The following is a 70,873-nucleotide window of genomic DNA, read 5'->3' as shown; positions in this document are numbered from 1 at the left end:
AATGGGAAACGTGGCAATTTAATTAAAAACAGCTCTTGAGGCCTTACGTATTCTGTTTTTCATAGTGACAATTCTAAAAAGCAGCCACTACTGCCAAGGGAGAGATAGGCAGCTGAGGCATTTTTAGCAAAACTTTTCTGGGAACATATCAAAATTGTGCTGGATCATTTGATTTGTACCAATAACCCTGGCAGCTGTTAGTGAGATGTTAGTGTACTGAGTGCACAGGTCTGAGCCTCGCACAGAAGGCGCCCGCCACGCCAGGGCCTGCAGTCGTCAGATGTTCGTGTACTCAGCGAGTGACGGAAATGAAAGCAACCAGTGCATTTTGGCCAGACCGTTCTGAGGAGCCAGTTTGGGTGACTTTCAGGTTGACCTGCCTGATTGGTGTGATTTATATAGATACACCCTTGGTGCCATCCCCAAGTGACCAAATTCTAGAAACACCAACCAAACGGGCCAGGTGTGATGGCTCATGCCTGTAATCTCAGCACTTTGGGAGGTCGAGGGGGGCGGATCACCTGAGGTCAGGAGTTTGAGATCAGCCTGGCCAACTTGGTGAAACCCCGTCTCTACTAAAATCACAAAAATCAGCTGGGTGTGGTGGTGGGCACCTCTCATCCCAGCAGAATCACTTGAACCTGGGAGGCAAAGGTTGCAGTGAGCCGAGATTGCACCACTGCACTCTAGCCTGGGTGACAGAGCGAGACTCCATCTCAAAAAAAAAAAAAAAAAAGCCAGTCAAACAGGTGATGGAAAGGAGAGACCGGGCGGATCCCGGTTCTGTCTTGCTGTCAGCTGTTGGATGGTCACTGGGTCCATCCACGGCCTCGTGGTTCCTGTTCATGCAGGAAAGGGTTTGTGACCTGGGTCAGTGGCCCCCAAAACGTACTCCTATGTTTATAGATGCGGGTGTGGTTTCTGAGTTTCTGGAGATTCATAAGCTTTCATCACAACCCATAATGTAGAACGTGGGCCTGCTCAGTTTGGTTTTAAAAATTAATTTATTTGAAAATAAAAGATTATTTTAGAAGTTTTAGATTTATGGGAAAAAGTGACCATTGCACACAGTTCCCACGTGCCCCACTCCCCACTTCCCTGGTTCCCACGTCTGCTGTCGTGTCCCGCCTTTGCCACAGTTGATGAAGTGATGTTGATACAGCGTCCACACCAAAGCCTGTGCTTCCTCCATTTCCATCGTGGCCCTCTTCCATCCCCAGACTCCGTTGGGGACGCCAGGTGACGTGTGTTCGTCGGTGGGTGAAGCTTTTCCCTTCGTTCCCGCGTTCGGAGTAGGAGCAGCTTAATTAGGGTCATGCCTGCATTTTCCAGGAAGAATCCCAGACGTGGAGGAGAGGAGAAAAATCGGATGCGGGGACGAGGTGGCGGGTTGGGGCACTGGCGCTGAGCGCTCCTGGAAGCTCTGCCTGGCGGCGGCGCCCACACCTCCCCGGGAGCCCCGGTGGCCTCGCAGGTGCCATGCAGCTCAGCCTTGCACGTGGCGGCCTCGGAGACGCATTTCACTTGACAGAGTCCTCCCCTGTTGGCCAATCAGAGAAGCGCCCGTGCGTCCTGGGCCTGACATGAAACCCTGCTGCTTCGGCCTCACCTGCCCATCTCCCCGCCGCCAGCCTGGGAGGACGAGGGTCCCGGGGTCGGCCTGGACCGCGTCCCCTGCACGCCGGGGATGCAGAGCCGTTCTGAGGCCTGGGTTGACCTGCGCACGCGTAATCACAGAAACTTGTATTTATCAGCAAAAATAATGCGGGGATTAATTGATTAATGCAATGTGGTGGGACTGTGAGGAATACAACCGCTACATGGTGATTACAAGAAGTCTCTGCAGGTGGAGGCGCCACGGCTTGGCCCAGGATCCAACGCCCTGACTCCCCGCGCAGCTCCGGGAGAGGCTGCAGGACCCTTGAGGCTATGGTGGTGGTGGAGGGGCTGGAGTAGGCGGGGCTGGAGCTCGGCAGGGTGGGGCGGGGCTGGAGTGGGCGGGGCTGGAGCTGGGCTGGGGTGGGCGGGGCTAGAGCTGGGCTAGAGTGGGCGGGGCTGGAGCTCGGCAGGGTGGGGAGGGGCTGGGTGGACAGGGCTGGAGCTGGGCAGAGAGGGGTGAGGCTGGGGTGGGCGGGGCTAGAGCTGGGCTGGAGTGGGCGGGGCTGGAGCTGGGCTGGAGTGGGCGGGGCTGTAGCTGGGCAGGGTGGGGCAGGGCTGGGTGGACAGGGCTGGAGCTGGGCAGAGAGGGGTGAGGCTGGGGTGGGCGGGGCTGGAGCTGGGCTGGGTGGGGCGGGGCTGGGGTGGGCGGGGCTGGAGCTGGGCAGGGTGGGGCGGGGATGGGGTGGGCGGGGCTGGAGCTGGGCAGGGTGGGGCGGGGATGGGGCAGGGCCGCGGGCAGGACTGGCTCCCTGAGCACCTGCCTGTCCCCGGGGCAAGGGGAGCGGTACTGGCTGCCCAGCCAAGCTGGCTTTCTCTTGGGTCCGCGGTTGCCACGGCTCACAGGGCACTTGTCCTCAGGCAGAAATGTTTCTTCACAATAGAAAGGAGAGCAATGGTTTCTAGAGAGAGACCCTGTTGAAAATGCTCCCCTGATTCAGCGGGTTGTCAGATTCCATTTCGTTTTCTTGCAAACCAAATTGATTCAACATAAAAAGTCATCCATTTGAAAGGAATTTCCCATCAGTGTCACTCAGAGAAGGTGAATTAGGCAATGACACTCGCGAGAGATACTTTAATGCTGTTTTTATATCAGTTTTAGCCAGTCTAGCCACAATATCAAGGTGACTGAATCGTTTTTGCCTTCTTTAGTTTTCTGTGTTACGTTTTGGGACAGAAAATAGAAAGGAGAAAACAGATCTAAAGATCACATTTGGGTTATGCACTGGAGAAGAGTCATAAATCTGTGTACTGATTCAGATTTTTAGATATAAGGCCTTGTATCTTTCTAGCTAATGAAAGTCAGGGTTTATTTAACTAAAGATCTGGCAGTATTAGAGATGCTTGTTTAAATACTCATTTGTTAAATGAGTGGCATCTCTCAATGAGATGAAGGCATTTTTGGAATCAGGTTGAGTTCCCACTGGGAGAAGATTCTGAAGGGATTTCCCACATTGAGCCATCACTGAATACCCTTCGTTCTAGATGATCTTTTTAAGGGTGTTTATGTAGCAAGCAGCCTTGGAAGGTAAGACTTTCTCCTCCGGAGCCATGGGCAGGCTTGCTCACAGCCTTGGAAGACAGAAATGATGTTTACTTCGGGGATCAGGAGAGCTGGCCCAGTGCCTGTTATAAAAGGCTTGGGTGCCCTAAGCCCAGGCTCCTCCCATGCCCTGCAGCAGTGTGCGGCCCTACCTGGCCCTGCCCTCTTTGCATGACTGGTGGGAGTTGCTGCAAGGCGCTGGGGTGCCGGCTCCTGCTGTTGGTGTGAGTAATAAACTGTCCTTTTTCTCTGACCCGGGAGTCTCGTGCCTTCTGCTAGCATCCCTGAACACGTGCAGGCAACTTTTAGCCTGTAATGGGTAAAATCCCAGCTCCTTCCCCGTTCTTGGATGCACCTAACATGTTTTGGGTATAAATAATAACAATCTAATCTTCAGGATACTCTGAAGTTGTTTATAATAGTGTGCACTAGTAGAGTAACAGTTATTATTCCTCCTTGACCAGACAGGAGAACAGATTCAGAAAGACCACGGAACTTTCTGAAGGCCACGGGCGGTGAGGTGCGGCGGGTGGGGGGGGCGGATTTTTGTAGCCTCTTACATACAGCAGAAAGCTGAATCCCCAACCTCTTCATGTTGTGATATGGCAAGCGGCAGGGTCCGTTTCTCAAAGGATTTGGAGGAAATATAAGTGTGAATAAAAGAAGAAACATGCAGGCTTCAGTTGGAGTGGATGAGTATTGAGAGACATCGTGGCTGTGGAGGGGACAACTGCTGCATGACCCCAGAACAGAGGGGGATGAGGAAGGGTCTGGCCTCAGATGACATCACCGAGAAACCTGTGCAGCAGCCCAGGCTGGCCTGGCACGTTCCACCTGGGGCAGCCGTGTTGAGCCTGGTCGTCCCTGGGAATGTGGATAATAGCAGTTCCTCTAACCAGGGTCAGCTGTGTCTGCTGTTTCTAAGCCAGGAAGGCCCGGGTCCCTCAGTGCAGTCTGCACAGTCGCCAGATCGCTGCCTGCTTACGGATTAGACTGTCATTCCCGCTGTCCAATTGCAGCGTGTGCTCTGGGTGGAAGTTCCGACGTGGAGGCGAGCTCAAGGCTTCCAGCTTGGACGCTCAGCTCTTCACAACCCATTTTGGTTTGACAAATGTCAAATACTTTGGTGACTATAAAATAAGCATGAAAGTTAAACAATGAAATTCAAGCCTGAGATGAATATTTTGTTTGATTTTAAAGCCTACCTCTGGGGCGGGGCACAGTGGCTCACACCTATAATCCTAGAACTTTGGGAGGCCAAGGCAGGTGTATCACCTGAGGTCAGGAATTTGAGACCAGACTGGCCAACATGGTGAAACCCCATCTCTATTAAAAGTACAAAAATTAGCTGGGTTTGGTGGCAGGCGCTATAATCCCAACCACTCGGGAGGCTGAGGCAGGAGAATCGCTTGAACCCAGGAGGCGGAGGTTGCAGTGAGCCGAGATTGCACCACTGCATTCCAGCCTGGGTAACGGTAAATACTTATAAAAAATAAAGCCCAGCTCCTGCTAGGAGAGAGGTTGGTGCTGAGCAATTTGGAGTAATTACAGGATGGAATGTCAGCTGCAGTGTAGGGGACTCCTTAGAGGTGGGTGCAAACTGGAGGTCACCCTGACGACACCCAGGTGTCCACAGACTCCCCTCACCTGCAGGTGCAGAGCGCTCGTAGCAGGCATTGCTGTGCAACCTGGGAATCATACGTGCTTGTGTTTGAGCAGGAAATAGGAACTGAAGGAGCCAAAGCTGCTGACACACCGAAAACATTAACACTGTGCCGGAAACGGGACTCGCACAGACGTCCACAGAGCAGCGGGTGTAAGCAGCCAGGCGTGAGGATGCGTGACTTAGAGGAAATCAACAGGCCAAGCGCAGCCATGAGACAGGCGGCACACACCGCCTTCGCCTTTGCAGGAGGCTGTAACAGAACACCCGAGACTGTGATTTGTGAGCAGCAGAAATTACCGCTCATGGTTCGGGAGGCTGGAAGTCCAAGATCAGGCGGCACACACCGCCTTCGCCTTTGCAGGAGGCTGTAACAGAACACCCGAGACTGTGATTTGTGAGCAGCAGAAATTACCGCTCATGGTTCGGGAGGCTGGAAGTCCAAGATCAAAGTGTGGCAAGATTTGGTGTCCGGCGAGAGCCCGTCCCTCGTGGCCAGGGCCTTCTGGGGGTGGGCTCACGAGGTGGAAGGGACGAATGAGCTCCTTCCGGCCCTTTTATAAGGCCCCAATCCCATTTTAACGAGGCTCCGCCCTGTGATCTAGCCCCTCCCCACCTCCTGGCACTGTCACCGCAGGGACTGGATTTCAGCACACGAATTTTGGAGGGACACAGACATCCAGACCACAGCACGCGGCCTCAGCGTGCACTGGAAGTGCTTGTGCCGAGGACAGCCGAGACGCAGCTGCGAGGGAGGCGGCGGTGCAGGAATGCAGGCCCAGCAGCTCCAGATCGAATCTTTTTTGCAGAAGCTAGAAATCTGGCTTGGGGGTACAGTGGGGTCTGATTTCACAACCCAGCTAATTAAAAAGAACAACAGCAGAGCGTGGTGGGCAGGACCCATCCAGGCTAGCGCGCTGAGGTCCGCCTGTCCACCATTCTACAAGCTCTGCTTTAGAGCCTGAATTCTGTGCACTCCCAGGGAGACAGCCTGAGCCTGAGAAGCATGAGACGCGCTGGCTGTTGTCCTTGTCCCTGCAGATGCATTGTCTGCCTCTGTGTGCGCTACGCCCCGGAAGCTGACTGCGGAGGCGCCCTGGCCTCTGAGGGCCAAGTGGACCCAGAGACGGGGGAAGCAGGGGGCCCGTGGGGGAGGAGGGGGCTGCAGTGACCTCCGGCTTTCCTTGCAGTGTGGTCTGTGGCCACTGCGTGTGTCACCTCCGTCCACTGCTCCGTCCAGACGTCAGGACCCTCCACCCTGCTCTCGCTGGGCCCCCGGGAGGCTCAGCCACTGGCTCCTCAGCCCTGCTGTCCCTCTGTGAACAGTCCCCACTGAACGCTCCTATGGAACACTTCTGTGCTCACACTGCCTTCTGCCAGGGCCCTGACCAATGCCAGCCCTAATACAGGAAGTGGCGTGTTGTGGGCTCAACTGTGTCTCCCCAAAAGATGTGTTCAAGGATTATCTTCTGAACCTGTGAATGTGACTTTCTATGGAAACAGAATTACCTTTGCAGAGGTAATTCATTAAGATGAAATCACAGCGGAGGAGGGTGGATCCTAAACCCCATGGCTGGCGTCCTTATAAGACAAGAAGGGACACACAGAGACACACGGGGGGAGGTGGCCACGTGAAGGTGGCGGCGGGTTGGGCGGATGCGGCCGCTAACACCAGGGAGTGCTGGAGCCAGCAGACGCCGGCTGATGGAGGAAGGACCCCTCACGGCTGCAGACACCTTGATCTCGGACTCTTGTCCCGGAACTGTGAGAGGATGAATTTCTGCGTTGAAAGCCCCCAGTGTGTGGTCATTTGTTACGGTGGCCCCAGGACACTCACCATGCCACTCTGGGGGGACGCGGGGCGCCCACAGACGAGGGACTGGGAAGGCAGCAGCTTAGCTGATGAAGGGAGGAGCGGCCACAGTGGCTCCAAGTGTCGAGTGTCACCACGGGAATCGCAGGGAACGGCTGGGTGTCGGCACCAGCCAAAGCCACCAAGCCCAGGGGTTGCTAAGACCAGCTCAGGGTCTGCTAGGTTTGGGAAGTGTGCTCGCTGCATTCCGCTCTTGGAGCCAAAACCGCTCGGCTGTAAGTCCGTTCGCGTATTTAAGCAAAGGAAAGCAGCTTAACCCGTTACTGAGTGTTTCCCAAATACTTTGATTCCCAGGCCAGCATCTTGCCCCTCACTGGATTTTCTGCTTTGCCACCACATTTAAAAATAGGCATCACTGTGACATACGTGGGAGCAAGTAGGGTGATGCATTTGGCCCCAGGGCTTTCAAAGTGAGTCAAAGATTGCTTTGGAAAATGCCATTCTGTTGATTTTGCCCTAGAATTAAAGGAATGTCAAATACAAAATTGTCTACGTTACAGTTTATAGTCAAATCCAGACCAAAGCTGGGAGATTTGGCATTAAAATAAAAGCTCTTAGAAGATCCCCTCATAGCAACGCTGGCATTGAGAGTGGCATCAGCAACCATTTTGAAAGCAGGTTTTTTTTTTAGACGGAGTCTTGCTCTGTTGCCCAAGCTGGAATACAGGGGTGCAATCTCAGCTCACCACAATATCTGCCTCCTGGGCTCGAGCAATTCTCCTGTCTCAGCCTCCCAAGTAGCTGGGACTACAGGTGTACACCACCAACTCTGGCTAATTTTTGTATTTTTAGTAGAGATGGGGTTTCACCATGTTGGCCAGGCTGGTCTCGAACTCCCGACCTCAGGTGATCCTCCTGCCTCGGCCTCCCAAAGTGCCGGGATTACAGGCGTGAGCCACTGTGCCCGGCCAAAAGCACACATTTTTAATAACCAAGAGATTACGAGTGACCAAAGACCTGATGACTCATTTGAAAAGGAGTAAGGGGGGAAGTTGATCACATACCCAATCACGCAGTGTGCTTGATTTCACAGTTTTTCCCAAATCCAGTGAATTAGATGTGCATTTCTCACGTGGCCTTTGAACAAAATACTCCTGGGGGCAGGTGGCAAGCCTACCCTGCTCCATTCCACGGGAGACGCTCTGGCATAACTCAGGGTCTGGCAAATGTCTGTGCTGCTGCGTCTTGGAGTTGCTGTTTCCAGTGTAAAAATTCTGTTTCAGCTGCCTCAGAAATGTGTTTCTTTCTGTTGAAACTCCTTCGCCCTGGCACAGTTTCACATTCCTGCACTGGATTCCGGAGCCCAGGGAGATTCGGCGTCGCTGGGCCGATGGGACTTTGGGAGCTTGGTTTCAGGATTTGAGAAAAATTTTACCTTTATGAAGAGAGTTTCGGTTCTACTGTTATGTCTACTGTTCAAAACACACCTAAGTGCTTCAGTTACGCAGACATTTTAAACTCATCGTATATTTTTCCTCAACAACTGTTTATGCCTTTTTTGAGTCGGAGTTTTGCTCTCTGTTGCCCAGGCTGGAGGGCAGGAGCATGATCTTGGCTCACTGCAGCCTCTGCCTCCCAGGTTCAAGCGATTCTCGTGCCTCAGCCTCCCGAGTAGCTGGGATTACAGGCACCCACCACCACACCTGGCTAATTTTCGTATTTTTAGTAGAGATGGTTTCGCCATGTTGGCCAGGCTGGTCTTCAACTCCTGACCTCAGGTGATCAGCCCACCTCGGCCTCCCAAAGTGCTGGGATTACAGGCGTGAGCCACTGCGTCTGGCCTGTTTATGCCCTTTTTGCTGAAGATAAACATTTCATTACAGCTGTGTAGGTGAATTTTTCAGCACTGAGCTGGATTTACAGCACAAAGAGAAAGAAAGCCTTGGGTGGGAAATGCTGTGTGTATGGGCAAGCAGCACACACATTCTTTCACAATTGACAGAAAGTGCTTCTCCTGGGTTTTCAGAAATATAAAAAGTCCACGTTTGCCCAGACAGTCGTTCAGCTGGGAGCTGTGCTGTGTAGAGTGATGGCGATTCCTCAACGCCATACCTCCTCCTGCGTTCTTCCGTTTTGAATTCTTTGGCCTCCAGATTGTGATACCTTCCCTTCTCCATGGCTAAAAAGACACAGTGTGCCAGAAGCCACAGGGTCATTTATGAGGCTAGGACGCTCACCTGCGAGTGTTCAATGGAATCCTCCCAGCTTTCTGGCTTGGTTAAGGGTACAAAATGATGGCTCTGATTGTGTTTATCTACTTAAAGCTTGAACATTTTTGCAGGACAGAACTACTGAAAATAAAAATCCTCCCCTTTGTTTCAGCTTCCTTCAAATCAGTGACTTGTTTTCGGAATTTTGTGCCGTCTCTGGTTGGATGTTACACCTGGCTTTTCTATTTCTTTGGAATAGCGACACCTAGCCTTCTTCGCTTCCTGTATGAATTATAAACAACCCTCCAGAAACCTCAGGAAAAACTCCTAATGTGCATTCTTACGTGTGTCTCACCTTAAAAATTGTTGCATTTCATCATTTTGTTACCAAGCAGTTTATGACCCTTCCCCACGTACATTCATGATTCAAAACCAGCGTTACTAAAACTCTTCACTGTGTACAAGTAATGCATATATTCAGGGAACTTTTCCATAATTGAAAACCTCGTTAAGTTATTGCAATACATTTACATTCAATTGAGAATTACTTACCATATGATACCTTATAAAGCTTCTATATCAGAACTGCAAATATTTTTATTTCTACATAAACAATTTTAATATGAAGGGATATAAATGTTTGTCTAGAAACCAAACCCAAAACATAAAATATTGAAAGAATGACACATAATGAAGGGATGGAAGAAATGGTAAAAAATGATTGAGAAACAGTGAAAAAAGCAACTTAGCCGTCACTGGAGCCGTAGATACTCCACAGCTGAGTCATAGTTACTGCTACCCCAGAGCTGAGTCATAGTTACTGCTACCCCAGAGCTGAGTCATAGTTACTGCTACCCCAGAGCTGAGTCATAGTTACTGCTACCCCAGAGCTGAGTCATAGTTAGTGCTACCCCAGAGCTGAGTCATAGTTACTGCTACCCCAGAGCTGAGTCATAGTTAGTGCTACCCCAGAGCTGAGTCATAGTTAGTGCTACCCCAGAGCTGAGTCATAGTTACTGCTACCCCAGAGCTGAGTCATAGTTAGTGCTACCCCAGAGCTGAGTCATAGTTACTGCTACCCCAGAGCTGAGTCATAGTTAGTGCTACCCCAGAGCTGAGTCATAGTTAGTGCTACCCCAGAGCTGAGTCATAGTTATTGCTACCCCACAGCTGAGTCATAGTTACTGCTACCCCAGAGCTGAGTCATAGTTACTGCTACCCCAGAGCTGAGTCATAGTTAGTGCTACCCCAGAGCTGAGTCATAGTTAGTGCTACCTCAGAGCTGAGTCATAGTTACTGCTACCCCAGAGCTGAGTCATAGTTAGTGCTACCCCAGAGCTGAGTCATAGTTACTGCTACCCCAGAGCTGAGTCATAGTTACTGCTACCCCACAGCTGAGTCATAGTTAGTGCTACCCCAGAGCTGAGTCATAGTTAGTGCTACCCCAGAGCTGAGTCATAGTTACTGCTACCCCAGAGCTGAGTCATAGTTAGTGCTACCCCACAGCTGAGTCATAGTTACTGCTACCCCAGAGCTGAGTCATAGTTAGTGCTACTCCACAGCTGAGTCATAGTTACTGCTACCCCAGAGCTGAGTCATAGTTACTGCTACCCCAGAGCTGAGTCATAGTTACTGCTACCCCAGAGCTGAGTCATAGTTAGTGCTACCCCAGAGCTGAGTCATAGTTAGTGCTACCCCAGAGCTGAGTCATAGTTAGTGCTACCCCAGAGCTGAGTCATAGTTACTGCTACCCCAGAGCTGAGTCATAGTTAGTGCTACCCCAGAGCTGAGTCATAGTTAGTGCTACCCCAGAGCTGAGTCATAGTTATTGCTACCCCAGAGCTGAGTCATAGTTAGTGCTACCCCAGAGCTGAGTCATAGTTACTGCTACCCCAGAGCTGAGTCATAGTTAGTGCTACCCCAGAGCTGAGTCATAGTTAGTGCTACCCCAGAGCTGAGTCATAGTGCTACCCCAGAGCTGAGTCATAGTTAGTGCTACCCCAGAGCTGAGTCATAGTTAGTGCTACCCCAGAGCTGAGTCATAGTTACTGCTACCCCACAGCTGAGTCATAGTTACTGCTACCCCAGAGCTGAGTCATAGTTACTGCTACCCCAGAGCTGAGTCATAGTTACTGCTACCCCAGAGCTGAGTCATAGTTAGTGCTACCCCAGAGCTGAGTCATAGTTACTGCTACCCCAGAGCTGAGTCATAGTTAGTGCTACCCCAGAGCTGAGTCATAGTTAGTGCTACCCCAGAGCTGAGTCATAGTTAGTGCTACCCCACAGCTGAGTCATAGTTACTGCTACCCCACAGCTGAGTCATAGTTAGTGCTACCCCAGAGCTGAGTCATAGTTAGTGCTACCCCAGAGCTGAGTCATAGTTACTGCTACCCCAGAGCTGAGTCATAGTTACTGCTAACCCAGAGCTGAGTCATAGTTAGTGCTACCCCAGAGCTGAGTCATAGTTAGTGCTACCCCAGAGCTGAGTCATAGTTAGTGCTACCCCAGAGCTGAGTCATAGTTAGTGCTACCCCAGAGCTGAGTCATAGTTAGTGCTACCCCAGAGCTGAGTCATAGTTAGTGCTACCCCACAGCTGAGTCATAGTTAGTGCTACCCCAGAGCTGAGTCATAGTTACTGCTACCCCAGAGCTGAGTCATAGTTAGTGCTACCCCAGAGCTGAGTCATAGTTAGTGCTACCCCACAGCTGAGTCATAGTTAGTGCTACCCCAGAGCTGAGTCATAGTTAGTGCTACCCCAGAGCTGAGTCATAGTTAGTGCTACCCCAGAGCTGAGTCATAGTTAGTGCTACCCCACAGCTGAGTCATAGTTAGTGCTACCCCAGAGCTGAGTCATAGTTACTGCTACCCCAGAGCTGAGTCATAGTTACTGCTACCCCAGAGCTGAGTCATAGTTAGTGCTACCCCAGAGCTGAGTCATAGTTACTGCTACCCCAGAGCTGAGTCATAGTTAGTGCTACCCCAGAGCTGAGTCATAGTTACTGCTACCCCAGAGCTGAGTCATAGTTAGTGCTACCCCAGAGCTGAGTCATAGTTACTGCTACCCCAGAGCTGAGTCATAGTTAGTGCTACCCCAGAGCTGAGTCATAGTTAGTGCTACCCCACAGCTGAGTCATAGTTAGTGCTACCCCACAGCTGAGTCATAGTTATTGCTACCCCACAGCTGAGTCATAGTTAGTGCTACCCCAGAGCTGAGTCATAGTTAGTGCTACCGCAGAGCTGAGTCATAGTTAGTGCTACCCCAGAGCTGAGTCATAGTTAGTGCTACCCCAGAGCTGAGTCATAGTTACTGCTACCCCAGAGCTGAGTCATAGTTAGTGCTACCCCAGAGCTGAGTCATAGTTACTGCTACCCCAGAGCTGAGTCATAGTTAGTGCTACCCCAGAGCTGAGTCATAGTTAGTGCTACCCCAGAGCTGAGTCATAGTTAGTGCTACCCCAGAGCTGAGTCATAGTTAGTGCTACCCCAGAGCTGAGTCATAGTTACTGCTACCCCAGAGCTGAGTCATAGTTAGTGCTACCCCAGAGCTGAGTCATAGTTAGTGCTACCCCACAGCTGAGTCATAGTTAGTGCTACCCCACAGCTGAGTCATAGTTAGTGCTACCCCACAGCTGAGTCATAGTTACTGCTACCCCAGAGCTGAGTCATAGTTAGTGCTACCCCAGAGCTGAGTCATAGTTAGTGCTACCCCAGAGCTGAGTCATAGTTACTGCTACCCCAGAGCTGAGTCATAGTTAGTGCTACCCCAGAGCTGAGTCATAGTTAGTGCTACCCCACAGCTGAGTCATAGTTAGTGCTACCCCAGAGCTGAGTCATAGTTACTGCTACCCCAGAGCTGAGTCATAGTTAGTGCTACCCCAGAGCTGAGTCATAGTTACTGCTACCCCAGAGCTGAGTCATAGTTAGTGCTACCCCAGAGCTGAGTCATAGTTAGTGCTACCCCAGAGCTGAGTCATAGTTAGTGCTACCCCAGAGCTGAGTCATAGTTAGTGCTACCCCAGAGCTGAGTCATAGTTACTGCTACCCCAGAGCTGAGTCATAGTTAGTGCTACCCCAGAGCTGAGTCATAGTTACTGCTACCCCAGAGCTGAGTCATAGTTACTGCTACCCCAGAGCTGAGTCATAGTTAGTGCTACCCCAGAGCTGAGTCATAGTTAGTGCTACCCCAGAGCTGAGTCATAGTTAGTGCTACCCCAGAGCTGAGTCATAGTTAGTGCTATCCCACAGCTGAGTCATAGTTAGTGCTACCCCAGAGCTGAGTCATAGTTAGTGCTACCCCAGAGCTGAGTCATAGTTACTGCTACCCCAGAGCTGAGTCATAGTTACTGCTACCCCAGAGCTGAGTCATAGTTAGTGCTACCCCAGAGCTGAGTCATAGTTAGTGCTACCCCACAGCTGAGTCATAGTTAGTGCTACCCCAGAGCTGAGTCATAGTTACTGCTACCCCAGAGCTGAGTCATAGTTAGTGCTACCCCAGAGCTGAGTCATAGTTACTGCTACCCCAGAGCTGAGTCATAGTTAGTGCTACCCCAGAGCTGAGTCATAGTTAGTGCTACCCCAGAGCTGAGTCATAGTTAGTGCTACCCCAGAGCTGAGTCATAGTTACTGCTACCCCAGAGCTGAGTCATAGTTAGTGCTACCCCAGAGCTGAGTCATAGTTACTGCTACCCCAGAGCTGAGTCATAGTTACTGCTACCCCAGAGCTGAGTCATAGTTAGTGCTACCCCAGAGCTGAATCATAGTTAGTGCTACCCCAGAGCTGAGTCATAGTTATTGCTACCCCAGAGCTGAGTCATAGTTATTGCTACCCCAGAGCTGAGTCATAGTTAGTGCTACCCCAGAGCTGAGTCATAGTTAGTGCTACCCCAGAGCTGAGTCATAGTTAGTGCTACCCCAGAGCTGAGTCATAGTTACTGCTACCCCAGAGCTGAGTCATAGTTACTGCTACCCCAGAGCTGAGTCATAGTTAGTGCTACCCCAGAGCTGAGTCATAGTTATTGCTAACCCAGAGCTGAGTCATAGTTAGTGCTACCCCAGAGCTGAGTCATAGTTAGTGCTACCCCAGAGCTGAGTCATAGTTAGTGCTACCCCAGAGCTGAGTCATAGTTACTGCTACCCCAGAGCTGAGTCATAGTTACTGCTACCCCAGAGCTGAGTCATAGTTAGTGCTACCCCAGAGCTGAGTCATAGTTAGTGCTACCCCAGAGCTGAGTCATAGTTACAGCTAACACGGATATAATACCATGCAGCGACCGCTGGTCTAAGCACTTCATCAACACTCACGCAACACTTCATAACGAGGATGCGTTCCGACAAGTGGGTCCTTAGGCGATTTGCCACTGTGGGATCATCACAGACTGTCCTCACACAAACCTGGTGGTGCAGCTCACACACACCTCCGCTGCAGGTGCGGCCCACGGCTCAGGGCTGCAGACGTGCACGGCCCGTGCTGAGCGCTGCAGGAATTGTCACACAACGTGAGTACTGTGCACCTGAACATACGGAAACCCGGAAAAGGTGCGGTCAGAACCCCGCAGACAGGACAAAAGTGGTACAGCGCACGGCATGGACCCCGACGCAGCCTGCAGGACTGCGGCTGCCCCGGGCGAGCTGTGAGTGAGCGTGAGTGCATGTGCAGCCCTCGGCCATCTGTGGACACTGCTGGAGACTTTAGACACACTGCACGCTCAGGCAGCACTCAGCTCATTAAAGTTTTTCTCTTTCTGTAGCAATAAATAAATCTTGGCTTACTGTCACTTTTTTACTTTATAAACTTTTTAATCTAAAAAGACTCTTTGGATCTTGTAATAACACAGCATAAAATATAAACACATTGTACAGCTGTACAACAGTATTTTCTTTATATCCTTATTCTCTGGGCTTTTTTCTAGTTAAAATGTTTTTAAAGTTTTCAAACTTTTTGTTAAAAACTAAGACACAAACACACATACTAGCTCTGGCCTACACAGGGTCAGGATTGTCAGTGTCACGGTCTCTGCCTCCACATCTTGTCCCACGGGGAGGTCTCCTGGGCGATAACACGCGTGAGCTGCCGTCTCCTGTGGTAACGACGCCTTCTGCCCCAGGATGGTTTCCGGTTACCTTTTCACATAGACATATGTACGTAGAAGGAACGCTCTAAAATCACAGTGAAAAGTACAGTAAATACACAGAGCAGAACACAGCCTTTGATGGTGACCGTCGGGCATCGTGTCCTGGACGGGGCTGTATGGCTGGACTTTCACAGACCGCCTGCAGCGCTTGTTTACGGCAGCGTCGCCACACACGTGTCACGCTTTGTGCTACATGCGGCGGTCACAGCGCCGCCAGGAGACGGGGTTTTCCAGCTCCGCTGTGATCCGATGGGCCCCGTGGGGACTGTGTGATCTGCTGTTGACTGTGCTGCTGTCACACGGTGCACAACTCGCTTCCGTGCTTGTCACCTGTGCAAGGAGCCCGTGAAGCTGGCGCTGTCCGTGTGCCCATTCCACAGAGGAGGGAAATGACAGCGCAACTCTGAGTCCTGGCAATCTGACTTCAGAGTCATACCCCAAGCCTTGAATCCTTCCTAAGCAGGGTGATGACTCAAACAAAACAAAGCAGGAGAAGAGAGAAGAGAAAAGAAAGAGAACGAGGGAAGGACGCGTCCCTGCAGTGACGTTTTTCGGAACGATCTGGTCATGACCCACTTCACTGGGCAGCCGGCCACACCACGCACGAACATAAACCGGGACTCAGCTTTCCATCTGCCACAAAGCCCGACACTTTCTACTCTATTTTCTTTCATTAAAAAAACAAAAACAAAACAACCCGAAACTGGATTAGAGTCGCTAGGTTGACCTCGTGACCCGCAAATGAGTTATGACCCCCGTTTTGAAAACTGCCACTTAGCTGGGAATCCTTCACTCTTTCCACATAGTTAAGAGAATGTGTGTGTAGTTTCAGTTTAAGAGAGAGAGACATCTTCACAAACTGCGTACTCTGCAGATGATAGATAAAAATTTCAGGATAGATCACTCTAGCTTTAAAGTCAGTATGAAACAATGATCTGGAGGGAAGTTTCAATGGTGGTCTGAAGATCCCTCACATGGTAACATAATTTACAAATTAGTAAACTACAACAACAAAAAGCCCCACAACTTAGAATTTATAATTATTTACCACAGTATCGCCAATAAAACGGTGAGCAACTTGATATTTTTGATTTATCTGTATCACATTTAAGAATATTTCTAGGCAATGGAGATAAAATATTTCACAGAGGATTTTTTTTGCAAGAGGCAAAATCATCTCACATGATCTGCTTAGGAGGAAAAGTATATTTAAGGATCATTAGCACATTCCTCACGTTCAGCTGCATAATGTTACATAGTGGAAGGAAGTAAACGCAAAGTAAAATACAATCCCAGCCGATGAATGGGGATAACAGTTCCCTGGGGCAACAAATTACACTGCGGCAAATAATACTTAAGCCAGTTGACAGAGGCAGCAGATGAAATGGTTGATGATAGTAATAAAAATCAAGGTTACTTTCACAGCACAAAGTGTATAAAGGTTCACCATGGCCAGGTGTGGTGGCTCACGCCTGTAATCCTAGCACATTGGGAGGCTGAGCCGGGCGGATCATGAAGTCAGGAGTTTGAGAACAGCCTGACCAACATGGTGAAACCCCATCTTTACAAAAATACAAAAATTAGCCAGGTGTGGTGGTGGGTGCCTGTAATCCCAGCCACCCAGGAGGCTGAGGCAGGAGAATCACTTGAACCTGGGAGATGGAGTTGTAGTGAGCTGAGATCATGCCACTGCACTCCAGTCTGGGCAATAGAGTGAGACTTCGTCTCAAAAAAAAAAAAAAGAAAAGTAAAATAAAAATAGGTTCACAATTACAAACAAGCCTTGTGGATTCAAAGATGTTAAATGTGGCTACAGGTTCCTGACAATTCAACGATGAATCCAAATTCAAATTTGACTCTAAGACTTAAGCCCAACGATCAAAGTCAAGATTCTTATAACCACGGGTTATAAACTCCTTAAACCAAGAATGATTTCAGAAGTATACTGCATTTGCTTCAAATTTTAATTTTAGGTTTATATGGATACCTCAGTGCATACGAAAATTAAATGTAAATGCACAGAATTCGATCCTTTTTGATAGTGGTGGTTACAAAATACCTGGATCTTGGCTCAACAAGGCAAATCTCTGAACAGACTATCAATTGCAGTAAGAATAATGCACTATGATCACAATGGAAGCAAGATACAGTGTACGTTCAACAAATGGGAACACGCTGTCTGCTTTGGCTGTTTATTCATTCCAGGACAAAAACAGCTACTGAAATTCCTGAGTTTCTAATTTAGAAAATCTTAAATAGGGAGAGAAAGGCTTGGACAAGCCTGGCTAACAGTTTTCAAAAACTCATTAGCCCTGTAAAATTTCAATTTATCCTCTCGAATTTGCAAGGCTTCCAGCGCATTTACCAATAATACCCTTTCTTCTCAAGTTTCCCTCACCTCCATCTGCAGCTCCCCATGTCATTAAGCTGAACACGGGGATGTGACCGCAGAAAACTCGTTCAGCATTCCCTGTCAATAATCACTATTAAATGAAAAGAAAGAGGGAAGGTGGACGAGATGAGAGTTCGCTGGTGGTCTGGCTTCCCTCTTAGTTCAGCCACATTTCTGTAAAATTCAAAGAATATTTCTGCATTTATAACACAAATATCAGTTGATCAACAAACATTTATTGGACGCTTGTTATGTGCCAGGCTTTGGGGCTGGATCCATTAAGGTGAGACCGTCCATATGTCTCCTCGGTGATACACAATTCACGTAACCACGCATAGAATAATTCGCCTAACATGCAGCCTGCGTCCAAGCATCTCTCGGGCGTTAGCACGACCCTGGCCCGTGGTAGTTGGCAGGGCAAGTCTCCCGCAGTGGGCCACGCGGGCTCCTCTGATGAGGAAGCTGGAATACGAGGACGGCGTGCAGACACAGTCCAGGGAGAGGCGGGAACGTCATCCAGAAGTGGGATTCTTCACGACCGCCTTGCAGGGTGCTTTCTGAAGCTAAAGGGGTCCCGGCTGCCCCTTGACCTTGTGGACAGGCCACTGGCGTGGCTGTGTCCTGCCGGTCCCGGCTCCAGTCTTGGGCCTGCCCGTGGTGATCTGCGTCAGAGCTCAGTGTGATGGCTTTACCCTCCCTCCATGTGATCAGATTTAACTCCCCAAGGACTCCAGCATCCCCGGGTCTCCTTGCAAGGCTGAGCCTCAGCCCTAACTTCGGGGTCAGGGTCCTGGGGTCTGTGGGGTGTTGTGCCCCGGCCCTGTGCCTCAGGCTGCCTCACTCAGCTGGCTCTGCTGGAAGTCGCCTGGAGCCGGTCATGGACGGTGCAGCGCCCCCCCGCCCGCCTCCCGCTCACACGTTGGCGAGGCTGCTGGGCAGGACCTCTGGACTGCAGGTCTGGTCTCCTCATTGCTCTGCTTATGCATGGCCAATGGCTCCCTTCAGGAGGGATGGGTGCCTGGGAAGAGCTGGGGGAGGCATTCTGGGCCTGGAAGCCCCTCAGGAATGGACGGCATGACCTGGTCCCCCTTTCAGAAGCCCAGCAAGGTGGCCCCCGGTCCCATTTCACAAGCCCTGCATTTGAGATTCAGAGCACAGGCAACAGCCTGTGGTTAACAGCTGCGCGATCAAAGCTGGAATCCAAACAGAGGTCTCTCGGACCACAGAGCCCGGGATGTCTGGGATGAGCACGAAGCCCCCTAACCCACTTAGCTCCTGGGGTTGGCAGGGAGCAGCCTCAGGCAGCATGGAGACGGCTGAGCAGTCCTGTGGGCCAGGCATTCGTGAGGCTGGCGGCACCATGGCTGGGGGCAGCAAGCCAGAGGGCCACGGGGTGAGCCACTGCTTGGCTGGCTCCTCTTCTCCATGGAAAGAATCACACGTTCTATTCAAGGGCTTGTGTGTTTCCCAGGAGCCAGCCCCAAAGCCTTGCTAGTAACAAGGGTCCAATAAAAATATTTGTTGATGAACTGATACGAGTGTTATAAATGCAGAACTATTCTTTGGATTTTACGGAAGTTTGGCTTCTGGGAAGCCAGTCCGCCAGAAACGTTCACCTCTTGTACCTCTCTTCTTTTTCTTTTGATAGTGAGCCTTCCTGACTCACTTCCCAGCGGGGAGTAGCCCCAGGACACAGTGTGGGTCCAAGAAACCGAAGCAGAAGTCAGCTCAGTGGGGTTTCCAGAAAAGCGCTCGCTCTTCCTATCAAGGATGGGGTTGGCTTCCAGGCCTGATGCCCCTCGGTCTTCGTTCCTCGTTCTGAGGGAGCGTGAATGCAATGGCTGGGTCTGCAGCAGCCGTTCTGGGGTCACGTGGGGAGCAGTGTGAGAATAACCGACATACTAATGCCTGTGGGGGTGTCCATGAGGCGCTGAGTCACCCCCGGCAACTCCCTAGCTCTGGACTTCCAGTTATGTGAGAAGGACAGACTTCAACTTAAGCTATTTGTAGTCAAATGCAAACGTAGCTGACAGAACGAGGGTCTTGGGAGAAAGGACAGGAGGACCCCGGTGCCTTGGGTGGCACTGGAGACAGAGTCCCACTTGGCGACAGTCCAGCCCCTCTCCAAGCTGCTCAGCTTCCTTAAAGCGCCCTGCGGTCAGCAGCGGCGGCAGCACCTGGGATCCTCGACTCCCGGAGTCCCGGCCGCACCCAGACCCGGAGAACTGGAATCCAGGGCCCGGTGCCACGTCACGGCGTGAAGCCCAGCGCAGACCGGCGGCTTTAAACCCCGGCCGGGGCGACACCGGGCTCTGCCCTTGGCCGCTCTGATCCCGTGGCCCCGCAGAGGCCGGCCCGGGTCTCCCTCTACCTGTGAAGCGAACCGTTCGCTCGTAGGTTAATTTGGACCCAGTTCCGCAGTCCCGTGCGGTGATCACAGCTCCGGTCCAGCGCCTAGGAGGTGACCCTTCAGACGCAACCCCCGCTGGGGGCACTTTGCTGTCCTTCTGCGTCCCCCGGAGGCCGGGCCCCGTGTGCCGCCTGTGGACGCGGAACGCAGACCAGTCGTTTAAAGCGCAGCGGCGACTCTCGCCTGGCGCCGCGTGGGACCGAACGGGAAAAGATGCCGGAGCTCACGTCCTGACTACGCCCCGCGGAGGGGACGGCGCGGCGGGTCCCGCATCTCCCGCAGCTCACCGAGGGATCGCACCCCTCGTGGGGCGCCACAGCCACGGCTCCGGCCTCGCGCGGACGCCCACGTTTTATCGTAAGGTCCGAGTGCGACCCGGCAACGGCCCCAGCCGGGCCCCGCGGCCCCGCAGGGCTCATCCGGGGTGGCTGCGGCAGGAATCCCCGCGGCTTGGAGGCAGCGTTGCCTTTACGTCGGGGACGAGCCACTGTGCCAGCCCGGGACAGCCTGCGGGTGGCAGAAGCCTTCACCGCGCCGCGCGCGCCCTGGGCCCCCAGCGCGGCCCCTGCTCCCGGGGGGCCCGGGTCCTCCCTCCCAGGGCAGCGCCTCTGTCCCTCGCAGTCCGTTCCGCGTCCCGGCGCAGGTCCTGGATGCGACGGGCTCTCAGCCAGTGAGCGAGGGCTCACCCCGGACACGCCGGCAGGAACCATCCCGGTGCCCACAGCGGTGGCCGCAGGCCTGGGAGCGGAGGTGCTGCCCTCGCACCTGTCCGGGTGCTGGACGCCGCTGGAGCCCACACACCCTCCACCCCACAAGAGCCCTGGGGTCGGGGGTCACTGACGGCTGCATGGGGGCTGCAGGGCCATCTGCGTGTGGCCTGGGCCGCCGGAGCAATGGCAGCACCTGCCAAGCGCCCCCAGCCCAGCTCAGAGCTCTGCTCCAGGGTCTCGGTCCCCCGAAAGCCCCGGGAGGGGACTCAGGAATGTCTGCGTGACTTCCCTCTGCTCCGCGGGCCTCGGGTGCAGCAGGCGGGTGGCCCGTGGACACGTGCAGAGAGAGACACACACATGAGCCCCTTTAGAGAAGCCAGGCCGGTCGGTGTAAGAGTCAGGGAATTATCCAAGAAGTGACTGTCAAAAGCGGACGACATCTGCTAGCTCGCCACTGGATCAGAACTCGGCCTGGAAGCCAGGCCCGGGCAGGCCACAGCAGAGCCACAGACACGCCGGCTGGGCCGGAGGCGCCTTCCTCGCCTGTGGCTTCAGGAATCTGCTTGCAGGAATCCTGTTTGTGTGGCCAGAGGACTTGTTTCCTCACATCTGAAATGTTGGAGAATATTTTAAACATTTACAAAGGCTGGAATGTTTTGTTTGGATTCATGTTTCTAAAAGATGCTAACATTAGCTTAAAAATCAGAGGGCTCACACCTACAACCCCAGCACTTTGGGAGACTGGGTCAGGAGGGTCCCCTGAGGCCAGGAGTTTGAGACCAGCCTCAGCAACATAGTGAGAACCCATCTCTAAAACAAAAACTATAAAAATATAAAGGGCCTGAAAGGTACCACCAGTAGCTCCGAGGAAGAAGCCAGGGAGGAAGTGGTTCCACTGGGGCGGGAGATCTGTGGCTGGCTCCTCATCCTGAAAGACCACGTAACTGGCGATATTCACATCAGTGAACTGAGTATTGCAGAAGCACTTCGGCCACACGTGAGCCTTCCGTGGATGGAATCCCATCACAAGAAGAGCACGGAAATACGAGTGATGTCGTCATACAATTATTTAAATGCTTATGAATTACCAACTTTTTTTTTGAGACAGAGTCTCACCCCGTCACCCAGGCTGGAGTGTAGTGGTGTGATCTCGGCTCACTGTAACCTCTGCCTCCCAAGTTCAAGCAATTCGCTTGCCTCAGCCTCCCGAGCAGCTGGGATTACAGGTGCCCACCACCACGCCTGGCTAATTTTTGTATTGAATATTTTCTAATATTAAGGCAGCTTGCAAACATATGTCAATGTTTCATCTGTGTCTATGAAGTTTAGAAAAGCTAGCATTTTCTGATGTCAGGGAGTGTACGTCAATAAAATAACTAAGCTCAGCATGATTTTCTGCTTTAAAGTGTAACTTGCTGTTCTGGACAAGGAGGCATTTGCTGAGCTGAACAAGTGCACCTCTTCTTAGAAAGCTGATTCTTACTTTAAATAGTCACTCTTTCTTGTACACACAGCTTATACTAAAGTAGAAATTTCTGCTAAACATTGTAATGAAGATTAAAATAATTAACATTAGTTCTGATAGAACTAATTTTGCAGGATAAAGATTGGGAGTTTAGAAGTTTTCTGAAGCGAGCTTTCACCAAAAGGCAGGCAATGCCCCTTTCTGCAAGAGCTTCTGATGCCCAGGCTGTCTCTGCAGCTCTTTCGAAGATGAGCTATCTGGGTGTGTGATGCTTTCTCGCCTGTGCTTACAGAGATTACCTCTATGCATTTATTACTTTTACGTGGCCTATAATTATTCATTTAACACTCCCAGAGCCAATCCAGTTAGATTCCATCAGCCACACTCTGTGGGCAAACCGAGCTTCCACGTGGCCAATCCTTCACTACCTGCGGTTGCGATCAGATGGATCCTGGAGCAGTACGCATAGATCCCTAAGGCAGGCGGCAAACACGTGTGGTCTCCCACGGCCCCTCTCTCTCACACACACTTAGCTGCTGTACCAAGGCCTTCGTACGAAGGGCAGCACGTACACTGGTGGATTTGCTGCGCACCCACCAGGACATGGTCTGAGGCCACTGCTGATGGTTGGTTTGTGCCAAATTGAAACACGAGTCCCGGGAGGACATCGAGACACGAACTCCTCTCTCAGGTCCCCTTTCCAGGGCTTTTGGGAAAATCTTAAATTTGCCTTCGTTAAACACTAAGTCTAGCCATGATTTTCAGTTTTTCAAAGACACGGAGTATGTGTTTCTAAAACCGAGACTGATTCAGGCCAGCGGAAGGAAAAGGTTATTGGGTTCAGCGCTTGGTCTCAGGGACCATCCCTGAAAGTAACCACATTACTGCTGTAATTCAGAACTTGGTCTACAGCGTCTCTTCAGCAAACGGCGGTGGAGGCGGCAGTGTCAAGGTTAAAACATAAACTGAGAAAACAGACTAACCAAGTCACGAGACTTCTCGGTAAGAGATGGCAACACACGTGGATAAATACGCGGGGTCTTTAGGCAGGGAACTAGCTCCGAATGAATGAGGCGGGGGATGAATCACCTCGGACCACAGGTTAGGGTTTTCAGATCCTATAATAATACGCTCTGAGATGATGAGAATATGCTGAGAGTTTGGCTTGGGAAAAACTAATCACTTACAAATATTAATAAAAGTTCATTTTCCCAAATTACTTGTAGCCGCTGACTAAAATCTATGAGGGTTATGCACTCCATTTCTCAAAAATAAAGATTTAATAGTTTCTTGGGTGACGCTATAGGCTGATTCAACTTGCTCGTCAGCATGCGTCTATGTTTAATAACTGCATTGTTATCTTTAAGACAATACGCTTTAGCAGGACCTACCTCCTGAATTACCAGTATGATTTTTAAGAATCTCGGATATAAAGTGTCTGGGTGGTTCCAAAGCTAACATTTTAAGTAGGCTTAAGCCGTGCAGTTCCACAGACCTGCCAGCTGTGTTTCACGGTGACATGCGATGCTGTTACTAAAAATCACAAAGAAAAACAAAAAAGGGTGAGAGGCTTATGTGCGAAATCTTCCTTAAATGATCTCAATGTGCGGGAAGCCTTTCTACACTTCTTAATTATGTATTCATAAGACTTTCACCGTTTGACAGGACAGTGTTTTTCTAGGTCTGCTGGTTCTGCTAAGCAGCACCGTGAGGGTGGGAGGGCACGTTTCTTCTGGGTAAATTAAGGTCACCACGGGAACTGTTCTTAAACCGCCCTTGATATGGCAAAGAGAAAAAAAAACAACAGTTTGTGTTATACATGTAATTAAAAGCTCTTGTCAGTTATAAAAATGATGATTTTGCCACTTAGATATCTTTATCCCTAATCGTAAAAAGGTATTGGTATTAAAGTTCAGATGTCCTGTTAGTTAAGTGAGAAAGAATGAAATGGAATTAGTGCATAGCTATAACCATGAGGCGTGAAAGGAATGATTCACACTTTTCTGTAAAAAAGCTAGTTTATAGATCATTCTGTAAGTTAAAATATGTGCATCGTAGCAGCTTAGAAAGCAGGGGGAGGGTCACAAAACTCCCGTGTCCACCAATAATCACATTTGGCACGACTATAATCAAACATTTATTTCCACGTGTTCACACCGGTGTGAACGGGCTCTGCACCTTTCCCTGCAGGGCGTGACCCGTGCCCACTTCGCTTTCATTCCCTGACGTAAAGAACTTTGCACAGAACAGAACGCATCAGCAGGCGACACAGCGACCTCCCATTTTCCCGCAGGGTTTTCCAAGCTCCCGAAAAGGCCAGTATTTGCTAGGAATGGTCTGTCCAAATGACAATCTCTGATACTTCCACGGAAAACAGACCAGCAATGCAGACAGGGGCAGACATCAGGACAGACGCACCAGCGTTAGGTGTTCAGGCCCTCTGACACTTTACTAAGAACAACAAGAAAAAGCCTCATTGCTTTTAATTGCATCCTCTTGAACATGTATCTCTAATGAGGGGATGTGTGTGTACCCGCGTACGGTACCCATGGGAAAGTCAAATGCGTTTCTAAGTCTCTTATCTAACAGAATATGCAGTAAGCATCAGTTCACAGCTTGATTTTATTTTACCAAGTATAGGTGAATTTTTAACATCAATAAGTTCAATGGTTTTAAAAAAAATCAAAGACACATTTTTCATGATCCAAAAATGATTCCATGTAGTCTCTTTAGCAATTTATTTTCTATATGTAAATACCATCAATTTATTTCATGATGATTTTTAGGTACAGAGAAAGATGTACATTAGTGGTCGTCCTTTTAAAAAAAACATGGAATTTCAGAACTGGAAAGGATTTGAGTATCACCAAACTCTACCCTCTTCCTGCAGATAGGAAAGCAGCTTTGGCAGGGCAGCGGCAGAGTGAGAGCTCTCCACGCCAGGCTCCCTCCGCAGGTGCCCGCCTGGACGGTGCAGAGGACAGGGTCACACCCACGCCTCACTCGGTACAAACACTGAAAGGAGAACGGCAAAGCAACAGCAAAACCCTCTGCTGTGATTTCATCTTAAAGTTTTCCCTTCATAAAGAATACTGAGAATTAATACCCACCATTTCCTTCTTAAATGAAAAGAGGGAACGCCATTTTCTTCCTCCTATTACATACAATATTTTGTAGCTCGAATTGTAACACAGCTTAAAAAGCAGCCAACAGATCTGCCGGTCTGAACGTTTCACGTCCTCTTTTTAAACACAGCCCTGTGTCGTAAGAAACTTTTCCAAGGGATAAACAAGTCCTCACTCCGTTTCAGTGCCAGTAACCAGCAAACGAGCACGGGGCCCTCAGGTCGGCGCTGCTGGCGGGGGACAGGACGGGGACAGGAGGGGCAGAACGACCCACGTGCAGCCCGAGAGGGAGGGGAGGTCCGGATGGCTGCGGCGTCAAACAAACAGCCACAGTGAATCCAAGTGATCTGAAGCTGGTTGGGCTGGAAACATAACTGCAGCCTAGTAATAGAGAAATACCCCTGAAGTTCACGCGGCTCTTATAACACAGAATGGAGACCCTGCCATGCCTGCCAAGCGTAGAGGAAAGCAGGTGGGGCCCGCACCTCCCGGCTTCCACGGGGCCAACATTAAACATTAAACAGCGGAGCGCTGGAAGACAATTGCCGTTAGGCCTTTAGCAGTACTTCTTAATTAGCTTGAATGTTACTGTTTCCTGTAATGAACTTAACATGTATTTAGATAATTTCTAGGGACTGTTGGCATTTATGACTCTTTGATCCTCAGCGTATGTCACCACAGTTGGCATCAGAAAGCTGCAAACACCCAGGTTCCCTAAGCCAAACACCTCTGATCTTCCCTCTGAAAGGATTTTTGAAATACAAGTCCCTTTTCTCTTGCATTTTATTTATATTAATTATGTTAATTAATTAGCAACTAATTAATTGCTAATTCCTTACTTTAAAAAAGCTGAATTTACTCTGATTTAGTCAGTTTACATGCTATAATTTCTATTCTAGCATTGAAATCAACATCGTTTGATATCTAAGGCTTACAATGTCTCCTGGAAGGTTGGCTGGACTGGTTAGTTTAGTGGTCAGTACCTTCATCGCTCCTTAAAAGCCACCTGGCACTTCCCAGGTAAAAACTACTGTAGCTTCTTGGTTATCAGTAGTTATTTTAGAAATTAAAAAAAAAATTGATTATATATCTTGAAACCCAGGAGCTATAAGATCATTTAATGTTTTAAGTCTCATCAAATGTTATCAGTGAGGCAAAGCTTATTTTAAGCTACGGACGTTCTCCGTCTGGACCTCGGCTGCGGGGACCCACCATCGGTGACCTCACAAAGCTGCTGCCACCGCCACATTGTGACCACCGCCCCACCCGCTCCTGTCCCGTGATGCGATGTGATGCGCGACTATTTGTTCAAGTGACCTGAAAAGCCGGGATTTCCACTTCATGCTAGCGACAGGAAGGCAATTCTGAGTGGTCATTTCTGGGCAACGCAGAGTCTCTGATACGCAGGTATTTCCACCACACCTTCTTTCATCACAGATGTAAAAAAAAAAATCCACAACTAAGAGGCTGAATTTTTATTTTGGAAAAAAGCAAAAATTAAAAATTTCAAAACCAATGAAGATGCACTGAGACGCTGCTTAAATCTGAGCTGTCCTCCTGCACTGGCCTTCCTGGTGGAAAAACCATGGACACACACCCACCACACGGCCACCTCCCCAAACTACACCTTCTCCATCGGAAGAACCAAGGAACGCAATTCAGAAATAATATGACATCCTGCATTTTATTCAATTCCATATGACAAAAATAGTAACCTAGACTAAGACATCCATTTCAATCAGTAGATGTGTCAAGCCACAAGATTTAATAATAAAAAATACCGGGTCTCGGTAACAATCGCCCGCTGCTCAGAGGCCCCAGCCCTGCGTGGCGTTACAGTATAAAAATAGTGTCTCTCTTCGCCACGCAGAGGGACGGCCTGGCCCGCACGCTGGGCCTGCGTGAGCTCTCTTATTTACAACACTTTACATTCCTCTTTAGTTATAAACACATCCTTTTGGGAGAAGAGAGAACACTATATGGTACCAAATACTAACCGAAAAACAAAACACACACACCAAAAAGGACACAGATAAATAACGGGAACATTCAGCTGCTGAAACACAGCGACCCTAAGCCACCTCAGTTTTCTCTGCCTAACGCTCACGACACCCCGAGCCCTCGTCCCGTGAGAAGAGATGGCACGGTGGGGCAAAGTCACATCTCATCACCGTGGAAAACAGAGCTGTAGAGTTCCCAGTTCATTTCCAGCAGAAATAAACAGCTCATGAGTCTCTGATCCTCTTCGCTCAGTGACGCGCTGGCAGAAATGGCCCATCCTCTTACCGTGGCTTCTGTTGCTGCCGTGTTTATGTTAGGAGAAGATTGTTCGATTTTTCTGTCTCAACCGAGAAGGCTTCGCCGTCTGGTTCTTTATTCAGGCGCGCAACTCCTGGCACCGTTACCCAGCTACCAGAGCAGCCCTTAACACCGTTGTTGTTGGAAGTTCATGGTGTCAGACGCCAGCACACTTGCAACACACGAAAATGAGGTAGTTCACACAAGGCCGCCTTCACGCCGCCTCGGCTGCCCCCGCCGCCCGGGCCCTCCCGGCTGGAGGCTGAGCCGTCAGCGCCAGGCTGTGTTCTGAGTCATCAGAGGACACTGTGCTTTGCTCTCATCTGAGAAGATAATAAATAAATCAGGAACTCGGCAAATTTCAAAGTCATGACTGATCGTCCTGCTTGATCCTTGCTCTTTCTCTCGGGTTTCCTGTCCATGTGACCAGTGCCACCAGGCAGCCACAATCCTGTCTGTGGGTGTGAGAGACCCGCTTACATGAAACTCAGACCTGCACAATGCCCTCCAGGTGGCTTCCTGGCTTGCACTGCTGTCACCGTCCTAGGACGGACGCGCCAAGGTTTCCTTAGGGGTGGTCACAGCTTTTAAATGGGCTTTGTAGAAAACTTAAATAAATCATTTTAATTTAAGAAACGGCAGGCCCTGTTTTTCTGAGGAGCTGACCAGTTTGGTGGCTTTCCTGTGTAAGTGGCATAGATTTTTAATATTGTTTGACTGTAACACAAAACAAGAAACTAACAGTTTTTCCCCCATTTTCCTTAAACCAAAGTACTATTTATAAAATACTTTACATCTTCTTAAATTTTCAAATTATAGACAAACCTCCCTAATACAAAATACTAAAAGTGCAATAGTATAAATTAAGAGTTTGCAACCACATTATACAAACATTACTTTTTATTGTACAGTGTTGATAATGTGAAGTATTTTCTCACAACTGTTTATAACGCTGTGAGTGATTCACGGTGACGTCTGTCTGTAACTTGCTCCCCAGTCACTGGGCTACAGACCACACTAGGAAAACATAGCAGCTACAAACATTTAAATTAAAAAAAAAAGGCTTGTTACTGACAGGTACTTGCACACGAAAAGCATGCTATCTTTCCCAACGGAACTTCACAATTTTGCCTGCATTGAAATAATCCACTTATCTTTAGTAAAACAAACCTTGCTTTAAAAACAAAATCACATAGCCAGATGTATTCTGCAGTACAAAAGCTTCGTTTAAGGTCGGGCTATGATATTGTCTGTTACCCGCATAATCTTAATATTATAAATACTACAGACGAAGATACTGTCATGATACACAGCATTGAGAGAACTAAACCACGCCCTTGCGATGCAGAGTTCTAAAAAGCATAGTTCAAGTGTCTAAGTCCAACGAAACCATCGAATCAGTTTCACTGGAATACTGCGGGGGGCCGTTTCTCCCTCTAGAGATTAGTCGGTTTTAGGAGAAAGGAAGGGGACATGGTGTGAGCTCTTTCTGTTCCTAAGACGGTTTCCAAGCACTTTTTTTGACAGAAAGTTATTTAAAAGGTTGCAGAGTTCTCAAGGACAGTCAGGCTTGCCGCTGAGAGCACCATGCAGCGCTTCCAAGACCGCTTCTCAGCAGCCGCACGGTGAAAGCGTGCTCTGCTACGTGTGAAACTAATGAGAACCGAGGCAAGAGATGTCAGATGCCTGATGCTCCAAACCCGGGCCTGGGCAGGACAGATGAGCGAGTCACTGGCTAGTTGATACCAATCTCCTTGTTGTCCTCGATAAACCGCGTGAACGGGCGGCTGGCTGCTGTTTCTGAGCCTGCTTTGTCCAAGCTGACGATGGGTGGGCTGCCGCCGGTGCGCGCTTTGTCCATCCCACTGGCCATGGTGCCCAGCGGGGGCAGGGCACTGCCCCCGAGACTCACGGGGAGCTGGGGGATGCCTCCGTTCTGGATGACGGAGATCTCATTGTTCTTCATGGCCAGCCCGTTAGTGATGGCTGCAGCATACTGGTTCCAAAAATTGGGGTCAACGTTCATTGCCCGAGCTGCCAAGTCCTTCTGGAACATTTCAGAGAACTTCAGGGCATCACCCCCTAGGAGAGCCATGGGGTTCTCTACAGACAGGCGGCGGCCGCGCCTCGCGGGGGCGTTATTCCACATGTGCGTCCCCATGTGCACCTGCACGAGACACGGAGACAGCCCACGAGTAAGCGCCCAGTCACGGAGGTGGAGCTGCTCCGCTTCCACCGTGGCAGACAGAGAGCCACCCCGCTCCCAAGCACGACTCGGGGGCAACAAAGCACAGGTGGACGTTTCTGGGCACTTTCTATTTCTACATGCAACATCTCGTTTTATTGAATACAATAAGCAAAACCAATAAATATAAATTAATGAATGTGGCCTTTCAGTTGACAAACTTTAGAGTAATTTTCCCTTAAGGTGTAAAATCCATGTGGCCACCCAGAGAATGTTCTGGAGCTCAAATGGTCCGGGTCTGGTGCCTTCACTCGCCTGAGCCCTGGCTCCCCTCCGGCCTCCCGGGCCCCCACCCTGCAGCTTCTGGGCTGGGACTCTGACTGTGCCTCTCTCAAACAAGGAAACATTCATACTAGAGCATCCCAGGGCCACCTGTGGCCAGCAGGTCCTCGGGCGGTTCTTATCTGGCCCACACATGCCAGGGAGAAACCGCAGGCACCAATCTTTGGGCTGTCTGAAGAGGCTGCCGGGGCCCAGACAGGCTGGCTTTGCAAATGTGCACTTCACAGACGACAGAAACCAGCCATCAGCCGACAGTACAAGGCAGTGCCCGGAGCCGCCCAGCGCTCGCCACACGCCCTCTCCAACGCTGCTGCTGGGGTCTCACACAGGAACACAGCACAGGGCTGGCTCCCCAGCCCCACACCAGGAGCTTCTCACCCAGCACCCTCCTGTGGGCCCTCTCGGCAGCTACAAGGACAGAACCACAGGGCCTGCTGGGTGGCCTTGCCTTGGAACTGCTTGTATGACGTGTGAGGTTCAAAGCTAAGTCTACTTTCTATCAGATTCAAGAGGGCTCTGGGCCCTGGGCCTGCCCACCAAGTTGCAAAGTGAGCGTTTTCACCCCTAACTAATGCCTAACTCCCGCTGAAGCCATCAGAGGCCCAGCTGCATGTGTCCCCAGGAGAGGCCCAGGCTCCTGTTCCTCCCACAGCCGCTTAACGGGATGCAGTCTATGTGTGTGCGCACAGGGACACACAGGTGTGCCAGACACTACACACTACATGCACATTTGCAAGTGAACATGTTATATATGTATGGATACCTCACACACCCCACGTGGAGCACCCACACACACACTCATACATGACCCTACACATATGGACACACATGGCTACACGCTACTCACATGCACACCGTATGCACACACATCACACCCTACTACACACTCACCAAACACACACATGCACACACCCTATCCACATATCACACTACACACCCACACCACACACATACATGTACATGCACACTCCCTACACACCCATACCACACATGCACACTCCACAGACACATCACACCCTGCGACACACCCACACACTACTCACCCACACACACCCTACACACACACCCTACCACACACCCACCACACACATGCATGTACATGCACACTCCCTACACACATCCTACTACATACACACACTACTCACCCACGCACACCCTACACACACCCTACCACACGCCCACACCACACACATGCATGTACACGCACACTCCCTACACACACCACACACATGCATGTACACGCACACACCCTACACACACACCACACACATGCATGTACACGCACACTCCCTACACACACACCACACACATGCATGTACACGCACACTCCCTACACACACTACTCACCCACGCACACCCTACACACACACCCTACCACACACACCACACACATGCATGTACACGCACTCCCTACACACACATCCTACTACACACACACCCTACCACACACACACCACACATGCATGTACACGCACACTCCCTACACACATCCTACTACACACACACTACTCACCCACACACACCCTACTACACACCACCCTACACACACCCACACCACACACACACACGCATGTACGCCACGCTACTCACCCACACGCACACCCTACACACACCCACACCCCCCCCAAACACGCGTGGCTTCTGGTCCCCCGGCCAGGACGGGAGCAGCACCTCTGCCGCTGGGATGGAGGAAGGCGCCGGGGCCGGAGCCCGCCGTGCTCTTACCTTCAGGTTGCCCTTGGTGGTGAAGGCCCGGCCGCAGACGGCGCAGCCGAACGGCTTCTCCCCAGTGTGCGTGCGCTCGTGGATCTGCAGGGCGCTGGCCGAGGAGAAGGTCTTCCCGCACGACTGGCAGTTGTGCTGCTTGGGCGTCCGGCGCGGCGGGGGAGCCAGCATGGGCGCCAGGCCCGGGCCCATCAGTGTCTGAGGCCCGGCAGGGACCTGGACGCCCGCGGGCAGCGGGGGCCCCTCGCCCAGCGCCATGGCCTTGCCGTGGCCGTTCACTTCCATTTTGATCATGGTGGGCGCGGCGCCGGAGACCGGGCTAGGAGTGCTTTGGCTGGGACCTAGAGCAAAGTTGGGGTCAAATAACGGAGAAGGCAGCTCTTTCAATCTGTGCGTCAGTAAGTGCTGTTTTAAATTACCCATAGTGGAGCAGCCCCGCCTGCAGAGCGCGCAGACGAACGGCCGCTCCTTAGTATGGCTGCGGTGGTGGATTTCCAACGCGCTCTTGCAAGCAAAAGGCTTGCCACAGACACCACACACAGCGCTGGGACACTTACCCCGCTCTCGGTTCAGGAACAGCAGGCTGAAGGGCGCCTCCTCCTTGATGCCCGCGCGGCTGGGCGCGCCTCCGAGGCCCGGGGCGGGGGCCGGGCTGTCGGGCCTCTCGGTCTTGAGCGCGATTTCCCGGGGCTCCTCCTGGGCGCCGGGGCCCGGGGACTTGGAGCGGAAGCTCTCGCCGTTGCTGGGGGCCGGCGACAGGGCCTGCGAGGACGAGGACTCGGACAGGGCGGGGCTGCCAGCGCTGCGGCTCTCCAGGTCGCCCACGGCCGACGACGAGTCGTTGCTCAGGCGGTCGCTGTCCCCGGACCCATTCTCCACGGCCTTGAGGCCAGCCAGCTGCGGGCAGCTCATGACCGAGTCCATCATCTTCATCTGGTTCTCCAGGGCGGCGATGCTGGAGATGACCGAGGGGGGCGACGGCGGGCAGGACCCCGCGTAGGGCAGGAGCGGCTTGCACGGGTCGCCGGCCGCGTCCTTGAGCTCCGCGTCGTCCTCCATGGAGTTCTCGTCCACGTCGTCGTCGAAGCTGCTCAGCGTCTCGGCGTTCTTGTCGTCGTAACCCAGCTCGGAGTCCATGGCGTCCTGGAAGCCCTCGGGCAGCGGCGTGTTGGGGATCTGGCCGCCCATGTGCATGCGGATGTGCTGCTGCAGGACCACGGCGTTGGTGAACTTCTTCTGGCAGATGGGGCACGAGTGCTGCACGCGCAGGGGCGGCTTGGCGCGGTGCACGCCGAAGTGCGTCTTGAGGTTGCCCTTGGTGGTGAAGGCACGGCCGCAGATCTTGCATTTGAAGGGCCGCTCGCCCGTGTGCGTCCGGTAGTGCATCTTCAGGGCGCTCTGGCAGCTCAGCACGCGGTGGCAGATGACGCACTGGTTCGGGTCCGTCATCTTCTTGTCGATGTTCTCCACCAGCTGCTGCAGCTTCGAGGTTTCTGACGTTTGCATGGAGTCCAGCAGCCCGCCGAAGGGAAACTGGGCCTTGAACTGCTCGGAGACGGCGGGGAGCCCGGGGCTCCCGAGGCTTGTGGTCGCGCTGTCTGTGGCCCCGGCGCTGGCCTGCGCTCCCGCAGGAGCGTCCCCGGCCCTGGCGTTGGTGCAAGGCAGGCTAACCGGCTCGGCTTTAGTCAGGGGCGGCCCGCCCAGGAGCGGTTGTGGGGACTCGGCGGTGGCTGCCACGCCGGACTCGGGGTTGTTGAGGCCGGGGGACAAGGAGGCGCACTCGCTGGAGGCGGGCGAGGGCCTCTGTGGGGAGCGGCTGGCGGGGGTAGCGCTGGGGGAGTCGGCGTAGCCGTGCGTGCCGGGGACGGTGGGCGGCAGCTGCAGCCCCACGGACGTGGGCACGGTGGGCAGCACGGGCTTGCTGTCCAGCCAGGTGGTCACGGGCTTCTCGGGGGGTAGCGACATGCCGTAGGGGATGCCCGAGCAGGTGGGCACGTTGTCCAGGTACTCGGGGACCGGGTAAGGGTTCATCTGGATGTGCGGGTACTTCTCCTTGTGCCGCTGGAAGTGCACCTTCAGGTTGCCTTTGGTGGAGAAGCGGTTCCCGCAGATGTTGCACTTGAAGGGCCGCTCGCCCGTGTGCGAGCGCAGGTGGATCTGGAGCGCGCTGTCGCTGCCGAAGACCTTGGCGCAGAAGCGGCATTTGTGCTTGAAGAACGGGTCCTCGGCGCTGGCCTTGGGCTCGAACACCGACACGTTGGGCGGCTTGCCCTTGCGGTGCTTCATGAGCGCGGCCAGGGGGTCCAGGGCGTTGGCCGTGGCCGCGATGCTGACCAGCGGGTTGGGGAAGATGACTCCGCTGGTGGAGGTCTGAGGTAGAAGCGGGCTCGGCAGGCCAGGCGCTGCGCCCAGCAGAGACCCGGGGCCCAGCGCGGGCGGTGTGGACGCGCTCTGGGGCTGTGAGGAGGCCGTGCTGCTCTGCGGCGCCGGGGTGGGGGCAGCGGGGGCGGTGCTGGGGGCCACGGGGGCGCTGGGCTCGGTGGGGCCGCCGGGGGTGCTGGCGCCGGACGCAGGCCGGGATAGGGGCTGCGCGCCCTCGAAAGCAGCCGGGGCGACAGGGCCGGAGCCTGCGGGGTTGGCGGCGGGGGCTCCAGCCGAGAGCGGGAGCGCGGCCAGCCCTGGGAGCTGCGTGGGGGCCGGGCCCGGTGTGCTTGGGGCGGCCGCCGGGCTGAGCGAGGGCCGCGGGGGCGGGCGCTGCATCAGGGCCACCTGGCTGCGGATCTGCTCGATGAGCTGCAGCTGGTGTATCTGCTGCTGCTGCAGGGCCATGAGCTGCTCCAGGATCAGGGGCACGGCCGCCGCCGCCACGCCGCCACCTGCGCCTGAGCCGCCCGCCGCGCGCGCGCCTTGCGAGAACTGCGCCACGGCCACCTTGGTGCTCAGCAGCGCCTCCAGGGTCACGTTGGTGCTCGGCGCGCCGTAGGCGGGTGCGGGGGGCGCGGGGGCCGCGGGCGGGGGCCGGGGCGGGTGCGTGTCCCCCGCGGGCTCCGCGTCCATGGGCTCGGCCTCCTTCTCCGCGGGCCGGGCCTCGCCCTCCGCGCCCTCCGCGCCCCCCGCCTCCTCGGCCGCCTCGCTCTCGGCGCGCTCGCTGGGGGAGCTGGCGGGCGAAGGCTCGGGGAAGTCCTCGGCGGGCGGCGCTGGCGCGTCCTCGTGCACGATGAGCACGGGCGGGAGCTTGGGGCAGCTCCGCTGGTGCTCCAGGAGGTCCGCCCACTTGAAGAACTCGGCGCAGCATTTCTCGCACACGCTGGTCTCCTCGCCCCCGCTGCGGCTCTCGGGCCCGCTGTCCGCGTCGTCCGCGCCTTCGCCCGGGGCGGCTGCAAGACCAAGAGATTGCGTCAGCCACGGCCGGGCGCCCGCCTCCATCTCAAAATTTTGCACGAGTAAAATCAATATTTTTTATTTTGTACAAATTACCCCACTTCAACACGTCTGACGTCCCAGCGTGCGCATGCTATGACTCTCTCTAGCTAGCTAATCATTTTCTTAGCCCAATCCATCAAATTATGAGGCCCTATCAATTGTGGATACTGCTTCCTAATGAAATTCCATAGAAGTCATTGATTTCCAATATTTTCATACAATCCGCGGCTACCCTGTCTGTTGGGTACAAAGCCGGCTTTCGATGGGCTCATTAGGATTCCCCTTTACCGTCCGGCTTCCTCATTTCCAGCAAAATTAGAGATGCCTTTGCCAGTTCACTTAACACTGCTAGACTAATCTGTAACCTTTCAAACACATCAGCACCTGACAGGGCCGCGCTGTGCCCGGTGTGGTCCCCACCACGCGTATTTCTCATCTTCATGCAACGCAGACAGTCCAGATTTAAGGTAACGTTACGTACAGAACCTTTCAGGTCAATGGGCATTTACTTTATGTAGGCAATTTTGCCTAAATACTTTCATTTGTGAATGTAACAAAGAAAACATAAGCGATTCTTACATCAGCTCAGAAAAACAATCTCCCCCAACTCAGAGCAACAGAGCAGTCCCTCTCTCTCTGCCCTTGTCCTTTCTTCCAGATAGGGTACACTTCTGCATTTTAGGATTTGCCACACACGTATCAATACAGTCTAGGCATAAAACACATCATGTTTAACACAATTAATTGGCTCTGTCACATGCAATATTTCTTGGCAAAATGAACTAAAATTACATGTTACTGTTATTAGCCAACAGAATTCAGTGGTTTAACAAACTAGAAATTATATATTTAAAGTGCATTTATGTTGACATGTTTAACATGAGGATGTTGTAGTCAGACACACTTTTTGTACCTACTTTCATCTATTCTCATAGAGGACTTGGCAAATTATATGCTTGTGCCGTGGTGGAAACCGTCTAATTGGTTACACATGTTTAATTACTGTTGTAGGCAGGCACTTCCTCTGTCTCCCCTTACCCTCTTGTGCCGAATAACAACCAAGTTTAATGAACAACTCTAATTCACACCTGATCAAATAAATAGCTGTACAGGAACGGGAGATCAACAGACAGCCACGGTGCCTCCTTCCATGTTTCGGGTGGTTGGGGTAAAAAGTAATTTCCAGTAATTACTCAGGTTCTGTGCTTGCCTGGGTATTACTGACTTGTAACTGCTTTTTGTCAACTTACAGATGGAGTGACGGCAACACATCAGCTCCGACAGACACAATGACAGCTGCACGTCAGCTCTTTGTTAAACGCGCGCTGTCGTGTGTGAGAACAAAACATCTCCAAGTCCGTGGCCCCGGAAATAATTTAATGTTAGAGCATCAGCAAACGCCTTTGCTAAAAAGCTCCACGTTCGTTGTTGACGTTGTTTAGGGTTTTGGAAAAAGAATAACTTAGCACTGAGTTCAACAGAGAATTCTGATTAAAAAAATGTCCTCTAAAAACATACTTTTCCTCTACTGGAAAAGAAAAATATTTTCTGGAGGCTAGTTTGTGACTCACTACGAGGGCATTATTCCCAGGTAATTTATACATGCCTTTAAAAAATTATTAGCAGTGTTCAATTAGCATTTTCTTAACTGGCTAAACCATCTGAAGGGGAAAGAAGTTAGAGCTTGCAGCCCATAAAACCTGCTAGACTTTTAAACGAAATTCAGCACCGAAGATCAGACTGCGGCAAGTCTCATTACTGTATGGAGGAAGGAATGTAATAGGTGTCTGTAATGAGGTTGACTGTAGCTGGAAGCAAAGACACAGCTGATTTATACTGCAGATAGGCGCATTAGCAAAATAAATACTCTGTGTACTCAACTTTGCTCAATGTATGCGAAATCTAATTTTAAACCCCTAAAGGTTATGGAGCAGGGCAAAAAACAAAAAGGGCCTCCAATCTTCAGGTAAGTAGTTTCCTAATGATTGATAACAAGTAAGGCCTAGCTCAAATTCTAGACATGCATCTTAAAAATAATCACAAAATCACTTTTATTTTTAAGACTGGAATGTTCTTCAGCAGACTTGCATATTTAAAACCAAAAATCTAAGTAGCCATTAAAAAGTTCATCTGCAGTAAGCCGTCCACACACATCTGTACGCACAGAAATGACTACTGTAACTAGACAAGGAGCAGGGTTTTAAGGGGTTTTCCAATATTGTGAAACTATGATATGAAATATTTTAAAAAGGAACATCCCAAGAAATTAAATGCTTGCTAATTATACTTAACTCCTTATAGGAGATAAAATGTATAACTTATATGCTCTACAAAAACGTTCAGGCAGTGTATCTGCTTGCAATTTTACAAAGCGTATACACAAAGCTTTCTGTGGAATATGTATTAGAGACAGTTCTTTGAGGAAATGCTTTAAAATTAGGTTGATTCCTGGATCATTAAAAGTGACTTCAGTGTTGAAAAAATTAACTTACATAACCACAAATAAATTTTATCTTTAAAAATGAACATCTCCCAAAGATCTTGTGGTTTTTGCAAAGGTCCTGACCCAAACGAGTCTCTGTTTACCTTAACAACCTGCATTTTTATATTCCCAATCATTTTTGTTTTTTTTTAAAAATACGTGAAAGTGTTTTTAGGGTTCACTTCCTAATTCATGGATGTTGGCAAGTGTTTCCACACGCAGTAATTTCACTTTTTCCACTGGTAAGTTTGCTGAATTGCAACTGTTTCTCAATTGTGGAAACGGCAAAGAAGGTTGAAGCACTTTCTGCCAATAGTAAGTCGTTCTGTTCAAAGCAATTACCAGTGATAATTGCCAATACAATGAAAAGATTCTTTTCAAAGTAAAATAAGCTCCCACTTCTTCCTTCAAAATTGAAAAAGGAAATTGTGTTGAAAATGGCATTGTGATCATTTGGACCTGTTAACGGTTCATTCTGTTAGTGAGCCCAAGGAAGCTGTGCTGGACTGTATAAGCAACGCTCCATAATAAATGTGACTTTTGACTAAACAGACCTTAAAGGTTATTCCTAATGAAGGAAAAAAAAATTCAATATAATTCAGATTTATTATTTCAGGCAAATGAATCAGGATCATCATCTATACTTTCTATTGAGGTTTGTATAAAATACCAATAACGTGATCACCTCAGTTGTTCTCACGTGCTCAAGCTGTGACTGTCTCACTATCAACATTTGAATGTGATCAGCGCTCCATAAAAGTTGTAGATCAGAACCAATTTCAGAACGTAGCCCCGAATAAAAGAAATACAGGTTTAAAGAAACCAACCTAACATATCACACATGGAATTAAAATTTTGTCCGCATACTTTAAGAATGTCATTAAACAATCGTAGTCAACACTTGACTGAACTTTGTAGGAAATTACCTGACTTGAGTACGTTTTACTAAGGACAGTTCTTCAGAGCAGCAGGACGTTGTGCTGGCATCTGATGCACTCTGAAGAATTAAAATAAGTTCTTATAAACCGCCTGTGTGGCTCCCCTCATGATGATGATTACGTGCATATATAAAAGTGTTTATGTGCTAATCTGACATTATTTACTTATGTTGAAGTGCCGTCTATAACAAGCAAACCCATATGGGGAAGATCTGAATTTAGTCCACAATTTTATCATATAAACTTCTAATGCTCTTTAATCCTGCCAGCATTTAAAGCCAATATTATGTCAGATTCAAATGTATTTAACCATCTTTTAAAATTAAACTTATATTTTAAACTGGCCTGCATGCTCCAAAATTAGAAGTGATTACATTCATTAATTAATATGGCCTAAACTTTTTATGTCAAGGCAAAACCATGTCAGTGAAGCACTGTAACCATAGTGTCACAGTGACAAGTTTGAGAAATTTATTTCCAATGCAATTTTCATTTTCCCTCTCTGTTTAAGGGGGTGAATTAAAAAGCAAGCATTGCAAACATTACCAGTAATGTCAAAGGAACTTATTTTTTGCATACTGTTCAACAGCAGGGATGGCCAGGAACGGGATTATATTAGAACAAGTTAAGAAAAATGCCAACCCGTTCACTAGCAGAGAACTTAGCCAACACGCGTCCCTTCTTGGTGAATGGGAGTATTCGGCCAGGGCTACTTTTGGGAAGTACCAACCTATTTGCTGCACTGCTCCTGTGAGAACGTGAAGGCGTCAGGACTGCTCTGCCACAACCCCCACTTAGCTGATCTCGAATCAGCGTCACCCCGATGGTGCACGCTGGCCACCTGCGCTACACGGGATAAAAATATAGTTATTCTTCCATTTAATTTACAGTTATCCCAATGTGTTGTTTACACCTAAGACGTTCAGGGTCGCCATCACCGTGGGCACATTCCTGTCTGTGTTTCTCAGTTGTACAGAAGAGGGAAGGAAGGTCCCACATGCCTGTCAGAGAAAACCTCTAACCAAAGGGTAGCTTCAAAGATGATAGTTTAAAAAATACATGTATTTTTCCCTTCTCATTAATATACACAGAATGTTTAACAAAAGTGTTTGTGTTCTTAGCGGTGACTCTCGGTGTGAAAGGAGCCCCTCAGACGGTTTCTGCTCCTCGCTCAGCTTTAATTCCTGGTCTGTTACAGTCTATGTATCTTCTAAGGAATGAGTATCAGAATGACAAGCAGAATTTTTAGCCTTTATGATCTTTTTAAAGCCACACGCGCAAAACACCATTGTAGAGTGTGTGTGTGTGTGTGTGTGTGTGTAAAATGCAGCTGTGTGACTTCCAAGCAAACCAATCCTTTGATTTGGTTTTATGTGAGAAATTACATGAGAAATAACCTGACAAGTTTTATTTTCTTTTTTAAAAAATAAAAGTTTACTTGGACTAATATTACAATGCTCAATTTTTACATATATTTTATGTTTGCTTGTGTATGAACTGTGCAGTGAGATACGCTGTACACACACACAGGGTACTTAAGACAAAGCTTTCTTCAAAAATTTCAAGCTACAGTCGTAACATTTCAAGCACAGTGACTTGTAAATAAGCTAACCAATTGCAAAGTAGCATTAAAATAGGTGTTCTATAATTTTCTTTATCCGTCTCAAAAGCTCGTCTTTAATACACTTCTGCTGCGTAATTTTTACTCATTACAATTAACAAAAGGAGAAGCAGAATTTGTTTAGTGCAGGGAAAGGGATGTTAACTTCTGCACTTCAATTAGTAACTTTAAAATGCCACATGGATCTTCGAGAAAGGAAAATGGACTATTTCCTAAGATCCAGAGAGCATTTTTCCAGTTTTCCTAAATTGTTAGGAGACACTTAATTTTCTTGCAAATTAATTCTTTTTAACTCCTTATGATAGCTTTGAATCCCATAAAGAAAGATGAATTATCACATACTGAGCCCAAGCTGTGAAACAGGAGGAGACAGAGACCCCGACTGTGTTTAACAATGTAGAAGAAATTCCAGGCGCAACAGAAAGATGTTCTGTCCTTTTCCCGAGACCTCAGAGCGTGTGCGCACGGCGCTGAACGGTGGAGGGCACTCTTGCCATGCTCAACGTGGCTCTGACCGCGCACGCCCGCGTCGACGCGGTGGCCCACACCTCACATTTGTTACGTCACGACCACCTGTGGCACAGCCACCAACTGTCTTCTGCTTTAAACATTTGCGGTTTTTAATCTGTGCGGTGAAGCACCAGGGAGGAGACACTGTTGCCTTCATGGGTCCATGCGGATGGAGCAGGACAGCACTAGCTTTAACTATCTGCCCTCGACGCTGCTTCAAATAATAAGACGTTTGTTACAGTCAAGGTTGCACAATAGTTCTTTCATTTAGATGTTATGCTGGAACCACACTTACAACGAGTGCACATATATCACTATCTCTGCCTAACGAAAAATATGCGGACCTGAAATCTGTCGGCTGATGCAAACAATTTCAGTCAAAATTTGATGAGGGGGTGAAAAGAAGGTTTTGCTAAGTCACTTTTGGTGAAGATTATGGAGATGGTTTAAATTCAAAGGCTGTGGTCTCACTGATTTGACACATGAAATTAAACGTGCTAGTTCACGACATGCCTACTCGAAAGCACCCAAACACTGGCCATTCTTCAAACCCACTACGCATAAAAATAAACATGCAAGACCACTCAGAGGGACACGAGACACCCACCATCAGCCCACTCACACCTGGGGTCAGGTGATGGGATCACTTCCATCATTTCTCGGCACTGCATGGCACAGTTTCATTTCTACAGGCAAAGTCTGCACATACGCAAAAAGTCATCCCAGAAAAGCCACTGCCCCAGGTCGTGGAAACCAGTGACTCTGGAGGTGTACAGATCCCACAATACAATCAGCCGACAGTGCCTCGAAGGTCACGCTGGGCAACAGGACCAGCGATGCCCACGAAGGTCGACAGAGTGCCGCGGCAGCTGCAGGGTTAATTAAACGGTTCAAGATGCAACAGCTACACAAAAGCAAGCCGTTTTCTCTTCTTCTTACGAACTATAAACACTTGTGCTGAACTAGATGGCGTCTGAGAAGCTGTGCAGCGCTGCGCAAGCTCGCGGGAGCTCTAGTTAACACTCAGCTTCAGTGTTAACACTTAACAGAACAGTGGTGAGCCCTGTTGCCAAGGTCAACAGCACAGATGCACTAATTGTATTATGAGCTTGACATCTAGCGGCCACCCCTGGCAGGGCAAAGCAGGCAAAGGTTAAATCAGCAAGGCTTGTCAAAGCACTTCTAACTACCCACCTTCAGGGAGAGACGGTCGGAAGCTGGCCAGCACTCTGCAACCCCACCTTTTCAGACTTCAGACAAAAAGGCTTTCTGCGCCGAGCTGGCTGCTAATGCTCTCGGAGAATGCAAAGGGGGTAGGGGTTTTAGATAGTAAGCATAACTAATCTGAAGGTGATTGAAAAAGACAGGCCCGCAGAGGAAAATATTTAGACAGCACACTGGCATTATCGGGTCCCTCAGTGGACAGTGTCTCTGTCTCAAGAACTCTTCCCTTTTTAATTAAGAAACAAATCCATCTTCATCTTTAACATAAAGACCATTCCATCATTTTCCTACAATTAATATTTTATACTTTCTGGAACATGACTGGCCTGGTTTCCTTGGATATCAGTTAGCTGCATTTTAAGTCATAAATGTGTTGAAATTACATGAAAGATATCCTGAGACAGGTTTTTTGTTTTTTTAAGTAAAACTTTGCGTGGAGTATTGGATTGCTCAATGTTTACCTGCATTTTACGTTTGATCGTGTGCGAGACCCGCAGCTACTGGGGTGTGCTGTGACTACAAACACTTCCCTGCAGCAGCAGTTCAGCTCACGCCACCACGAGACTGAAACATGTTGGGCTTCTTCTGCAACTAGTCCACGAATCATGCAGGAAAGTAAAAACTAATAAAAACAAAAAATCCTTCCTGTTATCATATTTAAAAATTCAGCTTCTTGAAACTATCTTGTAGCATTCAAAGACGGTGCATAACCTCATTAGAAGTAAAAACGGTTTTTATTGTACCTAAGTAAACACCGGTGCCAGTCCTTCTAAGAATGCTAAATTCCCACTAATGGTCAGTGCACAGAGTAGAAACCCTGGTGGTACTTTTGCTGACTTACCCCCAAAAGCAAATGTTCTTAGGGCTACCTGGAGATGAATGGTATAGCTTTTTAGAGATTGCAGAATGAAATCTGACCCACTTTTGCCATCATCTTGTATACAAAAGAGAACCAGCTTGCTAAGTAATTCCTGCTGTTACTCCATACCTTTTTCTTTTTCTGGCTTTGAACAACAGATCTAAAAATACCGGATAATGCAAACGCCATGGAAGTTTAAAATGGATTGCACATAAAATTCCCTAACTCTGTTACACAATCAGCTCTCTCTCTAAGGTGGGAATTAATTGGCAAGCTTTTTTTGTTGATCACAGAAATGTGAATTTTTTAAATAGATTAAGTTTTTTAACATTGTTTTTAAAAGAAATGTTTGCAAAATCTTATTTTCCTCTCCCTCCACCCAACCCGGTTCCTTACTTTTTACCTTTCATGTTTCAGAGAAAGCAATCTGCCTATGAATGTTGGAAAGTGGCTCCTGCATTGTTCCTTTTGGTATGCTGAATTGTAAATGTGTGCAGTGTGCAGGGGAGCGCCGAGGGCAAACCATGCATATACAGATAAAAGAAAAAGATCCTGCGCCAAGCACTGGTGGCCGAGCCTCTTTCCTTCATTCAGACAGTCTGTGAATACCACTGGCAAATTCTTAAATCACATACTCACCACATTTAAAAGGATTTTTAAGACAGCCGTATACTTCTAAGTTGGCAGAAAATAAAAACACACTTTGAAGCAATGAGTGCTTACAAACAAAATACAGGATGGTCAATGGTTTTAAATTACAATGTCCTTTTGTTCCTTCTTAAATACATATTTTCTAGCAACAATAAAACACATCTTTCTCAAACTGTGTTTTATACAAGAAACAGCAATATTGTATCTTTTAAAGTTTTAACTGTGATTGGAAGTTTTAATTAATTTTTCTTAGAACAAAAATATTCAGCTGCCTCAAAAGATTACTAGTGGCGCCAAGTTCACTGGATCCCAAAGCTGTACACCTTTTCTTCTAAAACAGGAATGAGATAATTTGCAAGTAAGTAATTCTAAAAGACATCTTCTGTCAGGAATGTCTCAATGACTCTTAATATATGTATGTGCATATTTTTTACAAAAGGATGACTTTAGAACTTTACATAAATTATCCTTACTTTTTCTGATTCTAGACACATCATCGTGTTTCATAGTGATAAGGTTTGGGTAACACCAAAGTTGTTTTTGTATGGAATCTTTTCATTGCTTCAAAAATAAATCATAATTGTTTTTTAAGAAACACAGGCTTTGTGCTATCAATTAATGTGACTGTGCATCTCGGCCCCCATGATACTAAACATTTTTGCATATAATATTTGTTCTGCAGGACATTATCAATAGCTTTCCATTTTACTGCTTGTAGATGGACCTACTGCTTTAATTAATATGTCACTGCCCGAGTGATACAAAGGAATGATTTACTTCGTTTCTAAAACACTGTAAACTGACTGAGCTAACTTGTAACTTCCGGCATGGTCTGTTTATTTCCATCGCATTTAAAAAAATCACAATTTTGAGACGACCTGATTCAGGCTGGAATAATTTGGTTTCCACACCTATTTATTTTAGAAACATTTTTACTTAGTTATCTTAGGAACGATGCTGAGTGCGACTGGGTAACACGCAAATGGGGCATTCCTTGACTTAACAGAGTGTCTGTTATGCTCCATGGACAAACTGCTTGGAAATAATTAAATGAGAGAGAATGTAAAAAGATAGTTTGCCTAAACTATCCTCAAACAAGCACGGAAACAGCTCGGCCAAGACTCAGCCCAGTGTATTTTGGGCCTGTTGCAAAATGTGACCAGGAACTGTGGCAATGTCTGGATTACAACTCTGGATGCTGTGAAAAACAGAGGCTTGAGAAGAACTTTAATTCCACCATGGGTAAAATACCTGAATATTTTGCATGTCTAAATAAATTCGAGCAGCAACAAGAGGAATTCGAAATAGAACTTGTGAATAATTTATCCCATCTTAGGCTTTCAAATATAGGCGATACAGCCCTCTGCATGTTTACACTATTAAGTTCAGCATGCTCACATTTCTGAAGTGAAATTAAAAATGAATAGCAGCGCCTCAGCTTGTTAATTGTTAAATACAAGGGGTTTTACTCTATTAATTAAAATATGCTTTAATAAAAAGAGACACTGCACATTTTGATAACGACCCTACAAAGCTGAGAAGTATTTACATTGTTGCATTTTGGGGCGGCTGTGAAAGCCGATTTTAAGCTATTCAGGAGCCACAATAATAAAGCTTTAAAATTCCTCACTGGGATGCAATGTAGTTCTTTTGAAGGAAAGACTGTCTTTCTCATTCGGCAGAAATAAATCCATTCATTTGATCATGTAGTCATTGAGGGCGATACAAAACGAACCAAGTGTGAGGAATTCTATGTGATGAAGTAAACAAAACAAAAAAAATCTATTTCCATGACAAAAAGATTCTTTGTCCTTAATCTGCCCACCATATGCAAGCGTTTCTTTTTAGCATATCGCCTGTTCTAATCTTGGCTGACTTGGCTACGCAGATAAGACTCCCTTACCTCCACGGCAACAAAAAGCCCCCAGCAAGCTCACTCATTTTATTTAATTCATTAATTCTCCAGCCGCGTCACAGGCATGCTCTCGCGTTCTCAGCCGACATGGGTGTCTACCTGCTTTGTCAAACTTTCCTCCACTGTGTGGGAAACTCTTCCGCCCCGTTTCCTTTTCGCAGACAGTCTCATTCTCAGAGTAAAAAGATCACCATCTGCCTCCAGCAACTTGTAATAGGTCAGTCATAAAAGTCGTCCTGCCTATTTTCCTAAGGAACAAATTATTTTACGTGCGAGCTGTGCTGCAGGCTCGGGGTCGCGCCGCCGCCCTCCTCGGCCCTCCTTCCTGGCGCCCTGGGGGCCCCGCGGGGCGCGCCGAAGCCTGGGGCCGCGGCCTGAGGTTGTAACTCGACCCAGGGGCCCGGGGGCACCCCAAACTCGGCGGGGCTCAGGTGCCGCTCTGGGAAGCCCAGCCCTCCGCCGGGCTCTAACTTGCGCGGCGCCTGCCCTTCGCGTTTGGAGGTTTCAAGGAGGAAGCTCCTAGCAGCGAAACGACTCAAAGGCGTCTCCAGCGCCGGCCTCGGTGGATCCAGAAAGACGGGAGAAGGCCCGCGCAGACCCTGCAACGCCCCGGAAACACGGGGGTTCTGCCGCGTGCAGAGGGCAGGCCCCAGGCCGCCGCCGCGCTCACTCCAGCTTAATTCCCCAGGCGGCCATTAGGCAGGGCCGAGACCCGACCTTCCCCTCGCCTCGCAACGCGATCACAGGATGCGTCCACGCGCTGGGACGCGCGGGTCACCCGAGGCCGGCGGTGCGGGGGGCCGGGGGCGCAGGCGGGGCCGGAGGGGTGGCGCGGGGCCCCCGGGACCTGCGGCGCTGAACAAAGCTGGCCGGGCAGGCGGCGGGGTCCCCGGCCCGCGTCCAGCGGTAGGTGGGCTCCGGTCGCTTTCCCCGCCGCCGCGTTCGCCTCGGGGTCGCCGAAGCCGGCCTCAGCGTCCGGGTGCAGAGACCCCGGGGGACGGTGCGGAGACTGAGGCGCCGTGGACTCCCGCCCCGGCCTCCGCGCCGTCCTCGAGCCGGCCGCGGCCTCGGCGCCCCCCGCGCGCAGCTCCCCAACTCCGAGGAGAGGAGGCAAGTTTACTTCGCCCACAACTCTCTCCGCGGCCGCGCGCGCTCCGCCGAAGCACCCGGGTCCCCGCGGCCGGCGTGGCGCGGGGCGGACAGTCGCTCGCGGGAACCGGGGAACTTTCTCCCGCTCCCGGACGCACGCGCTTCCCCAGCCCGGGCAGGCAGCCCCAGAACCCCGGCCACCCCGGAGCCCCGGCCCTCACCGTGCTCGGGAGCCCCGTCCGGCGGCGGCAGCTCCTCGTCCGACTTGAGGTGCTGGGGCTTGGCCTGCTTGCGCCGGGACATGCTGCTAGCGGCGCTCGGGCCCCGCGCGGGGCAGCGACATCAGCGGGGCGGCCGGCGGAGACGGCGCGGGGCGGGCGCGGGACGGCCGGGCGGGCGCGGGGCGCGGGGCGCGGGGCGGCGGCGGCGGCTGCGCGGGCCGCGCATGGGGCTGAGCAATTAGGCTGGTGAATAATGCATGGCCATTAGCCGAGGGCCGCGCGGATTGGCCGGCCTCCAGCGGACTCCGGCGGCCTATGCAAATGAGGCCGCGCTCGCAATTAGCGGCCGCGCCGGCGAGGAGGGGCCGCGGCGCCTCGGGACCGACCGGGGCGCGCGCTGCCCGGCGCCGCCTCACATCGCGGGCTCCGGCGCCGCGCTCCTCGGCCGCCCCCGCTGCGGCTCCGGCGGGCCCGGGTACGGCGCGGGCCGAGGTGGCCGCCGCTCCGCAGGGCGCAAGCGGCAAACTTTGGCGGCGTCCGCGCGGCGCCGTCTCCGCCGGCGCGCCGGGCTCGCCCCTTTATAGAGTGTCTGCGCCGCCGCCCGCGCCCCGCGCCGCGCCCCCCCGCCGCCGCCGGGCAGCCCCTCCCGGAGCGAGCGGCCGCGGGCAGGGCTCCGACCCGGCGCCTTTGTCTCGGCCCGGCCGCTCGGGCGCCTCCCGCTACGGGCGCGCGGGGTCCGCCGGCCGCCTCCGCTGCTCCGCCGCGGCTCTCGGCGCCGCTCCGCGCAGCGGCCCCGCTCGGGCTCAGGTGCCCCCCGCTCTCCGGACCTTCTCGCCCGGCCCCGCGTCCCCTCCGCGGGCTCCCTCGCGGCCGGCACGGCTCGGAGCCTCGCGGCCGGAGCGGAGCGGAGTGCGCACGCCGGGGTGGCAGGACTTCGGCAAGACCAACTTTCCGGTTCGGAAGCGGCGCGGGCCGCGCGGCTCCTCCCCTCCTCTCCCTCCCTCCCTCCCCCGCGTGCCCCCTCCCCTCCGCTCCCCCCTCTCCCCGCCCCCCAACCCGCGGGCCCCACCGACTCCGGAGCGCCCGCCCCGCCTGCCGCCGCCACCGGGGCTGCCTCGCCCCCGCGCCAGGCCGCCGGGGCCTCTCCTCTCCTCCGGCGGCGGCCTCTTAAATGCAGGAAAGGGAGGGGACCTCTGGGCCCCGATGTCCCCACCCCAGTCCCTCTTCCCCACGGGCGCGGTGGCCCGGGCGCCCGCGGAGTGGGCAGCGAGCGCGAGCGAAAGTTCCAACTCCACCGAAGTCCCGCGCGCAGCCCACCGCGTCCCCGGGATTTCGGGGATGACCTGGGGGCCAGGTGAGGGGGTTCCACACTTTCGGATCGGCCTCACGCCCCGGGGCAGCTGGCGCGGCGCGCTCCCCGCACGCGCCCCCGCCCCCTCTCCCGCGGTCGCACGCACGCGCCCTCGCCCCGCGCGCACAGGCGCGCACTCCCAACGGCGGCTGTGCACCCGCCGCGCGCTCTCCCGCCCGTGTCCTCCGTACCCGAGCGGCCGCCAGGATGTGTCCCAGGCCCGGTCGCCGCCGCTCCCGCGCCAGTGCCCCTCGCCCTAGTGCGCCGTTTTTCATTTCCTAAATTTCTGATTTTTGTCCTTGCAAGTGGCCCCGACTGGTGCGAAGCGTCAGCACAGATGGCCTCCTGGAGCTTCCCGAGGCGTTCGCTGGGGGAAGCCGGCGGCGAGCGGCCGGTCCCGGGTGTTCCGAGGGCCGCGAGCTCCAGGCAGGGCTGGTGGCAGGGGTCCGCCTAGGGGAGGAATCCCCGCCTGCTCCATCGGACCCTGGCCTGGCGCGGTTAGCCGCGCTCGGCGGGCTGCCTTCCATTCTAGAATCTTTCCGCTTGCTTCCCAGCCCGCGTTCTCCCGCCCGCCTTTAATTGTGTAAGTTGGACAAAGTCAGAGCTTTGGGTTCCAGGAAAAGCGCTGGAGGGTCTTAGAGGAAGGGAGGGCGCAGGTTGGGGTCATCTCCAAACAGCCCCCATCGCCACTTTTGGAAAAAAAAAAAAACCCAAACACCCTTAAGGTTGGTTTCATTTTGCCTTTTGGTGGCAGGCGTATTCATTTTTTTTTTTTTTCAAGACAGGCAAATAAAAGATGTTTGAAATCTCGAGTTAATCACGTTTAACATACATATTGAAGGCGCTTTTCTAGTTAAACTACGGGGGAAATGTGTTTATCTCGCGGTTAGGCTGCGAACTTTTGCAGATGCTCAGGCTTTGGGGGGATTCTCTGGCATCTGGTGCAGAGACGCCCGGCGGGGAAAAGTTTGCAGCCCGGGCTCTGGGGCGCGCGGAGGGGGGCGGGCAGGAATTTTTCTGAGAAAAGAGGGGCAAAGAGAGACGTTGCGGGTGGGGAGAGAAAAAAGGAACGCAGTGGGGAGGCGGGAAAGCAGTTTGGAGAATGCGAGTTTCTGGCAGAATTTACAGGACTAAAGAGTGTGGGGAAGTCGCAGAGGCGCAGCGGAAAGGTAGGGGTCTGAGACTGCTTTCGAGGAGAGGAAGAACGCAGAACGACCGCTGGTGGACCAGAGACGGGGCTGAAGGTGTCCTAGCTTTCATGACCTGGTTAATTGTGCCACTCTCTCTTTTTTTCTTCCTTACAACTACTACTTCTTATTCTATTTTTTTTTAACCGACACACTTTGGGGAGAAGAAGCAGACTGAGGTTCCCACGGCGTCTGACGCCTGTTGGAGCAAGTCCAGAGCCAGCTGGACTAGCAGCCTCTGGGCCCAGCGGCACCAACTCCTCAGTGGGTCATTTTAAGCGCGCTGCGCCCATCTTTTCTGTGGCGTAAGGCCCGCTCCCCCTGTCCCGCACCCCTCTCTCCAACAAACTGGCAGGATTTCCTGAGGTCTTTCTGGGGCTTCCAAACGCAACTGTTTAATGTCATCGATATGTTTTGCATTTCCTACAAGGTGTGGACGTGGGAGGAACTCCTAAGTCCCTCCAGCGAAGGCAAGTGTGAGGCTCTGGCCCTTTATCTGTGAGAAGCAAGCTTTCAGATTGCAGAAGTGTCGCGCGGGTCGTCGTGTCATGCGCGAGTGGGAAGATGGAGGAGGCTGGCACGGCGCTTCCGTGGACGCAAGTGAACCGGGCATGAAGGCAGGGTGCGAGCTCTGCCCTTGGCCCAGCCCGGCGTGGCCGCTGTCCCAGGTTCCGGGCGGCGTGGGGTGCAGAGAACCGGAGAGTTGCGGGCTCCCCAGCGCAGGCTGTGCTCTGGGATTTCGTTGGAAGATCCGGCAAAGCCTTGGAGGAGAGGGCCCGGGAGGCTGTGTGCGCAGCGGAAACTTGTTCGAATGTCCCCACAGCTGAAATGGTGCGCACGAGTAATTTCTGCGGCGCACCTTTTTAAAATTGACCTAAGTGAACAAGATCAATTTTTTATTTCAGAGCAAAGATAGAAAACAAAAGTCATGCGACTTCTTGACCGCCTTGTTCCTCCCTGTTTTCCTTCCCTGCACTCAGATCAGAAACTTTTCTTTAATTGCTCTTATTCCGTGCGACAACTTTTAATAAAAGCGCTTGTATCGTAAGCCTGAGTTGCAACCATAGATACATTGCGAAGTGACAACGTGTCCATGGAATATTTTCACAGATGAGGCAGGATGTGCGCTCTGGTCGTGCTCATATTAAAGGGACGCTGGGAAGTGTGCATGTGCGGTGCAGACTCGGAGGGAGTGGGGCACACACACGCGTCACCACATGACCACTGTCTATTAATATTGTCGTACCTAAACACTCGAAAAAACAAAAGTTGCTTTTCTTCCCTGTAATTAAATCTAATTTGTTAATTCTTTCCTCCTGCAATGTTGTTTTCATTTTAAGAGGTGACACATTATTATTTTGTCTGTCTAATATTATTTACAAATTAATGCTGTATATTTTACATTAGTGAAACATATAATTAAGCGTTTGGTTCAATCTGTATCATTTATTCAAATAAAACAAAGCCTATCTGCGAGATTGATTGGAAGTTGTATAGTTGGTTCTAATTTACCGTCACAGTGGCAGTTTGTTGAAGCTACCTGGCTCCAGAGTCACAGAAGCTGGGTTTACCTAAGGTGTATTTGACGCTTTGTTTACAAGTGTTTATTTTCCCCAACCACTTAATGAAAAAGAAAAGTATTCAAATATGAGGCCTTTCATTTTCTGTCTTCTTCCACTCCTCCCCCCAACCCAAAGTTCCTTTCTTCTATTCTCTGGCCACCTCTCTCCCTCTCTCTGGTTCCTCCCCCACCCCCAACTTTTGTTTTAGGTTCTTAGGGTTAAATCCAGCATGATTTTGTGCTTTTAATGCTGTGACAAGTGACTGCTAATTGGTTCTCACTTGAGCAAAGATATTACCATACTAATATTATTATTGGTAAGAAGAGGTAATTGATAACACCACCTGCCACTCTGGGGCAATCAGGATGATAAATGTTTCCATCAACAGGAAATCTGTGCTTGGTGTGCCACAGCCCAACGCAAACAGCATGTCAAGTGCCAATTATAAAGACGTTGCTTTTTCTATTACATTGGGGGGGGGGGCTAGAAAACATGTAGCCAAAAATTATATTTATAGATTTTTGAAAACGCTTTTTCCAATCCTGTGTTCGCCTACTTGAAGATGACTTTCCCCATAAAAATAAAGTGCTCTACGTAAATAAACCAGCACATTGCTAACTGCCCTGTCCACGCTGGATGCAACTGCTGTGACGTCCTTTGCTCTCAGAGCTATGGAGATAAATACGCCTAAATATTTTTAACAGATGCGAGCCGGGTGTGGAGTGTCAGTCCATTTTGGTTGTGTGCTCTGCAGCGTTCCTGTATGTTTTTTTCCAGGACACTGTAGCTTCGCTGTAGGCGTCAGAGGCAAACGTTCCTTGGCTTTTTATGGCATACGCAGAAACAGCCCACAGTCGCCTTCGCACGGAGGGATGCAAACGACGGCGAAGGACTTCTCCCGTGATGGCTGAACTGTGGCTCCGGCAGCGTGTGACCCGGAGGGGCGTTTCAGCATGTATGATTACATAAATAATGCGAGCAAGTTAAAACTTTGACTCCTTGCCTACAGGGAGGCTCAAACGATTATTATTAGCTTGCATTAATAGATGCAGGCCTCAAAAGGCGAAATCAGCTATTGATAATTGCAAGAAGTATACAGCAGCTACTGTATCGATCGGCTTGTCCCGTATTCCCCTGGTATGGGAGAGATAAGAAGACTCACTCTTTAGTGCAATATAATTTCTTTTGACCTATCTGCTTGCTACAGACTTATGATGAATAGCCAGAGTGGTTAAAGTCCTTTATCACGAAAGTTACCCCTTGATATAATATTGATTCTTTATAACTAGCTCCAAACACAAAAATCAAACTGTCCACTTGACCATCATCATCATCAATATCATCACAAAGCCCCTGGAATAAAGATCAGCGCCAGCCTGAAAACGCTTTCTATAATCTTCCCGGCTAATCTTTATTTGCTGATGATGAAAAGAAAAAAGAGGGGGAGGGAGAGTGAGTGGAATGTCATTTGGACGAGCACTGTATTTATATGTGTACATACATTAGGTCAAGGCAAGGCGGCCTCTCCCCATGAGGACCCGCGGTCAGCGTGGTCATCCCCCGCAGCGCTCGGTCTCCCGACCCACCCCGGGAGGCCCAGGGGTTGGGGAAAAACAAAAAGGGCTCCATGCGCGCTGTCCCGCGTTGGCGACAGAGTGAGCCCACGGCCTCCTGCTCGTAGGAAATCGATGCCACGCGTCCTCGGCGCTCAGGCCGGCCCCGCGCTCACGGGAGCGCCGGCGGAGAGGGGTGCACGCCGGGTGGGCTCGCCGGCGTGGAGGGGCCGGGCTGGCCGGGAGGCGCACATCAAAGCCGCCGGTGCAATGCGTGTGCGCTTCCCTCAATTAACGGCGTTTCCTGCCCCCTCGCCTCCCTCCGTCCGCCCCGCCCCCCGCGCCTGCCCGGGCTGCCTGAGCACGGGGACGAGCCTTTGCCCGCGCGCGCGTCCGCGTGAGTGCGCGCGTGCGCTTGCGGGGGTCCCAGGGGCGCTCCGGAAGGGGCGCCCAGTGGAGGCTGCGAGGATCTCTGGACCCCGAGACCCCGTCGAGGCCGAGTTTCGGGCGCGTTTTGGGGCGAGTGAGGCTTAGGGGTGCGGTGGGTGGAACGCAGGGAGGACCCCAACTTCTGTGTCCTGGCACGTTCTCTGCGTCCGCACCCACTGGCTGCGATGCTGGCCTCGAGGCGCGGCTGCCCGGAGGACCCCACGTGCAGGGGCTCCCGGGCGCCCTCATTTCACACGCCCCGACCCAGTCTGTCCTCGCTGCGTTTCCGCGACCTCAGATGTCGCGCGCCAAATGGAGGCGGGGAGGTGTCTGTGAAAAGAATGTGGCCACAGGCGCGAGGGGCGGCAGCGCGGGGATCCCGCCCCGCAGTTTCCTAATTAGCGCGGCAGCGGGGTCCGTGGGCAGACGGGGACCCCCCCCCCGCCTCCGGGGTCCACTCCGCTGGGAGGACCGGTCCTCGCTGCCCCCACCGCGTTGGTCCCGCCCCAGGGCGGTCCCAGGGCTCGGCGCGGGTCCCAGCGGGGCTCGGGCACCCCCGGGTGGGCGGCGCCGGCGGGGCGGGGGTCCTTGGGCGTCAGGCTCCAGGCCGGGGTCCCGCTCGCTCCCGGGGGTGGGCTGTGTCCCCGCGGCCCCCTCGCAGTCGAAGGACTGGCCGCTTCCCCGCCCTCGCCCGGGGCTCTAACGCCTTGGCGGTCACCGGGTCTGGCCCTGCGTCGCCATGCGGGGCCACTGGATGGTGGGAGCCGGAGGACGGGCCTGGGCGAAACCCCACAACGAATTTCAGAACCGCGTCCCTGGCCACGGCGTCCTGCGGGGGCGGAGCGGGGGGCAGACCTGAGACCTCCCAGACGCCCAGTCCCCGGCGGGTCCTCGCGGTCTTCCCTCGGCCTGCGGGGCGGGGACTGGGAGGGGAGCGCGCGCGGGAAGCTCCTGGCGTGAGAAATGCCGTGTCCGCATCTCGGCTCTCGGCCCCTCTGTGTCCGGGACAAGCCCGGGCTGGCTGTGTGCGCGCCGGATGCGGGGACGCCCCTCCGCACTTCCTGGCTGTGGAGCTGCCCTGCTCCGTAGGACACGTTCAGAGAAGTTTCAGAAGCGGGCACAACTGTGATGCAACCGTTTCCATCGTTCTTGGCTTCTCATGGTCACAAATGCCGTTTGTCTTGGCTCCGAGCTCTGCAAAAGTGCGGGGCTGAATTCCGCAGGACGCTGCGTTTGTGGGGAGGCCTTCACCACAAGGTCCTTGACCGCTGAGCAGGGGACAAAGAGGACCCAGTACGGGCCGGGTAGCTCGCGCTCTCGCTGAGGATGGGCGTCTTCTCTGTGACCGATTGCACTGAGCTGCTGGCCCACAGATCTCGTTCGGGTTGTCCTGGCAGGTCAGGGACAGAAGAGGTACAAAAGTCAAATAGATTAGAATCAGCTCAGGCACAGTCTCCAGGATGAAAGCTAGCGTCAGAGAGCAGAGTGAGTGTCTCATTCTCAAGCTGGGCCATGTGGCTTGCTTAGCTAAATACTCAGCAGGTGTGTCCAGGGGCCACGTGCTGGCGCCTGGATGCCTGGGCTGGATAGAGCCGGTGCCAGGTGTGAGGCCTCCTCATGACCTTGGCAGAACTGGGGCCAGAACTGCAGAGCTTGTGCTGCCTGGTGAGGTGACAGATCTGAGGGGTTCCTGTGTCTCCCTTGTCCCCCAGTCCCGCCTCTGCAGTTTTGCTTGATAACACTATTCTGTGCCTTCCACTGTGGATGTCTGACTCATCAACACTTTTCTGCTTGAAATCAGAAATGGAAGAATGCAAGGCAGAGCTTCTCCGGGAAAGGACGGTGTCACAGAAACACAATGCTGAGGCCTTCACTGATGGGGACGCACAGGCCCCGAAAGAAACGGATTTTCTTGGAATCAGAAACTTATACAAAGGAATTCTTTATAAAAATTTCCACCCCTGGGTGGAAGGTGGATTGCCTAAAGTCTGGGTGTGACTGGATGCTGTGCAGGTGCCCTCTGCTTTAAGAAAACCTAGTAAGTCAAAATTCATCAGATGGAAAAGTTGAAGGGATCTTTCTCTGCTTGACAAAGGACGCTTCACTTTCCAGCAGTGCCCGTTCCAGCTCTCTGAAGTAGCCAGTTGTGTCACGTGCTGTGAAATTGGCCGCATGCAGTGTGGTATGCGCTGAGATGCCAGACCCACCTTACTCAGCCCGGCTCACCCGCATACCTGGACCTTAAAAGTGCTGTTGTGGGCCCTTCAATGAGGCGCAGAAAGGCTGCAGTTGTGTTTCATTACCGTCATTCCTCCAGGAAGGGACAAGTCTGTGTGACACTCCTGCTTCGTGATCTGGGCAGGCAGCAGGGGCTGGACGGTGGTGGCACTGGCCACCCTTAAATAAAGGTGACCTCAGAGGTTTGGGGAGGAAAATGATAGGCTGGAAGAGGGGGCCCTGGGCAACGCGAGGAACGCAGATGGCAGTGGAAGTGCCCATGGCAGTCACATGGCCCTGTGGAACCCCTGTGATGGAAGTAGGGTGGAGGGCCCTGTGAGGCTTTGAGACCACAGAGGGTCGTGGTGGAACGAAGGCTTCAGACCTGCTTGGATGTGGAGGGTGAGTGGGAGAAGGCAGGACTCCCAGTGTTGGGGCCTGGGCAGTGGGCTTGCTCTGGGCGTTGCAGACAATAGGAGGCTTGGGGAAGAGGGGACCTTGGTGGAGCTGCCAGGGGAGTGTGAGTTCCAGGTCAGCCCACTCGAAATTCCCTCTCAGTGGTTCCGAAGGCCTTAAGGAAGAGCTGAGACTTGAACACAACACATCCAGACAATAAGACACATGAGATAGGGCAAAAATGTGTCCACGGATCAGCTCAGGACACGTGCCTCCCAGGTAGGAAGTCTGCCTCCAGCTCAGTAAGTCTCGGCTCTTCTTGACAAACGCATCCTTCCAAAACACCGCCGCTCTGGGAGTGCTTGGGAAACAGACTTGCTAATGGGCACCGTTTATTTCTCGTGGCAAATTTCAGAAGGGATCATGATCGCTCACACATTCAGAGCACCAATGCCACCACCTCCTCTGTGGACCACGAAGACCCCGTCGCAGCCCGTCACCTGCCACGTCGCAGCCTGTCGCCTGCCACGTCGCAGTCCGTCGCCTGCCACGTCGCTCTGGCAGGTTTCATGGTCTGTGCCTCTCAAATGCGTTTCACAGGCAGCCTTTAAGGACCCAGGTCAGGAGGTGCAGGCCGTTTTCCAAGCAGATGTCAGAGCCACTGGGGGTGGCCATAAATGCTGCTTTCGGCACCCACTGTGTGCAGGGCTTGGTGGGTGCCAGGTTGGGATGGGAGTGATTTGAGATCACGTGTGTGGGCACGTGTGCACGCATGCATGTGGTACATATGTACATATGTATCGTGTGGTACATATACACCACAGAATACTATGCAGCCATAAAAAGAACGAGATCATGTCCTTTGCAGGGACGTGGATGGAGCTGGTGGCCGTCATCCTCAGCAAACTGACACAGAAACAGAAACCAGGTTCGGCACACTCTCACCTGTAAGTGGGAGGCGATGATGAGCGTGATGCACTCAGAGAGAGTAGAGGAGGGGAGGGGGAGGAGCAGGGAAAACAACTGTTGGGTACTGGGCTTAGTACCTGGGGAACTAAATAATGTGTACAACAGACCCCTGTGACACGGTTTTACCTGTACAACAAACCTGCACGTACCCCTAAACCTCAAATAAAACTTAAAAAAAGGGAAAAAGAACGTAGTGCCCATCCACTGCCTGCAAGCACCATGGTGCTCCCACCCGGGCCGCCCGCCAGCGCGCCCTCCTGCTCGGGTGCTAGAGGCGCAGCACACTGGGCGCTTAAACCCAGCTCAGGAGCCGCCCCTCTCTTCCTCTGTGTCAGGTGGCATTGGCACGGGTCTTCCTAAGTCACATTATTTACCCGTGCTGAGTGCTTTTCAGCCCACACGACACCCCGCAAGGTACTTATTTATTTCTTTTTATTTCAGAGATGGGGTCTTGCTATGTTGGCCAGGCTGGTCTTGAATTTCTGGCCTCAAGTGATCCTCCTGCCTTGGCCTCCCAAAGTGCCGGGGTTACGAATGCGAGTCACCACACCTGGCCCCTGGGTACTTATTGTCCCCTTAGTAAGGATGAGGAAACTGAAGCCACAAGAGCTGGAACAGCTTGTCCAAGGCCGCTTGGCTGTTGGGAAGACATCTCTGTGCCGGAAGCCAGGGTGCAACCAGGTTAGGTGGCGTCTCTGGGCTCCCACAGGCCACGCTCAGGCCTCTCCAAACACAGAGCTCACTCTGCTGTCTCCAGCTTTCTAGGGACTGTTTTGAGGACCGTGCCTCCCCTTACACAGGAACCCCCGCCTGGTCCTCAGAACCTTCTAGCCGTTTGTGTTAACTCAGAGAAGATAAAGCGTTTGAAGAGAGGGGTGATGCAGAAATTGTTTCCGTGGGGTTTGGGTCTGGCCCGCCCTACAGGACGCAAATGTGCACTGTGGGCCGGGGCAGCCCCGGGCACCGGAGCCAGTTCCACCGAGCCACGGCGAAGTGTGGGGACAGGAGGCCCGTTCTCAGGAAAGGCTTCAATCATGGCACCAGCACGGCAGAGCACTTCTGCTGCCTGGCCCACAGGCTGGCCATCAGATTGGTCCGTTCTCCCAGAGGGGATAAACGCCTCACCCCGAAGTGTGCAAAGATCTCAGTGTGCTGCAGGAATTTGCAGGAGAGTGAGCATGGCCGCCCCATGCCATCAGGTACATCTGTGATCTGAAACTGCTAAGTGCGGTTGTACAGAATGGCCTTTGCACTGCAGAGAGTGGCCCAGTGCTCAGGCTGCGGCTCCAGGGTCCTCTCCCCAGCGCCTGCCGCAGTCCCTTTGCCCAGAGGAAGACAGGAGGGAGCACTCGTAGTGACCACTTGCTTTTCTCTCGGAGAAGCGAGTACACTTTTCCGCTGCTTTTCCCTATACAGTGGGGAGAAATATCAGCCTTTTCGTGGTCAGCATGTACTCCAGTGTCACAAGGGTGTCGTATGCCTTTACCACAACGATGATCAAAAATCAGCGAATAATTTTGTGTCTGTTTGTTGGAAATAGATGTTCAGTGTCACAAAGAAAAATCAGCACTGAGACAAAGGATTTTTCAGCAATGCATTTTTTACTTCCTGGACTGGTGGAGGGGACCCTCGCCAGCCGACCTGCCAGGAGAGTATAAGGAACAAAGGGAAAGCAGACGTCTCCATCGCTCACGCGTTTGGGGTCGTGCTTACTGCTGTGTCTGAGTGCCGCTGGCTGGAGCCAGACCTCACAATTTAAACTAAAACTCCATTGACCAACAACTTAAAACTTTTCTAAACAGGTAAAAGCGGTGGAGAGCTGGGACATGCCTGTGAACACGTCCAGCACAGATATGTTGGTTAAAGTACAAGGACATAGGATGTACTACGTGCCTGTAAGCCTGGCATGTCTGACAGCTAGATAGGTTAAGGCTTAGCAAAGTTATTAGCACACTTATGATTTATTCTTTAACAAGAAAGGAAATTTAAAGAGACACTTTTCTACTTCCCGCCCTGTTTGTAGAGAGAGGGTAAGGATAGGATTACTGCCTGCTTCGCATGCTCTTCGCCGTCAGTCCGTACAGAACCACGTGGGATTTCATGTCATACACGCTGCTTTTCTATTTTCTACTCTTAGGAATATGTGTGTGTATATTTAAAAACATCCCTATGCACATATACAGACTTTTAAAATGTTCCTATCTTCTGGGGCAGGGGCTGCCAAAGAGGTCCTGACTGCAGGAGAGACGGCTAAGCTCAGAGGCAGGCTTGGGAAAAGCTGTCATTTGACCGCAGGGAGCAAAACCAGACCACCCCACAGGATCGTGAAGAGAGTTTATTAGGAGGATCAGGACAGGAGCAAAATTAGGTTTTCTAGAAACTACAGACTCCTGGGCTTGGAAGGGTGGAGAGAGCACAGCAACATCAGACAGGCGTCTGTGGAGGTGCGGAGATGAAGGTTCCTAGAGGCCAGGCAGAGGAGGCCGTGGGCAGCAGGAGACGGGGAAGCAGGCTTGGGAGGGTGTGAGAGGGCAACCGGACTTGCTTTTAGACAGAGCTGCTGGCGGGTTCAGTGGCCGAGAGACACAGGGTTGAAAACAAGATTGAGGGTGTTGGTGCCCAGACTCTGGGTACCAGCCCAGCCCAACCCGTTTCTCTAAGTTGCCATGGGTGAAGCAGATGTGCTGTAACCTCTTCCACTTCTTGGGTTTTACACACACAGACACACACACACACAGACACACACACACACATTTATTTGTTTGTTTTTGAGACGGAGTCTCGCTCTGTCCCCGGCTGGAGTGCAGTGGTGTGATCTCGGCTCACTGCAACCTCCATCTCTCAAGTTTAAGCAATTCTTCTACCTCAGCCTGCTGAGTAGCAGCTGGGATTACAGATAGGCACCACCATGCCTGGCTAATTTTTGTATTTTTAGTAGAGATGGGTTTCACCATATTGGCCAGGCTGGTCTTAAACTCCTGAGCTCGTGATCTGCCTGCCTCAGCCTCCCGAAGTGCTGGGATTACAGGCGTGAGCCACAGTGCCTGGCCAGGGTTATGTATTTTATATCTTTCCTCTGTCTGTTAATAAGGCTCTTTGAAAAGTCTGAAAACAGTGTTCCTATCTAGTCACATGATTATGAGTGTTTTGTGTAGTTTCCGGTTGTAGCTTATTAATGCACCTGCAGGTTTCAAGGAGTAAGGTGGACTCACATACTGTGACCGTGTTTTCTAAAAATCGGAATGACTTAAGAAAACTTTTATGACAAAAATACCTTTAAAGTACCATTAAAAATAGCAGAAGGTGAATATGCTTTAGTAATACAATATTATATTTGTACTAGAATACTCTGAAAACATTCCCAGGAGACCTGCTGTTCACAGACGTGTCCTCCCAGGAGAAGCTGGCCGGTGGTAGAGGTGAACAACTGTGGAAATGGAAGCAACCCATTTTTTTCTTTTCTTTTTTTAAGCTGAGGTGAAATGTACAACACATAAAGTTAACCGTGGAAAGCGGAACAGTTTCATAGCACTCGGGATCCAGGTTGTGCCAGCGCCACTCCACTCTGGTTCCAAGAAGCCACTGCTCATAGCAATTACTCACGATCCCCTCGCCTCATCTCAGAAGCCATAGATCCACTTTCTAGCTCAGTCATGGACTTGTTTCTCCTTTTGAAATATGTTTTATTGATTCGCTATTACTTTGATAATGTGATGTAAAGGAAAACTTTCCAAATGCCAGTGGTGGTGATGATGACCATGCATGTCCCTGCCCCATGACTGTGCTCACCTGGCATCGCCTGGAAGTGGAGATGTATAATTATGAACGCTTCTGGGGTATGGGGCTTTTCGATCCATGCATACAATGGATAACGATCAAATCAGAATAGTTGGGATCCTTCAAACATCGATTATTTCTTTGCCAACCAGTGTTTCTTTTTTTTTTTTTTTTTTTTTTTTTTTTTTTGAGATGGAGTCTTGCTCTGCCTCCCAGGCTAGAGTGCAGTGGTAAAATGTCGGCTCACTGCAACCTCCACCTTCTGGGTTCAAGCAATTCTCCTGCCTCACTCAGCCTCCCGAGTAGCCGGGATTATAGCACCCACCACCACGCCCGGCTAATTTTTGTACTTTTTTTCTAGCAACAGTGTTTTACCACATCGGCCGGGCTGGTCTTGAACTCCTGACCTCATGATCTGCCCGCCTCGACCTTCCAAAATGCTGGGATTACAGTCGTGAGCCACTGCACTCAGCCAACCAGTGGTTTTTAGCCAGAAAGTTTTGAGGAATCAGTTTTGGTGATTTTCAGGTTGACCTACCTGGATCGCGTGACTTAGATAGCTACACCCTGGCACCATCCCCAAATGACAGAATACTATAAAAACAATCAAACGGGTGATGGAAAGGAGAGACCGGGCAGATCCCGGTTCTGTCTTGCTGTCAGCTGTCGGATGGTCACTGGGTCCATCCACGGCCTCGTGGTTCCTGTTCATGCAGGAAAGGGTTTGTGACCTGGGTCAGTGGCCCCCAAAATGTACTCCTATGTTTATAGATGCAGGTGTGGTTTCTGAGTTTCTGGAGATTCATAAGCTTTCATCACAACCCATAACGTAGAACGTGGGCCTGCTCAGTTTATTTTTTATTTTCGTAATAATGTTTTTGAGGAAATTGCTGATGATAAATTATTTGCATGATGAAGCTTGAAATATAATCCAATTGCTTTGAAGAACAGATCACGATGGTCAACTCACCATGGAAACCCGAGCGCTTGCTCAGAGAAGGCGTTCCTCCAAGGGTGGGCTCCTCGAGTCCCTTGAAAGACATGTTTGATGGTCACAGAAATTCGGGAAGTCTGCCAGCTGTACAACCGTCTGGGATTCGTGACATGAACGTGTATTAAAGGCCCTGGTGCTCCCTACAGGGGAGAAACCTCTGGTTAGTGTAAGTCAGCCTTTTCCAAAGATATTGAGCAGAAAAACGTTTTTCAGGCAGCTTCTGTTTTCAGCATGTGAGTGTGGCTGGTGGAGCGTGCTGCGGGACTCCGGGTAGGGAGCTGTTTCTGCTGTAATGGGAAGAGCTCCTTGGGTTTCTCTACGGGAAACGCCCTCACCGCCTCAGGTCTCCTGTGTTAGGGAAGCCACTGGCATGCTGACCGTCAGAAAGTCCGGGAGCAGGCTTCTCGCCATCAGCACCTGGCATTCGGGGCGGGTCGTTCTTCATGGTGGGGGGCGCACACTGGACGCCAGGGCACCCCTTGGTGGGGGAGGGGGATCACCTGCCCCAAGCTGTGGCTCTGGCGTGAGGGGTGACTGGGCTGTGCCTTGGGAAGAGATGGAGTCAGGCCACACCAGGGGTGTCAGGTGGAGAATGCCCTGGTCGGCAGTGGGTGGGGCCATGAGTCGGGGAGGGAGAGGGAGGTATCAGAGAGGAGGGTGGAGGACAAGCCGTCAGGACAACCACGCGACCCTGCGAGGTGGCTCCGGAGGAGCCTCGACGGAGCTGGGCCAGCCTGGAAGGAGCAGGTGGGCATGGGGTCAAGAGCGGGGAGACTTGTACAGAAACGGGAGGCGGCGCGAGGTGGTGACCAGGCGAGGCCTCCGGGAGTGCCCTGGGGTGGGCGTCACATGCGCGTGCCTTATTCGAGGACATGACCCTCAGGCCCCACACGCTGCCCTCCTAGAGATGAACAGCGGAAGGGACAGGAAGCAGGGGACGTGGAGCTCATGTGCAGAATACGTTAGGAAATAGACACTTTCAAATTAGCCCCTTCTACAATCCAGAAAAATGTAGAAGGTGGAACAAACAGGAATCGATGATGGCTGTGGTTTCAGGTTGTAACCAACCCCCTCAGCGGTGCGGCTTTCAGAGGGTTTGAGAAGCGGGCAGGGCAGGGGTGTGTCGGCAGCGTGCCGGGAGGGCAGGATGATGAAGCCTGGCCCGGGGCTTTTGATCCCGGCCATGTGGGAGAGCGGAACAGGGGGTCACGTGGAGGGGACACTGGGTGGCCTCAGTCAGGGTCGGGCCCATGGGCAGCTGAGACTCGGCTTGGGACACCTGGATGTGAGAGGTCCGTGAGAGTGCGAGGGGAGAGGGAGCGGCTGGTTCCAGAGGGACGGGAGGTGGCCTCAGAGTGGAGGAGCTGAGCCTGGAGGCAGGTGGAGGGGAGCCTGGGCCCCCAATGGCTCCCGGAGAAGGCGGTGCTGGTGCCGCCCACAGGCCACCCCATCAGGATCTGGGCGCTGACGTGCGGGCTCCAGACGGGACGTCCCCTTCCCTTTTTCTTGCCCCTCAGGAGCCACTCCTGCGGCTGGTGTGAACCATGGGTTCTGGGAAGTGACCGTTCTCCAGTCAACGGGGTGGTAGAGCCTTCATTTAAACTAAACTCCCCCACTTCTTTTAAATTTAAAAAAACTTTTAAACTTTTTATGCTTCCATCAACTTGACTTTAACAAGCTTTCCCCTTTATAAGAGTTTGATCAAGCCTCTCTGTATAAGAGTTTCTTTCTTAGTTCTAGAATTATGTAATAGCTTTTACATTTACCTCTTTAATTACAAATTTGATCAAACATTAATGTTTTTACCAGTCCCAGAATATATGTGTGCTTTTGAGGGTAAAGATAGCAAATCCTATGTTTTTATAGATGATTCAAACGTTTCTGTGAATGAAAACCAGCAATGAGAGGACGGGTAACAGGCACTTCCGGTCTGTGCCCCTCAGACCAAACCGCAAATTCTCAACATCTGTTTTTGTCATGATGGTCACAGGCTTCTGAAGTTATTAAAAATTATAATGCTTTTAGAAAATGTGGACTCATTTGAAAAATTGGTTTCAAGGAACTGACTGAAAACTATCATGGTGAGAATGATAATAGCAAAACCTTTGTTAAAGGAAATTATCTGTTTGTCATTAAGGTCTAAATAGAACTTTTTGTTTTCTCTGAAACTCGCTTTAATGCTGCACTATAATGACTATTCAATTCAGCATTCTGTTGTTCCAACAACTCCATAGAAGGCTCATAGAAGAGATTATTAAGGGAATAATTATATTTCAAAAAGAAACTGCTTGATGAAATGATGGAACTGTAGTGACAGATGACAAATCACTGCCTAATGCGGTGGTTTCAGTGTGTCCCCAAGTTCATGTGTTGAAAACTGAATCGTAACAGTATTGAGAGGCGGGGCCTTTAAGAGGTGATTAGGCCATGAGGAATCCTCCCTGGTGAACGGATTGCCACTGCCATCATAGTCAGAGGGCTCCTTATTGTGGGCGTGGGCTCCGGATAAAGGATAAGCTTGGCCCCTGTTTTGTCTCTGAGTCGTGTGCTCTCACCATGCCATGCCCCCACCAGGGGATGATTCTCACCAGGTGCCACACAGCCTCTTGGACTTCCCAGCCTCCAGAACCATGAGCCAAAGAAGCTTCTTTTCTGTATAATGACCCAATCTGTGTAGTCTGTTATTAAGCCTAATTTTAACACAATAGTGTGTGTGAGTGTGTGAGTGTGAGCATGTGTGTATGAGCATGTGTAAGAGGACATGTGAGTATATGAGCATGTGTGCGAGCATATGTGTATGTGTGATTTGTGAGCATATATGTGTGAATGTCTGTGAGTGTGGGTCTGTGTGTATGTGTGAGTTTGTGAGCATGTGTCTATCTGAGCATGTGTGTGTGAGTATATGTGTGTGAGCATTGTGCATATATGTGTGTATGAGTATGTGTGTGTGAGTATATGTGAGTCAATTTATGTGAGTACGTGTTAGTGTGTGCATGTATGTTACTGTATGAACATGTGTGTGAGTGTATGACTGTGAGCATTTGAGTATGTGTATCATGTGTGAGTGTATAGCATGTGTGCATGAGTGTGAGAGTGAAAGCATGTATGTGTGTATGTAAATCTGCATGAGCATATGTGTTTGAGTATGTGTGTGAGCATGTGTGTGTATGATTGTGTGTGAATGTGAGCATGTATTTGTGTGTGTGAATACATAAGTGAATGTGTGTGAGTGTGAGTATGTGTGGGCTTGTGTGTGAGAATATATGTGAATGTAAGCATGTGTGTTTGTGTGAATGTGATTGTGTATGTGAGCATGTATGTGTGAGCATGTGTGAGTATGAATGTGTGATGCAAATGCATGAGTATATGTATGTGTGTGTATGAGTGAGTGCATGTGTGTATTTGTGAGTATATATGAGTGTGTCAGCCTGTGTGTATGAGTGTGTGAGCATGTATGTGAGTATATGTGTCTGAGTGTGAGCATGTGTGTGTGCATGATTGTGTGTGAATGTATGTGTATATTTGTGTATGTAAATATAAAAGTGAATGTGTGAGTGTGAGCATGTATGTGAGCACGTGTATGAGTATGTGTGCTGTCAGTATTGTGTAAGCATGTGTGTTTGTGTGAGTGACTATGTATGTATTAGCGTGTGAGTATATGTGAATGTATGAGTGCATGTGTGTGAATGTGAATATGTGAATATGTGCATGTGAGTATGAATGTGTGTGTATGTGTGTATATGTGAATGTGTTAGTGAATGTGAGCATGTGAGTGTGAGAGTACATGAGTGTGAGCACGTTTGAATGTGTGTGAGCATGTGTGTGGCTGTATGTGTGTGAATGTGAGCCTGTGTACATTTGTGTGTGTGAATATACATGTATATAAGTGAATGTATGAGTGTGAGCATGTATGTGTATGTGGGTGACCATGTGTGAGTATATGTGTGTGTGAGTGTGAGCACGTGTGAGCACGTGTTTGTGTGTGATCGTGTGTATGTGTGTGACTGCCAGCATGTGTGAGTGTATGAGTGTGAATGGGTGTGTGAGCATGTGTGTGTATGTGTGTGAGCATGTGTGAGCACGTGTTTGTGTGTGATCATGTGTATATGTGTGTGATTGCTAGCATGTGTGAATGTATGAGTGTGAATGGGTGTGTGTGTATGTGTGTGTGAGCATGTGTGTGTATGAGTGTGAGCCCGTGTGAGTGTATATGAGTGTGTATGTGAGCTTGCATGTGTGAAAGAACATGTGTGAGTGTATATGAGTGAGTTCAAGCACGTATGTGTGTATGTGAGTGAGTGTGTGTGTTGGGAAATGTGAAGGTGCATGGGAATCTTGGAGATCAAGAATCAAATGAGATAAATATTTCCAAAGTTGTCATAAAGCTGCTGAATGGAACCACCTGATTTATTTATAAGCATTCATCCCACACATCTCAGGAACGACTATTAAAGGAACTGGAGTGCACCTGTGTTGTTTTTAACTTATGAATATTCAAACATTTGGAAGGAAAAGAGGAAGTACATTCGGAGTATCATTTGATATCAGAGTAACTGCTCTCTAAATACTAGAATTAGAAGACTCAATGTTGCATGTAGAAGAACGTAAATTTAAACTCTCAATTTTCTTCTATATAATTCTCCCAAATTATATTAAACTGAAATTGTAAAAAATCCTTGTAACTTTGAGGAACATCAAGGTTTGGGCAACCTTGAGTCAAACAATTCTGTGGGTGTCATTTTTCCAACAGCGTGTGCTCTCTCCTGTGTGCTGCATTTTGGTAATTCTCGCAATATTTCCAGCGTTTTCATTACTGTGATATCTGGTGATCTGCGATCAGGGATCTGTGATGTTATTTACTATCGTAATTGCTTTTGGACACCACAAACTGTGCCCGCACGAGGCCACAAACCTACTGGAGACATGCGGTATGCGTCTGACTCCTCCGCCAGCCAGCCCTTCCTCTGTCTCTCCCTCTCCTTGGGCCTCTCTATTTTCTGAGACACAAGAACATTGAAATTAGGTCAATTAGTAACCCTACAATGGCCTCTAAGTGTTCGAGTGAAAGGAAGAATTGTAGGGTCTTTCACTTTAAACCAGAAGCTAGACACGATTAAGCTTCGTGAGGAAGGCGTGTGAAAAGCGGACGTACGCCAAAGCCAGGCCTCTTGCAACAAACAGCCAAGTTGTGCACGCCAAGGAAAGTTCGTGAAGGAAACAAGTGTTTCTCCAGGGAGCCGCGAGCAAGCACGCAGCCTGACTGCCGAGAAGATCACACCAGCCACAACATTCCCTTAAGCCACAGCCTCACCCAGAGCAAGGCCCTGGCTCTCTTCCGTTCTGTGAAGGCTGAGCGAGGTGAGGAAGCTGCAGAAGAAAAGCTGGAAGCCAGACAGGTTGGTTCATGAGGTTTAGGGAAAGACGCCATCTCCGTAACACGAAAGCTAAGGCGGAGCAGCAGGTGCAGATGGAGAAGCTGCAGCAAGTTCTCCAGGAGACGTGGCTGAGCCCGTCCATGTAGGAGGCCGCGCCAAGCAGCAGGTGTTCAGTGCAGACAAAGAGCTTTCTATTGGAAGATGCCCTCTAGGACTTTCATAGCTAGCAAGTGGTCAATATCTGGCTGCAATGCTTCAAAGGACAGCTGACTCTCTTGTTTGGGGATAATGCAGCTGGTGACTTTAAGTTGAGACCAATGCTCAATTGCTATTCTGAAAATCCTAGGGCCCATAAGAATGACGCTGCATCTCCTCTGCCTGTGCTCTAGAAACGCAAAAACAAAGCCTGGATGGCAGCACCTCCGTTTACAACATGGTTTACTGAATATTTTAAGCCCACACTTGAGACCTACTGCTACTGCTTGGAAAAAAAAAAAAAAAAAGATTCTTTTCAAAATTTGCCTGCTCATTGACGATGCACCTAGTCACCCAGGAGCTCTGACAGACACACACGACGTGAACGTTGTTTCCATGCCTGCTAGCACAACCTGCAGTCAGCCGCCTACACCACAAGGAGTAATGAGACTTTCAAGTCTTATTTAAGAAATATTCTTTGGAAGGCTAGAGGTGCTCTGGACAGTGATTCCTCTGATGGATGTAGGGAAAAGTAAATTGAAAACCTCTGGAAAGGCTTTCCCATTCTCGATCCATTAAGAACATCCGCAACTCATGGGAGGAGGTCAAAATATCAAATATGAACAGGATTTTGGAAGATGTGGATTCCAATGCTCATGGACTGAAGACCTCAGCAGAGGGAGGATCTGCAGGTGGGTGGAAATGGCGAGGGAACTAGGAGTGGAGCCTGAAGAGGACTGAGTTGCTGCAACCTCAGGATGAAACGTGAACAGATGTGGAGCTGCTTCCTATGGATGAGAAAAGAAAGTGGTTTCTTCGGACGAAATCCACTCCTGGGGAAGATGCCGTGAGCACTGTGGAAATGGCAACAAGGGACTTAGAATGTGACATAAACTTAGCTGATACAGCCGTGGAGGGTTTGAGAGAAGGACTCCAATTTTAAAAGAAGTTCTACTGTGGGTAAAATGCCGTCAATCAGCGTTGCACGTCACAGAGAAACGTTCCACAAAAGGAAGGTCCGTTGATGGGGCCAACTTCGTTGCTGTCTTAGTTTAAGAAATTGCCAAGACCACCCCCCCCCCCCGACAACAGCCACCCTGATCGGTCAGCAGCCATCAGCGTCGAGGCAGGACCCACCAGCCAGAAGATGAGGATCCACTGGCGGCTTAGAGGATCCTTGGCATTTTTTTTAAGCAATAAAGTATTTGTTTTAAAATTAATGTATGTACGTGTTTTAGACACAATGCTGCTGCACACCTAATGGACTAAACATACCACGAACATCACTTTTAGATGCACTGGAAACCAAAAAACGAGCGGGACACACTTTATTGTGATACTCACGTTACCGCGGTGGAGCCAAACCCACAGCCTCTCCAGCGTGCCGCGCAACCCTCCATCTGTATTTTCAACCTGAAATCCATTTTCTGCAGGGTTTAGACTCTTGTAATTCACTTCTTGATTTTGATTTCTTTAATCCTTGAACCTTTGAAAGGCAAGTGTATTAGTCCATTTTCACAAGGATATAAAGAAACCAGATAATTTAGAAAGGAAAGAGGTTGAATTGACTCACAGTTCCTCATGGCTGGGGAGGCCTCAGGAAACTTGCAGTCATGGCGGAGGGGAAGAGGCACGTCTCACATGGTGGCAGGTGAGAGTGTGTGAGTGAGAGCAGGAAAAACTGCCTTATAAAATCATCAGATCTCCTGAAAACTCACCACTGTCACGAGAACAGCAGGGAGGAAACCTCCCCGTGATCCAACTGCCTCCTTGCCGGCCCCTCCCTCAACATGTGGGGATTATGGGGGTTACAATTGCAGATGGGATTTGAGTGGGGAGCTCACAGGCAAACCACATGAGAAGTTGGTAGATGAGGCAGGTGAACGAAGAGTTGTAAATTGACTCATATTCCAACAGACCCTGGTCCCAACCCTCACTTTCCAGAGCAACGGAATGTAACATATTTTCACAAAGTTAGATCAGGCCTACACGTGTAAAAGGAAATGGAAATATGATACAGCTTGTTTTTTAAAATTGCATTTTAGGTTTTGGGGTACACGTGAAGAACATGCAACATTGTTGCATAGGTGCATACAGGGCAGTGTGATTTGCTGCCTTCCTCCCCTTCACCTACATCTGGCGTTTCTCCCCATGCTATCTCTCCCCAACTCCTCATCCCCCACTGTCCCTCGATACAGCTGTTTTTATGATGGAGACACACATCTCATATTTATATGAAAAGTAAAAAAAGCAAAATTTATCTTGCTTGAATTTTGTACTTTATTGACAATTCATTCTGCTTATACTGTGGTTTCATGTTTGTAAATCAGAGTTAGCTAAAATGTTGAAATATAGAATTTATAATATAAATACATGTTATGTGAATTATGTAACATAAAAACACGCTTTGTGGGTGCTCTTTGCATTTTTGTGTTTAAGAACAAGGCTATCGGAAAAATGGCATATTTGGGTAATTACTTTAAAAATAACTGGAGTGCTCACTAATTACTAGGCCTGTGCTGGGCCCTTCTGGGTACACCTCATTCTCCTCGTCACCTGTTAACGGTGCTGCTCACTGCACCTGCGCGCTGCCAGGGCCATCCGAACGCGCTTCCGAATTCCAGCTCCTTGCTGAGAACTGTTATTCAATTCGTACTGGAATTAGTTGGAATTGTTCTGCTCCTAGTCACGTGGTGTTGGGTTTTACAAAGACTTTATAAACACAGACAGGCTAGCTGCTCTTACTCCATGTAAAACACACATTTTGGTCATATCAAGGCAGAGAGATAATTTAGTTGCTATTATTTTGTCATGATGCATCAATTTCAAAGAGAATTAACATAATATCACGTTGAGATGTGTTGGAATTAGCCACACCTCAAATGCGTTTGTGCTGAAAATCAGCCAGCACCCGGGTAGTCAAGCCTCTGCCTTTGCTGCTGGGCTTCTATCTCCCACATGGCTTTTCTCCCACGTCCCCCTGATTCTCTTCTCTCATCAAAGGCTCTACTTATTATTTTTAGGATGTTGTCATTAATCAACTGTCTTTAGGTGTAATTTCAACATTAAATGTTAAAGACTCTGATGCGTTGCTGTGTCTGTGAGCGGGTAAGACGGCAGCCCCAGCCCCGAGTGACCCAGCCTCATCTGGACCGGCTTTAGGGGACTCTTCCGGGAACTCACGTCTGGATTTGCCTAAAACTGAAATGCATGTTGAATTCTCATCATGGAAGCATCCAGCACTCACCACTCCTGACTTGTCGATGAGCGTGTCCCACGAGCTTGCCGTCCAGGGCATGTCTAGACCTCAGTGAGGGGCTCCGGGTGAAGGCCCAATCTCCAAACGAGTCCAGGAGGATGAGCCTCACGGAAATACAGCCGGCCTGTGCAGGAAGCGGGGTGTGACGGTTTCCTGTCATAAGTCCCCAGAGCGCTAACGGGTCTCGGGCAGACTTTTCTTTTTCCTCTTCCCTGTGATGTACTTTCTCTGGGGGAGACGCTGTGTTGAAATCCCGAGAGCAGGGTATGGTTTATGACAGCGGTGCCTCCCTTTCCGTCGGTGCCTCCCGCCACGCCTGGCTGCCCTGGTGATGTGTGGGTGCAACGAGGCTCTCCTGGCCTGCGGAAGTGGCCTGTGGCGGATGGAGGTGTACGCCGTGGGGCCGGTGTCTGTGTCGAGCTGCAAGGAAAGCGCCCATCATGTATGTGACGTGGCTGCTGGGGGCCCCGGGACAGAAACCACAGGATGCTCCCCTGCCTGCTGTAGCTAGCAGACCTTTGGGAGAAAATGCCTATTTGGTAGAAAAATCCCCAGAAGCAGCAAGTAATTGTGTTTTTTAAAAACATCTATTCAGCTGGGTGTGGTGGCTCATGCCTATAATCCCAGCAGTTTGGAAGGCTGAGGTGGGAGGCTTGGTAGAGGCCAGGGGTTTGAGACCAGCTTGGACAACGTAGTAAGACTCTACTTCTACAAAGATAATAAAAATACAAGTGGCTGGCTGTGATGACACACACCTGTGGTCACAGCTATTCGAGAGGCTAAGGTGGGAGGATCGCTGAAGCCCAGGGGTTGGAGGCTGCAGTGAGCTATGACTGCACCACTGCACTCCAGCCTGGGCGGCGGAGCAAGACTCTGTCGTAAAAATGAATAAATAAAAGCATATTTTAACGTCAAACTTTGTCTTTTCCCTGTAAGCTTAAAAGCTTACATATGTTGTATTATCTCCCTGGATATAAAGTCTGGAATATTGAAAGAATAACTAGTTG

At 50.8% G+C, this 70,873-nt stretch overlaps 2 protein-coding genes across 2 annotated transcripts; one reads left to right on the top strand and one right to left on the bottom strand.

Moving 5' to 3' along the window:
- Positions 1-26,742: 26,742 nt before the first annotated feature.
- Positions 26,743-47,157, bottom strand: SALL3 (spalt like transcription factor 3). The gene is made up of 3 exons (XM_021673522.2): positions 46,603-47,157; positions 31,670-35,046; positions 26,743-29,584 (listed from the first exon to the last, which is right to left on the bottom strand). Exons 1-3 carry the CDS (start codon positions 46,682-46,684, stop codon positions 29,153-29,155), a joined length of 3,891 nt encoding a protein of 1,296 aa, XP_021529197.2. The 5' UTR covers positions 46,685-47,157; the 3' UTR covers positions 26,743-29,152.
- LOC105726086 (basic proline-rich protein-like) lies at positions 46,924-50,618 on the top strand. The gene is made up of 4 exons (XM_064371994.1): positions 46,924-47,956; positions 48,260-48,536; positions 49,308-49,445; positions 49,571-50,618. Exons 1-4 carry the CDS (start codon positions 46,924-46,926, stop codon positions 49,593-49,595), a joined length of 1,473 nt encoding a protein of 490 aa, XP_064228064.1. The 3' UTR covers positions 49,596-50,618.
- The last annotated feature ends 20,255 nt before the right edge of the window (positions 50,619-70,873 follow it).

Source organism: Aotus nancymaae, unplaced genomic scaffold (assembly GCF_030222135.1).
Source record: "Aotus nancymaae isolate 86718 unplaced genomic scaffold, 86718_ANA_hifiasm-v0.15.2.pri h1tg000253l, whole genome shotgun sequence".
NCBI lineage: Eukaryota > Metazoa > Chordata > Mammalia > Primates > Aotidae > Aotus > Aotus nancymaae.
The sequence above is the reverse complement of the archived record's forward strand: the minus strand, read 5'-3'. Positions and strand labels throughout refer to the sequence as shown.

Coding starts and splice junctions, on each gene's coding strand:
- SALL3 (XM_021673522.2), bottom strand. CDS start 46,684: ATGTCCCGGCGCAAGCAGGCCAAGCCCCAGCACCTCAAGTCGGACGAG. Junction 35,047..46,602: donor GGACGGGGCTCCCGAGCACG/GTGAGGGCCGGG, acceptor TTGGTCTTGCAG/CCGCCCCGGGCGAAGGCGCG. Junction 29,585..31,669: donor CCACCAAGGGCAACCTGAAG/GTAAGAGCACGG, acceptor TGTCTCGTGCAG/GTGCACATGGGGACGCACAT.
- LOC105726086 (XM_064371994.1), top strand. CDS start 46,924: ATGAGGCCGCGCTCGCAATTAGCGGCCGCGCCGGCGAGGAGGGGCCGC. Junction 48,537..49,307: donor TCCCGCCCGCCTTTAATTGT/GTAAGTTGGACA, acceptor TTTGGGGAGAAG/AAGCAGACTGAGGTTCCCAC. Junction 49,446..49,570: donor GCGCCCATCTTTTCTGTGGC/GTAAGGCCCGCT, acceptor ATTTCCTACAAG/GTGTGGACGTGGGAGGAACT.